This window comes from Dioscorea cayenensis, chromosome 17, assembly GCF_009730915.1.
Source record: "Dioscorea cayenensis subsp. rotundata cultivar TDr96_F1 chromosome 17, TDr96_F1_v2_PseudoChromosome.rev07_lg8_w22 25.fasta, whole genome shotgun sequence".
Taxonomy (NCBI): domain Eukaryota; kingdom Viridiplantae; phylum Streptophyta; class Magnoliopsida; order Dioscoreales; family Dioscoreaceae; genus Dioscorea; species Dioscorea cayenensis.
In genome coordinates, this window is record NC_052487.1 from 5,340,843 (window position 1) to 5,412,931 (window position 72,089).

General features: G+C 34.8%; 4 protein-coding genes across 4 annotated transcripts; 1 reads left to right on the forward strand and 3 right to left on the reverse strand.

The window, feature by feature from the left end:
- Nucleotides 1-18,962: 18,962 nt before the first annotated feature.
- On the forward strand, nucleotides 18,963-29,995 carry LOC120280257 (golgin candidate 3). Its single transcript, XM_039287034.1, has 15 exons — nucleotides 18,963-19,238; nucleotides 20,615-20,713; nucleotides 22,683-22,811; nucleotides 23,004-23,192; nucleotides 23,481-23,616; nucleotides 23,700-23,764; nucleotides 24,696-24,866; nucleotides 24,998-25,105; nucleotides 25,327-25,458; nucleotides 26,292-26,588; nucleotides 26,698-26,763; nucleotides 28,047-28,249; nucleotides 28,687-28,741; nucleotides 28,818-29,003; nucleotides 29,531-29,995. Exons 1-15 carry the CDS (start codon nucleotides 19,023-19,025, stop codon nucleotides 29,864-29,866), a joined length of 2,388 nt encoding a protein of 795 aa, XP_039142968.1. The 5' UTR covers nucleotides 18,963-19,022; the 3' UTR covers nucleotides 29,867-29,995.
- Nucleotides 29,996-33,474: 3,479 nt separating this feature from the next.
- LOC120280258 (reticulon-like protein B2) lies at nucleotides 33,475-35,858 on the reverse strand. Its single transcript, XM_039287035.1, has 5 exons — nucleotides 35,535-35,858; nucleotides 34,380-34,560; nucleotides 34,154-34,295; nucleotides 34,016-34,085; nucleotides 33,475-33,904 (listed from the first exon to the last, which is right to left on the reverse strand). Exons 1-5 carry the CDS (start codon nucleotides 35,722-35,724, stop codon nucleotides 33,735-33,737), a joined length of 753 nt encoding a protein of 250 aa, XP_039142969.1. The 5' UTR covers nucleotides 35,725-35,858; the 3' UTR covers nucleotides 33,475-33,734.
- A 3,895-nt stretch (nucleotides 35,859-39,753) lies between these two features.
- Nucleotides 39,754-40,955, reverse strand: LOC120281342. The gene has a single exon (XM_039288189.1). The coding sequence runs from the start codon at nucleotides 40,939-40,941 to the stop codon at nucleotides 39,754-39,756; it is 1,188 nt and encodes a 395-aa protein (XP_039144123.1). The 5' UTR covers nucleotides 40,942-40,955.
- A 4,904-nt stretch (nucleotides 40,956-45,859) lies between these two features.
- Nucleotides 45,860-47,187, reverse strand: LOC120281055 (the record flags this gene model as incomplete). The annotated part of the gene is made up of 2 exons (XM_039287996.1): nucleotides 45,860-46,151; nucleotides 46,851-47,187. Coding segments are annotated over 2 exons (426 nt in total), but the record flags the coding sequence as incomplete, so codon positions are not given.
- Between the last annotated feature and the right edge of the window lie 24,902 nt (nucleotides 47,188-72,089).

Below are 72,089 nucleotides of genomic sequence, written 5' to 3' on the forward strand. Positions count from 1 at the left end.
TTCTCTCATGTCATAAATTGCATCATAAATAGGAGGATGTTTGAGTCCTTCCATTAAAGCACCACTAATATTTATGGCTTCAATTAAAAATTGATGAGAAGTTGGTTTGTATACACTACTAAATGTATGAGTATCATTATTAAAAACACAAAAAATATCTAAAATAGTAGAACATATTTCCCATTGGGTTGGCAAAAGTGTATGATGTTTAATATAAATAGATGTAAAAGAACACAATAAATTTCTGTACTCATAAGATTGATCAAGTAATTTAAACGTGAAATTCCAATGAATAGAAACATCTTTTGAAAAAAGATTTGGTTTCATTCCATTTTGTTTACAAAACTTTGCCCATTCTTTTATAACTTGTGGATGCACCCAAATATATGAAATTACTTTTCTTGTTGGAGATATATGTTGAGTGAGCTCATTAGCCAAAGCATCTTGTACACATAAATTTAAAATATGGCATGCACAACGTATATGAAAAAAATTTCCACCAAATTTCGGTTAACATGTTTTTTTTAACTCAAAAATGGAGGCGGTATTAGCCAATGCATTATCAAAAGAAATTGAAAAAACTCTATTAACCAATCGATATTCTTGCAAAATATCCAAAATTATTTTACAAATATTTTTGGCGGTATGCCTATCATCAAAACATCTATATGCAAGTAAGCGTTTTTGTAAAACATTATTTTCATCAATCCAACAACAAGTTAAACCCATATAAGAATGTTCACACCAATGATCACTCCAAATATCACTACAAAGAGAAACATGAAAATTATTGTTTTGAAAATATTGTATTAATTCACTTTTTTTTTATATAGTTTCAAAAGATATCTTTTCAAAATATTTCTAGAAATTTTTTAAAACTACGATTTACATAATTTTGACAAAAATTATTAAAACCCAAATTTTCACCTAAGCTAAAAGATAAATGATCAATAGAAACCATCGAAGCTAATCTAGTTCTACATTCTTTTTCATTATAATGAAATAATTAAGTAGAGTTAGAAGGAGAGGTAAACCCGGTCATTTGAGATTGTCCTTTGCTCAATCCGACCTTAAGTGGATGTTTTGTTTGCAAATGTTAGATGAAAGTCCCATAGGCGCCTCCTTGTGAATATTTGTAAACTTTATTGCAATAATTACAAGAAACATCAAACTTACCATCTCCTTTCACCGTTTTTTTGAAATGAATTTTGAAGATGTCAGAATTTGAATCTCTCCCACTCACCTCCCCTTCCAGTTGTAAAGACGGAGGTAAATTACTTTCACTTCCTTGGGTTGGATGTTCTATCTCACGAATCTCACCAAAACCACCTCCGGAGCTTGCCATTTTTTTTGTTTAAATTATGAGTGCTAGAGAGAATTAGAAGTTGAAACTTGAGAGAAATTATCAATTGAGAGAAATTTAGTGTGAGGGATTTTGATAGTGAAGTGGGGTATTTATAACCAAGGAATTGAAGATTTGGAGGAAGATGTGAATTATAAAAATAAATAAATTAATTAATTAAATGTAACAGTCAGTAATATGACCATCGCTTAGACTGGCTGCTTTGGCAGATTGGCATGTTAGCCAAATGGCCAATTGTGCCAACTACTAAGTTGCTAACAATCCAAAATTGGCCCCTTGGCAAATTTCAGATTCTTATTGATTAAACAAATACAGAGTTACGTACTTACATATACAAAGTTATAATTATAAATATTACAAACATCACTAAACAAACAAAGAAATGCAAGATCATCAATGACGCCGACGCTTGCACAGAAAAACAAAATGGGTAAACATCAACACAAGCCTTGGTTTTGGAGCTCCAACACCCATTTTTTTTGCTCGCTCAAACGATTCCTACAACCAAAAACAACGAATTTTCATCAAGAAAGCCAGAAAAGGAAACCGAGGTTCATACATTCAAGCATTTAATCAGTCATTTATAGTGCTGGTGATATCGTAGACAATGATGGCGGTGGCATGCTGGCGGCACCGCGATAATACATGGGAGCTAGACTATGGTATCGTTCCTGCCCACCGGTGTCCCAGATCTCAAGCTTCACAGTGGCATTGCTCACGATGAGCGCTTGTGAGAAGAAAGCTGCCCCAATTATCAACTCCTGCAATCCAAATCAAGCTAAAAACCAATCCAAAACCTTAAATCCACCATGAATCAGAAGAAGACTTGGAAATCAAGAAATTGGCCCTTGACAAAGCGAAGGATGAGACTAGACTTGCTAGTGCCCATGTCACTAGGAAGCACTTGTTAATCGAGAGAGATGGACATCATACAAATTAGAATGGAAAAAATTCAATAAAAAAAATTCAAAGAAATTCAAGCTATTCAGCTTGATGGGAAGCAAGATCATCGCTTTTGCCTCCTCTTCCTCCCCACCTTCTCCACGCCATCCACCACTCCACCATTCCCGTTGTCATTTCGGCTGCCCTCATGGATTTAGGGGTTTTGACTTTCAAGAGGCCAAAGATGAAAGAACAAAATAAAAACCTAATCAAAGACTCAAACGGTCAAACCTAATCAGATATCATGATTCATGACATTATTTATATGATATAATAATATTATATATATATATATATATATATATATATATATATATATATGATATTTTGATTCAATTGGAACCGGCGGTTCAAACCAGTTTTAGGTGGTTGAACCGCCTGTTGAACCCTAGATTGAATGGTTTTCAAATTCTGAAATCGGAATCGAACCTTGTATGAAGGTTCAGGTTCTGATTTTTGGACGGTTACGGTTTTGCCAGTTCTGATTCGTTTTTTTTTTTTTTGGTTTAGTTCCACGGTTTTGGTTCAAAATGGCCGCATCTATTTGGAAGCACGTTTCCACTATCCTTAGAGAGATTTGTGTGCCCTATCATAAAGTTCTCCTAAGAGGGTTTTATGTGGTCTCTCCCAGGATACAACAGAAGATCACGACTTAGGAAAAATGTGATTTTCCAAAACCTCACTACTTTAGAAGGAAAAGTTGGAAGACCAAGTTGTTTTAATGCAAATGACTTTTATATCATCAAATGACTTAAATTGACCAATATTATAGCCTCCAAAATACTCTTTTGAAGAGTTACAACTTTTCCCTTAATGAAGCCATTAACCCTCAAATGATGAATGTGAAGTGTCACATCTTTTAGTTATTATAGTATCATTGAAAAGTCACAATACTCTTTCAAATATATTAATTAGTTTAATCACTCAATAGATGGTTTTGAAAGGTTACAATATTTGGGTTACATTTATTTGATATTAACAATCTATATAACATTTCTTTGCCCTTTTTCGCCTCCACTGCTGCTAAATGCTTGGTTAGAAAGGTTAAGACTGATAACTCATGCAATAGGGAAGTTAGTATTTCATTCATCTTCATCCCAAATGTCGAGTATTGAATTCTTACCCAAGCTTATCCATAATTCTAAAATGAAAACCTAAAAAAAAGTGACACTATAATCAAATTAGAATAAACTACATAGATAAAATGTTGATATTGATAAAATTGAGAAAACCAATGCCTCCTTTCACATGCTTTTCATGTCAGCCCCCATATGAGAAAATAGTAAATTTAAGGGGAACACAGAGGGTTTTTGTTGCAGTTGCAAATCAGCGAAGTGGACTAGTTCCTAAAAAGCCTACTAAACTTGTGGATTATGTGGAGTATTAGTGGTATTTTGTTAATGAGTAAGCTAATGAGTCTATATGTAGTGAAGATATAGGAAATTAAGGAAGAATATTTTCCCTTTTCCTCTTCTCTTTTCTTCTTTTCCCTTGCTCCCATGTTTCTTTCTTCTTCTTAGTTTGTCTTCTTCTTTTCATATGCTTTATTGTAACAATTTGGTGCGTTTATTGAGAGCACAACTGGTTACCGACATGACAGAAGGGATGACGACTCACTCCAAGGCATTAGATGAGCAGCTATCCATGATGAATGACTAATTGGCTCGTCATGAAGCCATCCTCTCCAAGCTAGAATCACTTTGCACCACAGTGCATAAACACATCCATGCATTTGAAATGCTACAAAAATCTCTAACTATTCAACAAATAGTGATGGCCGAAATGTTGGTTAAGCTCGCTAAACTAGACAAGGTCGGGACATTACCACATTTACTATCATTAACCATTTCATAGCACTCTTAGATAAGTCACCAAACACCCTTGTTATCATCTCCTCCACCAATCACCAATCTTCCAAAGCTAGAGATTCATGAAAGAAGCTTTTTTTAGCCACCTTTGCTACTTCAGAGTTTGAAAGGTTATAAAATGAGTGACCAAATGCTTTGATGGTCAATCTAGATAACGAAACAATGCCGAACAGGTATTGTCTTCATTTTCGAATAGCTTGCATGATCGCAAACATCTTTCTAGCATAAGTGAATGCTGATTGCATTCAAGGAGTCAACTACTTATTGAAAAAGGCTAATGGGTGCCCATTTTGGGAGAGGATTCCGCCAACCCTTGTGCCGGAAGAATAAGATTGGATGATAAATTAAAAAGATCAAAATTTGTGAGTATGAGAACATGGATGTTAGTGAGAACTTTCTTCAATTGATGGAATGTCGAAGTTGCTACAAGGGACCAGTCAAAGGAGTTTTTTTGTAGAAGCTTTGTCAATGGTGTTGTAATTGTGGAATACTGGTGAACGAACCATCTATTGTATCCAGACAAACCAAGAAAGCTTTGCAGAATCTTTGGTGAATGTAGCAAGAGCCACTTCCTTTTCACCGTGATCTTGTAGAGATCTACAAAAATCTCTCTGCCTAAAATTCAATGGCTGAGATAGCCAATTTCCGCTCAACCGAATTCACACTTTGTTATTTTTACAAACAAGCAGTGGGATCATAGAAGGGAGAAAACTACCTGGAGGTGCTCAATATGGGAATCCAAGGAGGAGTTGTAAATAAGAATGCCTTCAAAGAAAATGAGAACAAATTTTCACAAAATTTGCCAAAAAATAGAGTTCATGAGAGCCTAGAAAGCGTAGAGCACATTCAATAACTTGAACGACATTACCAGAAACTCATAGTGACCTTCACGGGTGGGAAAATTTGTCTTCTTGACATATTGAGGATAAATATGCACTTGGTGATAGTTTGCTCGAAGAGCTATATCATGCCCCGACCTTAGGGTCCGGCACATGACAACCGCCGCAACAACCTGAGGAATGATACCCACACCACTCAACCCTCGAGTTTTCGCAAAGCTAACAAAATCCCTAAAATTTCACATTTCTAAACACAAATATCAAGAATACACCATATGAAAGGAATGAAATACAACATTAACACAAAGGAAGCAACAAACCCAAAACCTAATGATCGAGTTCAAGAAATAAACTGGTCACAAGTATATAAGGTTTTAAAAAATAACAAACAAAAAAAAAATCATGCATAAGAAGTTACAAACACATTAGTGGATCCATGTTCTAATACAATGTAACATGTTCAAAGAAACATACACAGGAATGAAAATAAACTGGATAAATGGGTAATGCCCAGCACTTCATCTTGCCGCAACACTATTAGCAGCTAGAGCTTGGAAGGAGGGGAGAGGGTGAGTAACCTAAGTCACTCAGTAAATGGGTTAGCACAAGTCTAAAAGAATATCAATACAAGTGGACGAAAGATCAATAATCAAACTGTTATACCAATACACATAATATGAAATGATATAGAAAATAACATATACATATATATATATGTGAAATCCATAAGTATCATAAAGGATTCATTTAATTCACATAAGGGTTTCACATCCAAAAATCATCCTAAAGAATAATATGAGTTTTAAAAACATCAAACCATAAAACTCATCATAAAATTCATTCTTTTTCTTTTCCAAACTATACGAGGGATCAATGCACAAAGAGTTCAGCATAAGAATCATGTATTCTCAAATACCATGTTTGCATCTTGATAAATCGATTAATGGTCTAAAAAGCCCTCTAAGCTATAGTCAGGATCGAGGATAAGTTTAGAGCTGTCAAGGCCTTCATGTCCTTGATGTTGACCCACCGGTTCCGTATGGTGACTCCGGCCTCCCGATGTATCATCTAGATTAGGGTTCTACACGTCACCTGAAGAGGATAAAAAAATGGGTCCTCCACGCCACCTCTAAAGGCTGGTCTATTGGGACCCCCTATTGCAATCGGCAAGTTACAACGCCATCACCATTAAATCATTCAATACAAGTACATCTCATCGTAGGGTTCATATCCCGGATAATATTTAAATACAAGGAATGAAATCCCCAACCACAAGTATCCATGCTAGAAGCAATGTTTAGAAAAATAAGGGTTGATAAATTGTTATAACTCCAATTTACCATTATAATCATAAACACATTCACCCAACCTCAAAGGGTTCATCTATAATTCAATGGTATAAAGATTCATTTCCAAACCGATCAATAAACATGAGTATTTTCACCAAACATCAAGAGTTTTCCTATATGAATCAATAGCAGGGAAATACCTTTTAAATCAATTAAAAAATCAATTTAAATATGATAAACCCATGAGTCAATCTCAAATCAAAATTTGAAAACATTTGAATCATACTCTACTAGAAATGTGCATCAACTTAACCCACTCACAACTTAGGCGATTTAAACCCTTGGTGAGCTACTCCTCTGCCAGCTCCTTACCTCGAGGCGAGCTTTCACCACCTAACCAAAACATCCACACACCTACACCAAAAACAAGAAAGAACCAAGCAAAGGAAAACTGGAAAGAAACCTTAGATCCAACCATGCAATACAACCCTAATGAGACCTAGGGTTGGCTCACAACTGGTTTCCAAGATTACCAATGAATTTCTAAGGGTTTGAGCTTTACTATGAACCACTAAATTCAAAAAAACAACCAAGTTTTACTAGTACTACAGTTAATGCTACAATATCCAAGGACCATAGCAAGAATTGGTTCAAGGATACAACCAAAAAAAGAAGCATAGTAATGCAATTCACTCATTAAAGTTCTCAAAGAAATTAACAAGAAGAAGAACAAGGATCAAGCCTTCAATCCTAATCCTAAATCATCCATTCTCCAACAACATGGAAGACAAAGAAGAAGAAGAAAGCTTACAACTAGATCACAAGGAGAAGGAAGAATCTTGGGCTCCAAACTTGGAAGAACAAAGCCAACAAAGCTTCCCTTCTTGCTTCAAAGGACACCCAAGGAAGAGGATAAGAGGTGGAGAAAGAGAGAACCAGAGAAAGAGAAACCCTGATAAAAAAAAAGGCCAAAAGGCCTTAAAACCCCAGCTGGGAGCACCTTGCCCGCCTTGCGACCCGGTCTTCGGTCCAAGCCATGAAGGTAAGCACGTAGGCACACTCACAACCGCGCGAGTCCAAAAAAACTTCTTGAACCCACTCAAACGGACTCAGTCTCAACTACCAAGTCAAAAACAAAAAGGCTTGAACAAAAATTTTGAGTTGAAGCACATGAAAAAAACCAAAATACCATAATCTATTTTGCTGAATACTTGTGTATTGGAGAGATGATCGAGTAATTCCTTAATGGTGGGAATTAGAAAGTGGTCCTTGATGGTGACTGCGATGAGGAATTGGAAGTCCATATAGGAGCACTATGCGCCATTTTTCTTCTCCACTAACAGAAGTGGAGAAAAGTAAGGGGTTTGGCTTGAGCCTTTCAGTAAGCATCCCTCCCAGTGCTTTGGTTTTGGATCATGGGTCTGGATAGACAAATGGAAATGCTAAAGTACATACTAGGTTTGCATGCTCTTCTTAGTGTAGAGAAGGAAATATGATTAAAGTTAGCTTCTTCCTTCGTTTAAACCTAATTTCGGTACCACCTTGATTAAGCTCCATTTAGAGATTGTGGTAGTTAAATGAAACTATCCCCAGTCTAGATAACCAATGAATACGAAGCACCAAGTTAGATCCATAAATGGGCAGGAGTAAAAGGTCCACCTAAAAGATAATACCATAAATGTTTAATGGGACTTGAAGAACCCATTAAAATCACTATTGCCCCTTGTCATCTTGAGATTAGGTGAAGGATTGATTATGAGATGCTTGCGACCATAGAGGCTGTTCAAAAATGAAGACAATACCTATTGGGTATTGTTTCATTATCTAGACTGACCATCAAAGCCTCTAGTCACTCATTTTGTAACCATTCAAACTCTGAAGTAGCACAGGTGGCTAACAAAGCTCCTTGGGTACAATTTTGACATCACCTATAAACTAGGATCCTCCAATGGCCTTGTTGATGCTTTGTCTTGAACTTCCATAGTTCCTCTTTCATGCTTTCGAGACAGTTTCTCAATCCACCATTGCCTTGTTAGATGCCTTGTGTCATTTTTATAAAGTTAATCTGATGCCAAAAGAACTCTTTGACTCAGTCAAGAACCGCCCAGATGACCATCTTAACTATTTTATCCATGGGGGATTTATGTTTTTCTATGGCCACATCTTCATTCCTCTTTAGTAAGCCCATCAACCTCTCATTCTCTCTAAATTCTATGACTCTCCAATCAAAAGACACACATGAGTACACCTATGTTCTCATTGCTCATATCTTTTATTAGCTATGTCTCAGGACATCGATTCTTGACCATGTCCCTAACTAAAGTAATGTATGGCTAACCATCTTCATTCTTCATTAATTATGTCTTTGGTTCTTCCTTTGTGGTTGTAGTTGATGAACTATTTCACACTCGTGATACAATTCTCAAATCACTACAGGACCATCTTCTTTGAGTACAAAACCACATGTGCCGTCAAGTGAATGCTGGTCACTCCAATGTGTTATTCCACGTGGGAGACAATTGAAACTTCAACCCCATCGTCAATATTTACTGGTTCACCCTCATTCTAACGAATTATCTCATCTTTTATTTTGCCCCTTTCAGATTACAGGGAAGATTGGACTAGTTGCCTACCACCTCAACCTCCCTGCCACTGCTCGGCTTCATGACATTTTCCATGTTTCCAAATTGAAGAAGTGTCTTTTTCAACCTTTCCACCATGTTGGTTCCACTTCCTTTTGACTTTACTAATTAGCACTCAGTTGTGAAAGCCATCTCTTTTATCTTCACACCAAATCATTCAATGGGGCTGCCTTGTTCCACAAGTGCTAGTTTAATGGGAGCACCAACCTTCTTTAGATGCCACCTAAGAATCGTTTTTGAACATGGGGCGTGATTTCTTGGACTTTACTCTTAAGGACAAGGTGACTCTTGAAGATAAGGCACTTGTTGCAATTTAAGATGATTCTAGTTTAAAGGTGCAAATCGGTGAAGTGGACACATCCCTAAGAGGTCTATTAAGCTCATGAATTTTGTGGAGTATTAGTGATAATCTGTTAGATTCTATTAATGAGAGTGGTTGTTATTGTGATACCAATAACCATTCTTTGGTTTTGTTCCCACTTTGGGTGTGCTATGTAGGTTTTGTTGGTCTAGGGAGTTCGTGATTGTAGAAAGTCTTTGTAATCGGGTTCAGGCACAACCTGTACCAATTCCAACCACAAGTCTTATACCTAGACTGAAATCCTCATAGCCTATGTGAATCGACATAACATATGCCAATTCCAACCATAGATTCTTATATTGGGCTAGCTCGACACAGCCTGTGTGAAGCTTTCCTGCATACTTCTTTCTTGTTGTCATAAGGGCATTCTTGTCATTTTCAAACCCTAAAATCTTTTTAATCCTTCTTCTCATGTCCTTGCTCTCATCCTAATGGAACCTCTCTTGGATGAGAAGAAACCTTTGAATGAACTCTTCCTCCATTCTTGATTGAAGCTCCAAATCTTTCTCTTCTTCTCCTTAGGGTTGGACAAGGTAAGTACTCTAATTCTTCTTGTTTTCCTTCTTGTTTTCTTATTGTCATTGGTAGTTAAATGATCCCTCATATCCCCTTCTAGATTAAAGCTCAATTCTTCATCCTTCTTTCTCCTTTGAAGCTAGCAAGGTGAGTGCTTCCATCTCTTTAATTCTCTCCTTGCATTTGTGTTCCATTCCATGGTAGATCTAGGGCTGTGAAAGTTGAGGAATTATGAGGTGGTGGGTTGCCATTCTTGTATGTTGAGTGTTAGGAGTGGATGGAAAGTATGTATTTCCTTGTTTCCTTCAATCTTGTCAAATCCTTGGACATTCATTGTGCTTGAAATCAGGTGACTGTAGCAACTAGAACCTTTCTTTGTTTCTTCCCACATTTTGGGTAGAATCATAGCTTTTAGTGTTAGAAATCCATTGGTTCTTGTTTTGGGTAATTTGGACATTGTTTGAGTCCAAGTTTGGCCAAATTGCGTGAATTAGGGGAGTCGCTTGTGTCCTTTCTATATTTATTTTGTTTACATTGTTTTCATGTATTATGTTCTTGCTTGCTAGGCTGAACAATCTCCGAGTATGGCGAGGAGCTCATGGAGGAGTGGAAATGACTTTCTGGGAGCGTTTGTTTGTGAATGGATAATAGTATTTGCATAGTAGCATTACGGTTTCTAAAGTTTATTTGTGAATTCATTTATGCTCTTTATCTCTATAACATGGTTATGATGCTATCATGGTTTTTCACAAGTGTTTGCATGCTTTACTTGTATTTTTTTGGCATAATGATGTTGAGCTTAAAATTAGAGATTTCCTTGTATACATGATCAATATTATAATTATAATTCCTTACTTTGATTGTGGTATGTTCAAAGGCCGAATATGGGTCATTGTTTTATTTGGAAATGTTTTGAGATTATAAAAGTTTCTATATTGATATTTATCTTGTATTTTACACACTCGTGTATCTGTACTATTGGTTAAATGCTTTTCAAAGTATGTTGGTTTGGATTAAGGCATGGAACCGAAAAATGATTCTTTTAACCTAAAAATAATTTCATGTGGTTATTGAAATTTGATGGTGATAATGGACTACGGGCAGCTGGCATTTGGCCTGAAATTGTGGATAGAGTCCAGTAGTACAGTTGTGATATACCTTGTCCTGATTTTTTACCTCGGCCCTCTTTTTATTAGATTCTTTTGCTTGCATTAGGGGTAAAATGGTCCTTTAGCACAAGTTGCATCCTTGCATGATTGCATAGTAGGTTGTGTGGAAAACCAGCCGAAAACCTGGGGCAAATCAGTCTTTTTGACCCTTTTATTTTTATTTTCTATAAGAAGGGCATTTTGATCAATTTATTTGTTTTTAAAAAATGAATGAGAGGATAAGAAGCAACGTGGCTTTCTCCCTTTCTCTCATTTCTTTCTTTCTTCTTTTGGTTTTCATTTTTTCCTTCATTCGGCCGAACACCAAACTTGGAAAAAAAAACATTCTTTGGCAAGCTTTTCCGACGAATCAAAGTTTCTTCTACTCTCTTCCTCTCATTCTCTTGAGCTCGGTAAGGCTTTGATCCAAGGTTTTTTTTTTTGTAGTTTTCTCGTATTTAATCGTTTCCGAAAATCTTGGTAAACCTAGAATTACCCTATGGATTGGGTTGTTTTTAGGCTCAAATCAAAGCTAGTGTCGTTGTTATTTATTTGTGTGAATGTTTGTATAGAATTTTCGTGATTTGGTGATGTAAATTGTGAAGAAACCATTGTTTAAGGGCCGGTTTATTGTAGTAATTTCTCTGTTTACTGTAGCAATCGAGGTTACTATAGCACCAAAAAACTTTGACCTTTTCTTGTATTTCTTTGGTCCAAATTGAAGCCCTTCTTACTTGGAATTCATTGGAACTAGGTTTTCTCGAGTTTGAAGTCGTTTGGTTCTAAAATGACATCGTTTTTCCTTAAAAAAAAAAAACCCTAGAGTAACATTGCATTCGCATGTATTTTAGTTTCTATTCTTGTATTCATTGGTTCTTGGATTCCCTACTTGATTCTAGGTGACGAAGCATCCTTTAATGGGAAGAAAATTGCCAACCAGTGAGCGCGTCTCGAGGTGAGACAACTGGTTTAGTCAGTGGTTAAATTCACAATTGCATGGATTTAATAAGAGTATAACAGTATTTCTTTATGTATTTTTATAACATATTTCTGATGATAAATCATATTTCATTTGATATATATATATATATATATATATATATATATATGTATATATATTGAGCATGGAGTTATTTGGCAGAGATGATTCTAGTATACTTATGCGTGTTTATCTTGAAAGAAGCATATTTACATGTATATGCATTTACATGCAAATGGAATATGATTTGATGTGTATATATATATATATATATATATATATATATATATATATACATTTGGACATTTGGATGGTGGTTTCTTTGAGTTGGAATTGGAAAGAATTACATTGTAGCATTTGGTTTTGATGGTAACAGCGAACTTTAGTCCGACACTGCAGTGGAGGTTCCACGGTCCGACCTGATGGAAGGTGGCGTGATCAACCTTGAGTTTACCCTAGTCAAGAGGTGCGTGAAGCCATTGACAAGGGGTTCTTATATGTGAGAAGTCCGGGGTCACCACACAGGGATCTTAGTGGCCAACACCAAGGAAGGCAGCATATTGAATTTTAAAAGTTTTAAAACACCTTGTTGGTCCCGGAGCTAGTCGCGACCACAATTAGCTCAGGAATAGTTTGAGGCCAGCTTGTATTTTGAGTTATGCTCTATGTGTTGGAAAATATTACTTACCTGTACTATTTATAAATCATGGTGTTAACTGTTAATCTGTTGAATACTTGGAGCTACCTTTTATATTATTATTATTGTAATTACTATTTGAAATGCTTTACTAGTCTGTTATATCTATGCTGTCACCACTCACTGGTAACATATGTTACTCACCACTCTCCTTTCTTCTTTTTCAGACTGCGACATTGGACTGGATTGTGCTAGGCAGGCAATAGACTGACTTATCTATTACCCTTGTCTAAGTTAGTTGTAGTGCGCATATAAACTCTATGGATCCACCAGACTTGTTCTTTTGTGTATTGTTCCTGTATTTGTACTTTCTGGTTATATTTGAAACCATGGCTAGTTCTGTTGTTGTTATTGTCTTCTTTTTTAGAGAGCTATATTAGCAGGATTGTTTTGAGCCTTACGGTGACTAGGAAGTGGGACGTTGTAGGGTCCACTCCTTTTTGTCATGGCGATTGCCACATGCCCGGCTAGGATCGGGGCATGATAGTAATGTTGGGGTCTCCTCGGTCTAACCTATAGAGAGGTGGAGGGGTTGACCCTGGGTTTTCCCATACAAAAGGCATTGTAGAGCTCTTGATGGGTGTGATGTTGAGATCCTCGAGTTCACCACCCCAGTTGATTGGAAATCAACGCCAAAGTAGGGCTTTTGATGAAGAGTGTATGAAAACCCTTGGCGTGACTTAGCTGTGGCAATAGCTAGGTCAAATATGGTTTGGCTAGCTTCATGTTTTAGCATCCAGAACACCGAAGACCAACACTAAGTGTTGGATTTTCAGTATTTGATAAAACCCTGCAGGACCTTGAGTATAGTTGCTCAGTCAATGTTGGTTTGGTCAATTCATATTACATGTTTTTGTGCTTTAATTGTATATTTTAATAAACCTTGTTAGATTATATTAGAATATTTCTATATTGGCCACATGTCAGGATTTGGCATATACATTTTGATTGTCTTTGAATTACCGGATTTTGGAAGCTTTATTTTGCATAGAAAATGAGAAATCTAGCTTTTTATATTTAAGTTATTATTATCATCATCATTGTTACTGTCTCTATTACCTGGATATTGAGCATCGATTTTGATATTCTCCTATGACTTTATTACTCTAATGAATTGTGCATTGTCCCTCACTGAGTAATGTCGTTAATCATCCACTTTCCTTTTTTTCCAAATCCAGCATAGCACAACGATGGTACGTTAGAGCTGTGTAGGGTAGTGTGCATCCGGTAATGGTCCATTTGGGCCTTATTATTTTCTTGAGCATATTTAGTGGATCCATTAAACTATTATAGAGTTTCAATTATTATTTGTTATCTCTTCTTCTCTATACTTGTATTTGAGGGCTGCGTGAGATATTGTTGTATATGAATATTTATTGAATCATTTATGGGACTTTTTATTTTCTTTTATAATAGTGAACAGGTATGAGCAGGTCCTCTCTTTTATGCCTTGCAGTAGCTTGAGGTTAGGGAATTTCGTACACCTCTTCTCAGGTTGCGCGGCAGTTGTCGGGTGCTTAGCCCACAACTTGGTAGAGTTTGTTATTGGTCATTATTGATTATATTTATACGTGAAGACACGAAAATCAAAAAAAGAATATTTTCCCTCATCTCCTTGGCTTCTTCTCCTCTCCTCTCCTACTCCTTCCCTCTTCCTAATTTCACCTTGTTGTTTTCATTTGCTTCACTATAACGGTAACTAAAAGTAACCATAGTTCACTACCTTGAACTGCGAGCTCAAAATTAATAAGCCCAATTTTTTTCAAAATGTAAAATATAAGACGAGCAAATTAACTTGAGCTGCCTCATTGAGCACCAAATCATTATTTCTTGTCCACATAGAATTTAGATATCATACATGATTTAATTAATAAACAAAAAAATTATCATATTAAAACAACAAACAGTTTTATTAGCTTGTATATGTTTACTTACAAATTTAATAAAAAATTATATTGATGCTTTTTTTAAGAGAAAAAAAAATGATCAACTTAATCTTTTATAGAATTTTTTATTGGTTTTAAATTAAAGAAGCATATAATCAAATAAAGGCAACTTATAGGGATATATAAGCCAATATAGTTTTTAGGTATAATAACCGAATTAGTCCCTCTACTTTTCTCTCCCTTCCCTTTTGGTCCCTCTATTCAAAAATACTCTCAACTAGTTCCTCTACTCTTGAAAATAAGCCCACTTAGTCCATCTACTCTTAGTCTGTTCCCAATTAGTCCATCTACTCTTGAAAGTACAGGGACTAGTTGGGTCATTTTCAAGCACAAAGGGACTAAATATATCCATTTTCAATAGTAGAGAGACTAGTTGGGAATATTTTTGAGTAGAGAGACCAAAAAAAGAAAAGAGAGAAAAGTAGAGGAAACAATTCGGGTATTATACCTAGGTTTTATCCAAGGTATATTAGCAATTAGGGAAAATAAAAAAAAACCCTGTGGTTTCCGACTTTTGCGGTTTACGGACAGAGTTTTTTTTGTTTCTATACCATGTGGTTTCCCCAGCTAGCAAAAAAGAGAAATACCGTCAACACCGTTAATCACTGCTTACATGGCGAGCGCAAAATAGTCAAATCACATAAAATATGGCTGATGTGCAAAGAAGAATATTTTTTCCCATGTTCATCTTCTCCTATTCAAGTCTATCCCAATCGTCAAAATAAACAAGGAAAGAAATGACCCTAGACTTTAAAAAGATCAAACCATTCTTCAATGGAAATCAAGCTCAAATCTTATAAATCAGAACTCGATTGGTCCAGATCTATGGCGTATCCCATGACTTCGGTTCAAGGATGGAGATGGCTATACCTTGAAGGTCGTACGAGAGCACAACTTAGCACCCAAGCTTCACATGCTTATTGAGCACCCAGTTCCTAGAATTCCTTATCAGCACATACTTCTTATCGTAGGATGGTGGAGGAAGCTTGTCAAGCCATTCCTAGGAGATGTAGACCCCGCACTCCACCGAGCAAGCGTTGATCTCTTCCATCCAATGCGACGCCAGCTCGATTAAACCCACATTGACCAAGGCCTTAAGAAGCGTCTAACTGATGAGACTAACGATCTCATGACGGGCACCGGTCGGGTCAATGGTGAGGAGCTTGATGATGCTATTAGAGACCTTAGCTGATGCCTGGGAGAAAAATGTGAGAGTGAAGGAATGGGTATACTATCGGAGAGATGGAGAGGGAGACACTGGACAATCGAGATAGCCATATGATAAACAGAACCCATTCAATTGGAGAAGATGAACATCATATGAAAATAATGTTATTTTTATGTGATTTGATGATTTTGCCCTTGCCAAATAAGCATTGGTTAATGACATTGACAATATTTATCTTTTTTGCTAGCTAGGGAAACCACATGGTATACAAACATGATTCTCCGTCCTTAAAGCGCAAAAAGTGGGAAACCACGCTTTTTTTAAATTTTCCTTAGCATATATTCTTTCTTGCAAGGTCTATGAGCAAAATATATATACACTCCCTCCAATCTGCCCCGCCAACCACAAGTCATGTCCCACGCCCCGCCTCATTTTTTTTTTTACTTCTCAATACCATAACTGCCCCGCAAATATTTGCACTCACCCCGCTTCGCTCCGGTCTGTCCCGCTTTTACAGGAGTTTAGACAAAATCTCCACAAACATAGCCAAATACAGAATCAATCAAGCGTACAAAGTTCATATTGAATGCAAACTCACTGATTCTCCACTATAGTTCATGTAAGCCTAAGGTTTCACCAACAAAATCGGCACTTCATCAATCAAACCTGCATAATCTAACCAGAGATGACATCCAAAATAACTACACAGATACATTCATCAATTACTCAAAAATCAATGGAACTAGACTTCAGCTGTTTACCAATTGCTAACAAGGCCTTGGATTATGGTCACTGGTGTGCCGGTGAACACTTAGTCGTTGCATTCGGTGCAGTTTGTGATTGAGAAAGTGAATTTGTGAGGTTATAAAGATGGGGATTCCGATGTGGGAAGGGTTTAATAGTGTGAAGGATGAGGAGAAGATGATGTTTCTGGCGAGGTGGCGGCGGCGGTGAAGAGGTTGATAGGTTATGGGAGGAGGTGACAGAGATGAGGAAGAGGGTGGCTGAGCTAGCGAGGATGGTGATGGATATTTATTCAAAGGGATCCTTTCAATCGAGGTGAGCATACGAAGAAAGGATACGACGGTGGAGATGTGGCAAGCATCCTTGGACTTCCTACAGTTAGAATTGGGAGAAAGAGAGAAGAAATAGTGATAAGTGACCAAGAGAATCGAGGGTGGAGATGATTTGGAGGAGATGATCCGAGGGTGCTTCATTTTTAACTTTTAAGTAGTCAAGTTGTAGTTTTAATTGAGAGAATTTTTTTATAAAACCCCTTATAATATATACTATTTATTAATAAGTCAAAATATAGCAAAATGTTATTTTTTGAAATATTGTATTTTGTAATCAAACCATTAATACATAAGCTTAATCAAAATACACAAATATCATAATTGAGTAAATATAATCTTATTTATTTTGATTTATAAATTGAGATATTTTAAAATTATATGTATATATTAATATATAGGGGTATATATGCAAATTTTTAACGGGTTGTGCGGGGCTGGGCAAGTTAAGGGTGCGTTTGGTTCGGAAGTAGTCCACCGAAGTGGTGGAAGTCTTGAAGTGCCACTTCGGCTGAAGTGAAAGTTTCAGTTCAAGTGTTGGGTTCCATGTGTTTGGTTGAAAAGGGAAGTGTCAAATCACTAACTACTTTTTTTGTTTAATTAGTGAAAGTTAAAATTTAGAAAATGATGGAAATGAACTTCTACTCATCACTTCATCATGGGTGAGGTTACCATTTTGTGCTTGTTGGATTAAGCTTATAATTATTTAAAATTATAATTTTAAAAAATATTTTTTATAAATAATAAAAAATAATTAAATAATTAAAAAAACAATAACAGATAAAAATAAAAGATAAAAAATTAAAAAAATAAAAATATTTTTTATAAACAATAAAAATAATTAATTAATTAAAAAGAAACAATAGCAGATAAAAATAAAAAATAAAAAAATAATAAAATAAAAGATAAAAAATGATAAAAACGATAAAAGATAAAAAAAGGATAAAAAAATAAAAGATGAAAAAATAAAAAATAAACCATAGGAAAAATAAAATAAGTAAAATGGGTGATTTTAATCATCAATGTGCAACCACACGGCGACAGTGAAACACCGAAGTCCCACTTCGGCCAAAATTTTCCCGAAGTCAAAGAGTGAAGTGGAAGATTTTGGAAGTGGCAACTTCCGTACTTCGGCCTCCACTTCAGTGAACCAAACAAGTGGAAGTGTCACATCAACTCTCACTTCCGCACTTTCGGCTCCACTTCGGCGAACCAAACACGCCCCTTAGGGCGAACCGCCCCCACCCCATCCCCCTCACAAAAAAATCCCCGCCTTGCCCCGTCCCCCAGTCTCCAACAAAAAAAAGGCCCGTTTAGATTGAATCGGGTCAAAAACCACGAGTCGACTCGGTTTTTAACATCCTTATCCGGTCCTATTTATATATCCCATTTTAAAAGCTTTCTTTGGTCTTTTCTACATGCCCATTTAAAAAATCTAGGAAGTATTAAATAGTTTTTTTCCCAACTTTACCTTTTATTTTTAATATATTACTACATTTTTCAATACTTTTTTGGAAAACTGAAACACTTTATAGAGAGAGAATAAAAAATACAATTAAATTAAAATAAGAAATAATAAAATCTTGATGGATTTTAAATGTGGGTAATTTTAGAAAGTTGGCATAATTTTTTATAAACTTTTGATAATAACTAATTTTAGCTGATTTTTTTAATGGGTGCAAGTAAAAAGAACTATGAGAGAATACATAAATGAACATGTTTTCTTGGACTTGCTCACTAATTCATTATAAACATATCTATTTTTTTTAATAAAAATAAATAAACTACTATTTTATCAAAGATCAGAAACAACATTAGCATAATCCTATTTCTTCTATTTAGTTTTAACATTTTTATCCCAAAATATATTTATTCATATGTATAAAAACCAATATAAAACTATTAGTTACCATGGCAAGTTTCAACACAATTTAATCATATAAATTCAAATTCATGCATAAAGTTTCGGCAAACTGAGTTATTAAAAGATAATTATATAATTATGGATCTTTTCCGGGGTCTATGCGCAAAAGTTGACATTTAATTATTTCTAGGGTGTTTAATGCAAAACGCTCCATGTCTAGTACCTCTCCATCCATCCACGTATAAACGCATTCCAGTTTCCTTCCTCTTTTCAGATCTATACCTCTTCTTCTTCGTCTCCGATTCGGTTCCTCGAGATCCAGGGACCATGCGGAGCTCCATCGCCGCCTACAAGGAGAGCCTCTCACGGATCGCCAACGAGGTCCTCGACGCCGCCGACGAGCTCCAGCCCCCACTGTACCGAACCTCTTCCGCCGACGGCGCCGTCAACGCTGATCGCCGTGCTTCTCGGAGGTTGTCCCACTCGAGATCTCCGACCACGTCTCCGATCCCCAATGGTACCGGCTACGCCTCCCTTGATGAGGTTTGCTTCAGATTTCTCTCGATTGGTGTTTTGGAATCTGGTTGTAGTTCTTTGTTTTGTTGGATTTCTTATTGTTGTTTCTTTCTTATATGATTTCAATCTTCTTGTTGATTTCTTATATTTTGAGGAATTTAGTAAGATATGCTTGTTTCTTAGGCATGATTGTCTCCTGGATCTTGATCTTATGTAGCTTTTTAACTTCAGTGAATGAAATTGGTTGTTCCAAGTCTTTATGGATTCTGATTTTGTTGGATGGTGTGAGGGAAGGTGCTGCGGAAGGTACTTGGTTCTTGGCTGGTTTTGCCCTTCCATCTGCGTTGAGGCTTATGTGGGCTGAGAACTATGAATGATTTAGATAATTCTATTGTGCCATCGCCAATGCAATGTTGCTTCTAGTCCTTGAGGACCTTTATGTGTTAAGCTATGATTCATGTTTTGGAGATTATGGAGTGGTCATCTAATTCTTTTTCCCTTTACCAGGTTATAAGGAGTTAGTTTAATCTTTATCATCCCAAGTGATAGATTTAGGGTTTGGATATCTCCAGCTGGGAAGTTATAGTTAAAATAATAAAATGATTACATCTTAATTCCTACTCTGGTTCCCATCTGGCATAGTTAAGGCAGCCTTGACTAATTGAAATTTCCCTTTGATAGGACTACAAAAAAAAGGGGTTTATTTTATGAATATTTTACTGAAGTGCCAAAGTGGAAGACTAAGTAAATGATTTAAGCGTTTGTGTTTTTTTGAAGGGGTGGAAATAGATAAAGTTACATATATAAATCTTGTTGGATCTAAATGGTGGTAAAGATTCTGAAAATTTGCTAAAGCAACTTCTTCTGTTTGAATTCTTGGAGAAGAATACATTATTCTGAATCTCAGTTATTTGTATATATTTTGATAATTATGAGGTAACGCTAGTTGTATTAGGCTAAATTGGATAGAGTTGTAATCTTTTAGGTAGATGTTTATGCATTCATAGTTCTTTTATGTCTTTTTGATCAGTAATCTTCTTTCACATCTTTTTGAAATTTCTGTTATTACTAGATTTTCATATGGATCAACGCTGTTGTAAGTGATAATGAACCAGATGGCAGTAGCTTTGAATAACAGTAATTTTTAATTTTTTTAATTTTTATTTTTTTGTAATGGCTATAAATAATTTGACTAACAATTGATTCCTGTTCACCAGTGTGTGTATACTTATCTCAAATTCCTATAACAAGAACTAGACACTGTTTAAACTTTGAAGAAATTAGCTATATACCCCAACTTTGAACGGATGTTCATATTCTAATTTCTTTTATCCTGATGGTAGGTGTATGTTGACCAGTTTTAACAATAGCTTGGTGATATTCTGCTTTCATTCTTTTTATAGATAGCCCAATACAAGGCAGACATCCAGAAGCTTCAGGCATCTGAGGCAGAGATAAAAGCGCTATCATTTAATTATGCATCTATGTTGAAGGAAAAAGAGGTATTTTTTCATATCAATCATGTATTGCTCATAATATAAATTTTTCAATAAAGTGTTTTTCCTCAGGTCTTGAGATTTAGCTCTTTTTGAATTTGATTTTCTTGATGAAAATTGTGTTCCTGCTGGAAAATCTGGCAGTGTAATTTTTGTTGTGAATATTTTATCTCAAGGATGCTTGGTTCTGGATTTTATCTATTTCTGTTACTTGTATTGAACTCATTCTTGTTTGTCTTTTTCATTGTTATTCATTCTTGCCCCTTAATATGTATGTTCAGTCATGCCTTTTGCTTCTGGGTGAATAAAGAATTCGATATGATGGAATTCTATACATAGGTCTTCAAGGTATTAAATATGAAACCATTAGTTTTTGTATAGTTGAGGCTCTAATAAGTCTTACTTTGAGTACCAGAAAACTTATTCTTCAAAAGTCACCCCATAACCAGAACTGGTCATATCTAATTTTATTCTAACTATGATGTAACTCAATTATTCCATGCTATAGTTAACACAACTATCTCTAAATTTATGGTAACTGCAAAATGTACCAAAAACTACTTTTCTGATTTAAACCACTTAATTCATAATTTTACATGAAATACTCATAAACTTTGATAGTGGTACTTATTTGTATTGTGTATGATTTGCAAAAAATTTGGTGATATTCCTCTAAGTTTGCAGATTTCCTTATCCTTTTTTGTTCCCTTATGCCTCTTATTAGAAAATTCAATAGAAGGGCAAAAAAAATATGAATTTGAGTTTATTTTGTACAAAAGCCAGTAATGGTGTAACCCGGAAGTATTTTTATTCACCCAAAATGGTGTTGGTTATGTAGATGCCTTGGACTGTGCTGTGGGACTGAGTCTCTTTTGTACCTATCACTTACATTTTTTTTCTCTATAGTTACTGCAACAGCAATTGAAGATTGCCTGCGAACCTTATTTACTCAGTATTAGTTAGACCCTCCAAGAATAAATTGTTAGCAATTCTGTTATAGCTCGACCTGACCTAGTACCTTTAGTGTTCTAATAAATAAATCTGAAAACCTTACTGGTCTCAATAGCTAAAGCCATTGTTTTGAAAATGGACCATCAGCAAAACCATAAATGAAGTTAAAAGGTTCAAAACTTGAACCAGCGGTTACACTGGGTTAAACGGGGACGTCAAAATTAAGCAATAGTTGAAATATTTTTAAAATATAAAATAGTCAGAAGAAAAGTCAAATGTTTAGGTACCACCCTTTACCTTCCCAAATTTACCACCTATAAAAGTCCTTATGATCCTGATCTTCCTAACAGCAAAAATGCTTTGCACTCATCAGGTTCCTGTTTCCAGCAGTTTGACTGGCTGGACCAATCAGCTTTTTAAATCAGTAGTTATAACTTCTGATGTAATGTTTGGCCGAGTTTTATTTGTGATTATGGAGATTAAATTCATATTTTGAAAACAAATAGAGTTCACATGGATAATAATCTTGACAAAAATCTGGCCCAGTACTTGGGCCAGCTATGGTAGTTTGTATTCAATTAGTCTTTTGTGTGTGTGTGTGTGTGTGTGTGTGTGTCACATGGTACATATTTAGTTGAGCCTTTAGCTTTTACTTAGAAGTTTTGCATCAATAATCCTTTTCCTTTGTGTTCAGCACAACTGGTTAGCAAGTTTCAACTTCATTTTACTCAGGAAGTTTTTTCTCTGAAGTCACAAACTTATCATTATTACTTTTAATTTAAAGGTCACTTTTCATATCTGCAAAATTTAAAGGTCACTTTTCATATCTGCAAGTGAACATGTGACTGTATTTTTACTCGTAATAGTTCAGTTATTTGATTGTATCCTTGTCTGATTCTTTCCATTTATAATGTGTTTTCCATATCTGCTGTCTGAAGGTAAGCAACATTTATTTCTTAATCTAAGGTTTCAGTAAATCCTGTAAGTTGAATTGCACCTCAGTTCTTGTACTTGCTTTGGACAGGAACAACTTAATAGGTTACGGGAAGAAAACAATTCACTTAGAAAAACGGCGGAGGAAAAGAATGTTGGTGGGTCTATAATAAGAGATGGTGGTCCACGATCAATATCAAATAACTTTAGCATGGTCAAGGTAATCGTCATATTATATCACAACTTGTCCATGACAACTCTTTCATGTAACTGTTACCTATACTACCCCAAATGTATAGAAAGCATCCATGCATGTGAAGAGTAAGTGACTGAATGAATTTGCTACACAATGTAGACTTGAATCAACTGTTTCAACATAGAAGTTTGCTCATCCATTTCAACAATTTAACAGGGGAGGACAGACATGTCACCCGGTGGTCTCCACAGAAATCCAAACCAAGTGAATTTGCGGTCCACTGGAACCCCCAAAGGAAGTTTCTCTAAGCAAGATAGTTTTATTAATGGTAGCATGCAACCAACTCAATTCAATGCATTTCAAAAGATTGACCAAAGAATTGTGAATGCACAGGGAATTGAGGAGGTACTTGGTAGCATTGTTTTTATTCTTACTTATTAGTTAAAAGACTGTTGTGTTGCTTTTACGGTTTCTGAATCATAAATTAAGTTTTGTATGCATTTTTGTTTCTGATCCCCATCCTTATTTCTTCTAACTTAATTATTATTGTGGTTCTCACTAAATTTTTCAGAAGTCTTATTTGATGTTCTAGAAGCCAATACTTGTTGTTTCAACTGTTTTCTAACTAGTCTCCCTTGTGTTCTTTAGTCATGGAAATGTTGTATATTAATAGTACATTGATGCATGCTGTAGGAGCTTTCATTGCATGAAGGAAATAATAGATCTTTGATGACTTCAAGAGATGACATCAAGTATGAGATTGAAGAATTAAAAGCACAACTAGTCAAAGAGCGTGAGGATTTTAAAAATGTGAAGGTTAAATTACAAGGTTCGTTCTTTGTGAGACAAACTTCATATAGTTGTGTTTTGCTTTATTATCAAACACCTTTAATGATTTTTAATTTTTTCCAGAGGAACATCAGTTGAATGAATCCTTCCGGAAGGAACTATATGGTTTGAAGATGGATAAGGAGAAAGTAAGTACTAGATGGAATATTTGCTTAACTTTAGCACTTAGTTTTGAATCTTTCCACCCTTTTCTCTAAGTCTTCTTGTGACTTTTTTCACATCTATATAATATAAATTTTGTTTTTTTTTCTTTCTTTCTCTGAATTACTGCATCTTGATTTTGCATATGCCCTTGTTTTGTTTGCTTTCTTGCTTGTGCCACGGGACATTACCAAGGTTGCTACTTGGCAACCTGGGCAGAAAAGTTGGAAGTGTGGAAACAGCCTTTTTATGGTTTTCATTGTTCTAACAGGAGTTTTGCATGCAAATTTTCTTAGTATTTCCATTTAATGAAGCTATCTTTTGATCTTCTTGCTACCCCTTCTAAAATTAGAAGATATTCAGAGTGGTCATGTGGGTTATGAGCATGCATTTGGTGCATTGACTTGATAATATTAAATTTACGTATAATACGTTGATTTTTATTGTTTGATATATAGATTATATTGGAGCTGTGCGCGATCTATTTTCCTTCTGTTTGGATCTTTCTCATTTTCTGCTTCCTTGATGTGGATCTCTGCCTGTTTCTTTCTATGTTCTGCATATTATGCGTCACTGCTTTTAGGGAAATATCAAAATAAATAATCTCATGGACCCAATAATGTTTCAACTGTCATGTTAGGAGTTCAGGATATCCTATTACCCAGCAATGAGCATCTGACTCGATATTAAAACCGTCTTCTCCTGATTGTTTAGGTTCATTTTGGTATCATTATATTAGTATTCTCATTAAATTACAAAAAATGCATTATACATTTAGATTTATATCAGAGGCTTCACACATAAAGCTTTTGGATGAATTTTTGGCCATTTTCTTATGTTGCAATAATAATATAAAAAAATTTATTAACTGCTGCTCTTGTCCATTTGCTGATTGAGTTCTTATTTTTTGACTTATAGGCCTCTGCTGAAGTGAGTGGATTGCAGAAGGAACTAAATGAGAATATCTCAAAACTTACATACCTGCAGATGGAATTGGATAGAAGAAGTACAGATAAAGTAACACATGAAACTATAGAAAGTTTGAAAACCATGATTGCAAAGTTGGAGAAGGAGAATGCTGCACTGAAGGTTGGTACTCACAATTCCAATTGAATTTAGTTGTCTCATTTGAAATCATGTTTTACAATCTCTATCTTGTTGTAGTGAATCAATTTTCAAATTCAGGACTATGTTATATTAACAAGATGTCTTTCTCATAGGTAGAGAAGGATGAAATGAATGAAAACTTGGAACAGCTGAAGAGGAGCATGCAAGAGAAAGCTGATGCTTGTAATTCAGATCCTCTAAATTCACAAAAATTGAATGAGGTACTTGTCTCCTCTGTCTTTTGCCTTTTCTCTGTGACCTACTAATTAGTTGCTTGGCCTTTCATTTTCTTTATAAGTCCTTGTTTGAAAACTGTCTCTACTTTGGTCTATTTGTTGGCAGTCCTTTCTACCTTCTAAGGTTTCTGAGGCCACCTGCCTTAGGGTCATTGAATCTACCTTATGCTATTATTATATTAGTTTAAATGTTTTTGGCATTATAGGTAACTTTAAATGCAAAAGAGGAGATGGAATTAATGATACAACAGCTGGAGAAATCATTGAACAAAGCATGCAGAGAGAGGGACAAAGCTTCACAAGAATTAGCCCGTCTGAAGCAGCACATGTTGGAACAGGTAAATCACAAATCTTTTCTTCTCCAGTTGCCTTCTCTATTTTGAACATGTTTTCTTCTGCTGTGGTTTGTTAATCATATGATAATCTCTGCACTTCTCATCCAAAACTTTTTCTTCCTATGTTGTGAGTACACTAGTTATTTCAACAATTCCAAGTTATTTTCCTTCCAAGGAAAAAGTAATGATCATTCAGATATTCTTTACATGGGCTTTGCTGCTCGGGCAATTAATTCTTTCCCATCTTCTATGTTTTTGACCTCTTCATCACACAACACATGCAGAAACTAGACTAATATGACTCAATTAGTTGGAATTGTTTCGCTCTCATAGCCTTTAGAATATGCATTTCTTTATGATAAAGCTATCTTATAGTTTCTTATGTTGCTCAACCTTTAGAAAATGGTAGAAGTCTCTTCAAGAAAAGCATTTACAGTAGTAGGTTACAGAAAGGGGCTAAATTTGATATGTTTTATGTAAAATTGAGCTTATATTTTTTACTTCATGGTGTCTGACTGAAGAAATTTGGAGATATTTAGCTCCTGACCACTTAATTATGTCTGTCCTTAGTCACTGTCAAGATAGTTTTCAGGTCATGGCTGCTACTTGTGTGGGAGCTAACCGCCTTTGTTATTCTCTTTCACTGAATACAGTTTAGCGCCTCGAATTTGCTTGAGATTAAGTTACTGCAGCATATTTGACTTTGAAAGTGGTTGGTAGTTGGTAGTGGATTGAGTGTTGCTTCACAAAAATGGGGTGTGCACTTAAGTCTGTTTTTTTCCAAACATTCTGCAGTCAAAATTGAGGATGGTTTCTTCTACTCCGGTCTTGTCTAGGAAATTGAAGAATCAAATAAGATGGATGAGGATAACAAAATCATTGAGGAGCTTAGGTCTAACTCTGAGTATCAAAGAACTCAGATATTGCAACTGGAGAAGGCTCTGAAGCAGGAAATGGCAAAAAGGGGGGAGATCAATAGATCGAAGAGTGAAGAACTTCACAAGCTAAATGAACTGATTCATGCTCTGAAAGAAAAGGTTGCAACATGCATGAGCACAATTGATGCTAAAAATGTTGAGCTGCTGAATCTGCAAACTGCCCTGGGCCAATATTATGCTGAAACTGAAGCCAAGGTAATTGAAAATACTCCGGTCTCTCTCTCTTCTATATTCTTTTTTTTTTTAAATGGTATTGTGGTATTTGGATCATTGTCATGACTTTCATCTGGATATCGAATGATAGGAAAGGCTAGGTAGAGATCTAGCTTCAACGAGAGAAGAATTGGATAAACTTTCACAAACGCTGAAGGTATGCCTTGTTTGCTGCTTTTTGTTCTTTGTATCTCATGCGGAATTCCTTTTTTGGCCACAAGTAAATATAGACTTGTAAACTGGCTCTTTATATTGCTTAGAATTACTTGGAGAATGCAAGCTCATGCTAATCACTGGTAAGATGTAGATGTAATGAATATGGCATGCACTGTCTGCTTACATGCTTTTCCTCTTTCAAAGTATCCTAAATATGTCATAAGGGATCTATGTTTTAATGAATATAGCTTGCACTGTTAGCTTATGTTCAATTCAGACTATCCTAAATGTGCGGTGGAATTGCATGAGTTAGTGTCACTGAAAAAAGTATGGGGGTTATTGAATATGGATCTATAAAATGTGCATATTAGTTGCTTATCTATGATATGACGACCTCACATTATCGTACTCCAGGTAATTGGCATGAGTGAATTGCCATTAAAATATTTATGCGTGTTGTACTGGCCAACTAATGAAATAAAATTTATCTTCACTGTTCATGTGATTACAAGATTTTTTCCTTTATTTTTTTGTATGCCAGCATATCAAAGGCTGGAAACATCATATAAGTTTTTGTGGGATGTACTTTATTTGGTAATATTGCTTCAGTATTTGAAACTAATAACTCATTATTCTGATTTCATTTCCCATATTTATGGATTCCTTATTTTTTCTTGTCCACTGAATATTGAACTTAACCATAAAAAAAAAACCATAGCATCATAGTCATAATGGACTAGCAGATCCTCCTGTTTGATGGATTTAAGCATTGTGATTCTGTTGATTTCTCAACGTCCTAGAACTTACCTAGATGGCATATGTGGGCAAAGCTACTCAAATTGCATAGATATAAATGTGTTCAAAAGGTTTTATTTCTTTTCTGTAACTTGAGAAGGTACATCTCTGTAAGGAGCCTTGGACGAAAAATGGGTCTGCTCATTTCTGTAACATGAGAATGCATAATGCTTTCAGAACAGCACCTGAATGAAAATTTGGGATGTGTATTATCTTCTACTCCTGGTGTTAATTCCAACAGAGATAATTCTTATCTAGTTTAATCACCTTGTAATTTGTAATTTAACGTGTTCAAGTAAAGCCCTTTGAATGGTGAAATGTACTGTAGTTTGTTATATGCTGATTATGTAAGACTGTTACTTAAGCTGGTCTTAATTTAAAAATTCTTACTCTTGAATTGTTATTTATTTGGTGGAATACATTGTTATTTTGTTGATTCTCTATTTGTAACTCCAATATGACAAATTAATTTTGCATTGACATGCTTAGGTTGCAAATGAAAAGATGGAAATATTGGGAAAAGAGAAGGCTGACATCAATTCTAGACTATCACAAACTGAAAGGCTGTTATCTGAGAGCAAATATTCCATAACAAAGCTTGAGGAAGAAAATTCAAGACTACGACGAGCTTTGGAGAAGAGTATGACTACACTGAATAGGATGTCATTGGACTCAGACAACTATGTTGACAGGTAAGTCACTTCAACAATTTGGTTTGCTCTTAACTAGCATTGTGTTGTCATATATGACAAATATTTCTTCATGGCCAAGTTGAAAATTTTGAGAATGACTCGAATGTTGGAAATTAATAACTCAGATACTCTTAATTTAGGGAGGGACTTCTACAACCAAATAGTTCTGGATATTAATATATATCTGATTATAGATATTTTAGTATATGGTATGTTGAACCTGCGCTTTAGCTAAAGTTGTTTGATGACTCGGTACAGACTGAACATCAGATCATGTTGCCAATATCAGATGTGAAACACATTGTTTTTTCTCTTAATCATACACTTGAGTAGTCCAATCGTCATGAGGTTGAGTGATATGTGAGGTCCTTCCAACATTTGTAAAATACTCAATTGTCATCATTGCCCAATTTAATCAACCAATTTTTCCTTGACAGGCGCATAGTTATCAAGTTGCTAGTGACTTATTTCCAGAGAAATCACAGTAAAGAGGTAGTGTATACATTGCTTGTAAAAGCAGTCGTGGTTTGTTTGTTCAAAAACTAACTTCAACATGTGGTGCTGCCAGGTTTTGGATCTTATGGTTCGCATGCTGGGCTTCTCTGAAGAAGAAAAGCAAAGAATAGGTTTGGCTCAGCAAGTTGCTGGCAAGGGTGTTGTTCGAGGTGTTTTGGGACTTCCAGGTCGTCTTGTTGGAGGAATCATAGGCGGAAGCTCTCATGCGACGCCTTCTGGAGCATCTTCTGATAACCAGGTACTATTTCTTCATGTTCCAATACGTTCAGTTTTTTACTTCACTGAGCACTTGATCATTGCCTGCTTCTGTGCTATGCCAATGTGTTTTGACACAATGGGTGATAATATTAGTCCGATGCATCAAGAATGATACAATTAGTAGATCTATGTTTAGTGTATCCCTAACCTTCTTATATCCTCAAGATTGAAATTTGTTTTTCATGGTATTGATGTCAAAAGAAGGGACTTACTAGGCAACAAAAAAAAAATCTAACTAATAGGTTTGAATGATGAAATTTTTCTTATGTTGCCTTTGGATGAGGTTTATATGATAGATAAATTTCATGTGTCTCTGTTAATATCTAATAACATCAATAACCAAAGGATCGCAACAACTGTTCTTCAATGCATACAGCAAGAGCTCATGCTATAATATGATGCTGATTGATCACAATAAGAGTTCATGCTTTTTCACAGACTTGTGAAGTGATTGCGCCATAGTTTTAAAACTTCTTCTTCACCTGACATGACTATCTTGTATTTCAGTCTTTCGCAGACCTGTGGGTGGACTTTCTTCTCAAGGAAAATGAAGAAAGGGAGAGAAGGGAATCTGCCGATGCCGCCAGAGCAGCATCAACCGCACAGAGCCCGACAAAGTCGACACCGGTTCCCAACCATAGAACTCACCCACCACCTTTTCAAACTTCCAGTTACCCATCTGTGCATTCTTCAGGTAGCCGGTTCACAACTCTTCCTGCAAACCCAAACAGGACGTCTGAGCAACCTGAAAGTGAATTTGCAACAGTGCCTTTAAATACATCAGTTTCCCCACTGTCAGATTACAGCTCTAAGTTTTCAAGGCAGCAGCTTCCAAGGTATTGAAATGATGATGTGGTTGAGGTTAATTGAAAGAGAGATTTGTGTGTGCAGAGATATTATTTTTTGTTGTATTACTGCCATATCCATATGTTCATAAATCAAAGTGCATCGATTATTTCTTTTTCTTGCTCACTAATATGTAAGTTTTGCAATGGAATATGTAGAGAGAGAGAGAGAGAGAGAGAGAGAGAGAGAGAGAGAGATGTTTTGCTTGGCAATGCTAATTATTAATCGCGACATGATTATAAGTATTTTCATTTTTGTCCAATAAATTGTCAAGATACGTGAGCACATTACTTTGGTGGCACACGATGAAACCATTGAAAGAAAAATGATCAAGGTCCGTAAAAGAAAATTAATATACAATAATAAGCCAGGAAAAAAAAATTATCTCTGGTTGACAAATTTATAGTTAATTTTTATTAATTATAAAATTTATTTATACCAAAAAAATTATTAAAACACAATAATTTGGTTGAATTAAACCCACCATATGAATGCCCGCATTCAAGCACATGACAAGTGGGTCCATTGAAAGTGGATGCAACAACAAATGGAAACAAAAAACCCTAACAATAACAAAGACAGACCCTTATACGTAGAGAGTATCTCCTCCTAGAGAATGGTCAAAAATGAGAATAGTCGAAAGTGACCAAACTAGCTGACGACTTAGAGAATAGGCAAAAGTGAGAATAGCCGAAAGTGACCAAACTAGTTGGCGATATTAGCAAGGCCATTGTCAAGGCCTAACTCATCATCGCTCAAGAAGTGTCATAAGAACTAAATACTTCTCTGGATTACAAAAGACAAGTCCTCCAGCTTTTGTTTTTTGGTCAAAAGAGCTACGGAAACCAAGAAAAGGCATATATAACTGTTTTCATAAACAAGGAAGATACTGATATCGGAATAAAATTAAAAATGCAATCATTTTTTCCAAGCCAAATTTGCCAAACAATTGTCCTTATAAGCCACGAATAGGAAAACCTATGTCAGGGCGCTAATTCCCTATACCAGCCCTTCCATGGATTAGCTGTTAAGATCGGGATCTTGTTGAACCTTAGAATTTGTGCAAAGTAATTCGACATGAATACCGCAATAGGGCAACGGAAGAACAAGTGGTCTACAATTTCAATGTCACTTTGGCATAAGATGCAAGTAGTTGTGGGTAATCAATCTATTACAATCCATATAAAAGTGCTTGTCTAGGGTAAGGATTTGTTATCCCAAACAAGCTAGTTGAAGGCGTTGATTTTCCAGGGCAAACGTTTAAAGATGACAAGAATGATCCTACATCATTGTCCTCGGTTAATCAGAAATCTATAGAAAGATCAAACAGAGAAACCACTATTTGGTGATGGTTTCCAAACCATGTAATCCATCCTCCCCGGAATGGGCGAACTAATTTGTTCACGGATCTCGGCCAACACAGGATCTAAAACCCTATTAGCTGCCATGGAGCTAGTGGTTAGGTCTTTAATTGTTCCCATGGGCTCTTTTGACTTCAAGAAAGAATCAAGCCAAAGATATTTTAAGACCTGATTGGTATGCCAATTGTCTTGCCTAAAAGAGTGGAATGCCATCCACAATAAGTGGTTGGACAAAAATCCTAAAACAGAGAGCATTGGATACCTTACCATAAGGAAGAGTACATATGTTGTTTTTTAAGAAACAAACTCTAAAAGGGTGTTTGGTTGCAAGGCATGGAATGAGAATTATTACATAGTAATTCCAATGCCTTGTTTGGATGATTATGTATGAGTGAGAAAAGAATGGGTGGGTAATGAGTGAGGAGTGAGAGATGAGTGACAATTATCCAAAAAATGGAAGGATTGTTCATTCCTCTCTCACTCCTTGGGGTGAAATATCATATTTGCCCCAAAATAAATAATAATTTAACCTAACATTTTTTACTTATTAACTTATATTAAAAATATAAAAGTCTCTTTATTATAATTTTTCACTTTTATTTTTCTAATTCCCAATGAATTACCCTCCCGTACCCTCCAACAAAACACAGTTTTCCTTCCATTCCTAATCCATTCCCTTTTATTCTCATTCATATCTCATTTCTCCTTAATTTCACTCCTCGCAAACAAACATCCCCTCCCTTGCTTGGGGAGAAGGGTTGAGAGGGGTTTTGGAGGTAAGGGTTCCTTTAACACTTGCTTGGGGAGAAGGGTGGGGGAGGAGATAAGGGTTTTGGAGGGTTTTGGGGGGTTGAAAACACCCCATTTCTCAACCCCTCCAAATTGGAGAGTTGGGAAGGGTTGATAATTCTATAGACGAAAATGCCCTTTTAATAAATTTGTAATAACTAATAATATCCTTTAATTTTGGGAATGAATGCAAATAAAAAAAAACCTTACCATTGAGCCTTATCTCCTTCTCTTATCACCGGAGATCCACCGGAATCTTTAGTTATAATTTTATTGGACGAAAATATCTTTTTATTTATATTTACAAATATATATGGGATTGTATACAAGATTTGAAAATATTTATAGACTTTTTATGTTAATTAATTATTTTCTAGCCATATTTAATTGAGATTAATGAATAAAATTTATTTATCGATCCATTATTTATCATAATAGAACATTTGAAACTCAAAGGGTATTTTGGTAATAACAATGTGTAACATTACTTTGTTTTACCTTCAAAACCTTCCTTTACTTGACCTTTGCCCCAAACATGGTATGGGTTGATCCCTTCCCTTCCTTTCCTTTCCCTCCCCTTTACTTTATGAACCCTTGCTACACTTCATCCAAGCAAGACTTTAAATTTTAAGTTAAAATATTCTGAAAGTAATTAAATTGGATTAAAAAAAACCGTACAAAAAAATATTATTTAGTGTTATTTATGATTTTCCACCGTCATTTCTCTAGGAGTGCCAAGTTGAGTTCCTTCAAGGAGCACACAGTTAAATTCCTCCTAAGTTAATAATCCCCACCCCCTATTCAGGTGATTAATATGGTCATTTTCAGTTTACCAGATGATATTTAGATTTGTCCAGAATCCAGATCCCCTTTGAAACTTTCAATGGACCCCACCATCCAAGAGACTAATCTAGAAATAGACATCATGTAGGTTGGTATAGCAGAGAATTGATGAGGGTACATCTACCCCTATACATAAAAACTTTGTTTTCCAAGTCGATAATCTGACTTTTTTATAATAGTCAAACTGATAAATGTCCATTTTGCCCTTCAGCAACTAAAATCTCGATTTTGACCTTTAAATTTTATATAATAGTAATGTGAGCGGGATGAAGTGATTAATAGGCCATTTGGTTTATCTCATCAGTTTTCATGATTATCTTAACATCCACAAATCGAAATTTAAAAGGTACTTTCAAATATCAAAATGAACACGAACCAACATTTTCATAAAATATCCCTACTTTAGTAGATAAGATTTACAAAAGGGAAATGATATTGTTTGGTCCGGAAGGTTGGAAATCTCTCAATCCCTAAAATCAATCACAACCACACAAACAATAAACATCATTGAAGTTGTTATATGATTACAATATAATTATATTATATTTTTATTTATTTATTTTAAGTTAGAAACACAATGAGCAAAAAAAATAGAATAGTCATCACAAACGGTAAACAGAAACAACTGCTAAATTTCCAGTTAAAAGGTCAGACTCACAGCATAAACAAAAATACTAGGCATAACAAATAATACTCTCAACAGTATTATAACATCCACATAACAGCATTAGTGCTACTATTGAACATTATGTTATGCTAAATTGCAGCCAACCAGAGAACACACTAAAAGACCACAAAACATGATGAGATCCAAAGCGTACCCAAGCACAAGTAATAGAACCAAACACAATCCCAATATACCATCTCCCTTCCTAGTTCTGCTTTTTGTTTTTCAATGGACCTTTGGGTATCTTACTTAGAACCTTGGCATCGAAAACGGCATACTGCTTCTTTATCTCTATCATGGCTTTCTCCGCAAATGCATCAATCTTGTCATCATACTTCTCATAGACGAAAGGCACTGTATGCAGCAAGACAAACACTGCAATTGCACACCAACAACAAATGCATGGTAAGAATTGATAGAACATTAAGCTTTGTCAAACCAAACCATATTCATTAAGGTAGGTAAGCAGGTCATGAAAGCACAGACCAATATAGAACAAGGTTATGAAATTGCAGCAGCCACCAACAACTGAAAGCAGCCAGAGTCCTGCAATCACCTGATAAAACCACAAAATGCATCACTAGATTGCTATATCAAATCAATGCCAAACCAAGAGCAACTTACACCAAGGAATTGCTTGAGGTCCCTTCCAAGAGCGATCTCCCTTAGAACAGCGATGGCCCTGTTGATCTCATACCTCAAGGAACGAGCAATGTCCACAGTGAGGTCTTCAGGGATGCTCACTTCTGGAATGCGCGGTGGAGATCTATGAATCCAAGAAAACAATTGAATTGAGTGCTCATAGAATAATCCGATCAAGTGCTATTTGATTTAACTTATAAAGGCTCACTTGTGGATGAAGGTAGTGGCATTGGAATAGAGGAAGAGGATGGCAAGGGAGAGTATGAGGCCATGACAGACCAGAGTGAGCAGGTGGTACTCCATGAGCTCGAACAAGACCCAGATTGCGGTGGCCCCACCAAGGACCACAGCCGATGCCTTCTTGTTCCTCCACAAGAATACATCAGCAGCTGCAAACCATGACCAAATTAAATGCCCTCGAATCACAAACAAAAAAATGCACAACTATATCCATATTCCACCAATCTAAGATTTCTAGTCCAAGTATTCTATGCCCTAGAATCAGAAGCTAATATATGCACTAAGGTTTAGCATTTCCAAACCCATGAACTCAGAAAGTGGTGACCAATATCAATCTAAATGTTCCACTAATCCAAAACTCCTAATTCAAACATTCCATTTAAAAAAACCAAGGGATGAATACAAGCGTTGCACAATGATTTCTTATAAACATATATATCTATATATACAATAAGAAATAAACAAGAAAATTATTACAAATACAAGCATTCAAATTCCATTTGGTATTCAGTTCAGTCCCAACTTCAAATTCAAGCAAATTTTTTTTTTTTTTGACAAATACGTGACAAGTGCCCCTGTTTAAGAAAAGTCAGGGACGTGCACAGCCGTATAGTTAATACCTCATCACATTTGTGGTATATCTCTGTGCGTGAGTTTTAGAATGCAAGCAGTGATCTTTAGAATTCAATCTTGCATCATCCGCAAAATGAACGCCCGCGGTAATAGGCCAAGAGGCCGTTGGCAAATTCAAGCATTTTGAACACGGATTGTTATATATAAGGGGTTTTTTTTCTCTCTTTCTGAAAAAGCAATTTATAGAAACACATTTGGTTTTGCAGAGATAGAGGATCAATCTCATCATTCCAGCAATAATTTCCCAGCAAAACAACTAAAATATACGTTGAGAAACATCCTTTATAGAAACACAGAATCAATTCCAAATCATCAACACTAATTTATCATATCCAAATTTAAAATAAACTAAAAAATCAGAATAAATAAAAATTTATATCAGATCTCAATCACAAAAACGAAAAATCATAATCAGATCCGATCTACATCTACAACAACAAAAGAAAACAGATCCAAAGAACAAAATCAAAAGAAGAGATGGGATCCATACGTTTGCCGCCGCCGAGGACCTTGTGGACGGGCTGTTCACGGCCAAAGAGGCGGAAAATCTTGGCTTTGACCGAAGACGATGAGGGTTCCGACTTCTCGTGGTCCGAATCAGAGGACGATGAATCATGGAGCTCCTCCTTGATCTTCTCCACGAGACCCTCCACTTTCGACTCCTCCGCGTGCTCCGCCATGGCCGATGAACTCGAAGAAGAAGAAGAAGAGGAAGAGAAGCACAAGCTTATCGTGCTCCGCAAGGACACCGGACCGGATCGTAGCACCTCGCCGGAGATTCCAGATGCTTCTCTTTGGGATCTTCTTCTCCTGATTTGGGTCGGCGCCTCATAATATAGATCCTGAATCCTGAGAGATGTGATCTCAACCGTTGGATTCATTCTTTACGATTAGTGATTTTCTGATGTGTTGCCACGTGGCGGTCTTATTTTGAACCATCTGGTTAAATTTGAATCAGTTATCTGTACATCTTTTATTAGTTTTTTATTTTTTTTTTAATTTTTTTTTTAAATCTTATGGTGGAGGTTGGTTCTATTAATAATAAATTAAATATATATATATATATATATATTTTTTTTTTTTGGAGAATGATTTGTTGCAAAGTTTTAATTTAAAATTAGGGTTTAAAAGGCAAGTGAATAAGGTGATAAGGGAAATTAATTCAAATTTGAAAGTGTAAATGTGGTAAAGGATTTGTATTTGAATTTTTGTATTACTAAAAAGGTAATTAAAGAATATTAAATGATTACCAAAATATTAATTTGAAATTATAAAATTGCATTAAGTTGTCCTTCCTATGTTCATTCTGAAAATCTTTTTAATTTTTTTTAAAAAAAGAAAAATTTTCCAAACAATTTATCATAATTGGAATTCTTCAAATCCATATAACTCCAATGACATAAATTAAAAAAAAATGATTTATTTTGATGATTTTATACATGAATACTAGTAGTTAATTGTTTTTTTATAAACATAATTTATAGGGTATTATAATTTTTATTCAGAAAACCATTTATATGACATGATGAACATGGGTCCAAGTAACTTAAAGTAGCTAAAGAAGTAATACCTTTTAAGTAGACCGTTTAGCTGTTTATTTATCACTTAAGTTTGCATCATTTAGATAAGAATCATGAAAATAGACTAACATGTGCATTTGTGAGTAAATGGAGAGTTTTGTTTGAGAGTCATTGTCATTGCCTTGAATGTCATTTTGTAGCTACCAATATAAAGACAATCAAACATGGCCATTTGTGCGGTAACCTCAAAGACAACCACAACTTAAGTTTGAAACTTAAATGAATAAATAATTTTTTTTTTTAAATAGCCACATCATTTACTTCACATCATACAACATAGCAATAGGTGTATTTTATTATTTTTAATATAATTGGGGGGTAGGGCGATAAACGAGCTGAGGTTTGCCTTGTTCAAGCTTGGCTCGTTACTATTTAATAGAGCTCGAACTTGAGCCGAGCTTTCTTTGAGCTTCATTTTTCATGTTCAAGCTTGTCTCGTTACTATTTTAACCGAGCTTATTTCGAGCTTCATGCTCGAGCTCAACTTGTTAAGAAAATTCGAAGCTTAGACTTGGCTCGTTAGCTTGATTGAGACTTGATTATTTTTTTATTTTCTATTTTTTTATTTAGTATAGTATCATTTAAAGCTTATTTAATAAATCATTATCAAGTGCGACTCAACTCAATTTAAGTTTGAGGATCATTTTAGTAAAAGAATAATTTAAACTTATTTATGGAATCATTAAGATTTGAGTTCAAGCTTGTTAAAATCTTCATTAAATAAGTTAACGAATAATTACAATAATAACAAAATAAACATTGTGATGTAACTATCTATAAATATTTTTTTTTTGTAATATTATTAACAATCCGGTAAATAAACTTATTCATGACACTATAAATGATTATATTATTGATTGTTACAGATAAAATTGTAAATGATTCTATAAACGAGCTTTAAATTATGCAATAAACGAGTTGTTCACAAGATTTAATGAGATGAGCTTGGTGGTGTTCAAGCTTGGCTCGTTTATCTTACGAACTCATTTAACTTAATGAACTAGCTGACCCGAGCTTTTAACGAGCTGAGCTTTTGAATAGTAGTTTAGAACCCTATATGTGTGATTTAAATTGACAACAACGACATGGTCACATATACACCTTAATACACACACACACACACAAATATATATATATATATATATATATAAACGAGCTTGTTCTCGAGCTGTGTTAGTGAACTATGTTCGCGAGCCAAAACGAGCCGAGTTTTCTGCTGCTCAAGCTTGGCTCGTTTATTAATCGAGCTTGAAAATGATGTTCAGCTTGGGCCATTTGCTGATATGAAATTTGAACACGAAATGAGCTCTTATCGAGCCGAACACAGAGCCGCTCACGAACGGCTCGGCTCGAATACACCCCTAGAGGGGCATGGAAGGATGGACTAATATGTTTTTTAAAAAGTAGCAAAGCAAGGGTACAATGGTTTGCTTGGAGCAATATGTGTTTTTTATCATGTTGCAGTCAATATGATTGATCACTTATTTCTTATAGTTAATTTCTTGTGTTGATCGTATCTAGATTCACTTCGTCAATAATCTATTTCAATGAATATCTAACTTTAGTCATTGAGGTTTGATCATCTTAGAGGCTCCACCTTGATCCTCAAAGTATGGATATCTTTGACTTTCTTATTTAAGTAATTTTCTAAAATATTTGGTAGGAGAAGAACAACCACATATTTTGCCAACATCTTTTTTCACCCATTTTATCCTCACAAAAATTGACCATGGTTTTCTTTTTTTAGTTATTTATAACCTAGAATATCAAGATTTAAAACAGATGATATTGCAAGGACAATCAAACACAGCTTTAGCTTCCTATGCTTTTCTTGAATCTAATTTTAGAGGCTTTTCCAATTGATAATAAGAGTGAACATTCTTGATATACTTATATGACCAATCACCCTTAAATGAACAATCCCGTGGATGTGATTTTTTGAAAGCTTTGTTTTACCACTCTCATCATTTATTGTAGGGACATTTACCCATGTTTAACAACCTTGTGTGTATCTAATTTATTTATCCGACATTATTTGTTTAGTCTTTACTTCCACTCTCTCTTTTTTAATCAAATTAAGATCTTATATTTTTTTGGTGATCTATTCATTTTTGTATAAAAAGGACTTTTTTTCAAAAATGGTAATATTGAGATATATTTAATTTCCATGGTAAAAATAACAGTTAGATTATATGACAGATTATTTAAATATCTTTTTTTTTAGTTTTTAAGACCATCATTCTTTATTAGTTTTAACAAAACTTTTACTTTAGTTTTAGATGAAAAAGATAATCACGAGTTCAAAACCCATGTAGAGACAATAAGGGGGCGTTCATTTCAGGGAAAGTGGGGGAAAGTCAGGAAGTGGGGGAAGTGCCACTTCCCTGAAGTGGGGGGAAGTGATACACTTCCAGGATTTCTGATGTTCATTTGTCAGAAAGTGAGAATAAAATCGAAAGATTTAGGTGTTGGATGAAGGTCTATGAGTTCAAAAAAGATTTTGGAAGTGAAAGGAAGTTAGTTTTTATAGATTGTCTCACTTCCCCCCACTTCAGTAAAAAAAATACCGAAGTGGGCTTAGTTCAAAATTCACTTCAGTCGGAAGTGGGGGAAGTGGCACTTCCCCCAGTTCAGCACAAATGAACACCAGAAGTGGTGGAAGTCAGACCACTTCCCCCCACTTCCCCCCACTTTTTTTGAAATGAACGCCCCCTAACTTCGTAGGAGTTTGGATTCCTCATGATGATTCTAATAATATAAGATGATGATATGTGAGGCAGTAACTTTGCTCATGTCCCTTGACTAACCAAGGACTCATCTCTTTTTTAAAAAATAAATAAATAAAAATATAAATTATTCGTAGCAAATACAACCAGTGGGAATAGCACTACACTTATCAAAATAGCATCCAAACTAACCAATCTAATAAATTTAACAAACAAATGAATCATAATTATAAGAACTTGGGATTCAAGGAGATGAAAAGTGAGGAAAAATAAAAAGTAACAATGTTGCCTTGTGTTTGATTGAATACTAAAGTTAACACTTGATCAATGTCAAACAAGATTTAATACTGAAACCAAGCAAAAGAAATTAAAATTAAATCCATTAAAACAAGAAAAGAGATTCTCAGAAAGGCCTGGGAGGTTTCTCAAGAACAGCAGAAAAAAACACCTCTGATTCATCCTTATCCACCTTTGGTACAACAACCCATTTATGTTTCTTATACCTCAACATCCTAAAAGCCTCCAAATAATCCTCCAAATCATCCTTAGCACAAAAGAAACTATCAATCCACAACAATCCTCCAGGCCTCAAAACTCTGTCCCAGTCATACAACACAAAGTCCAAAAGTATGAAATCAATCCACCCATCAAGAAATCTTGTGCTATGTATGATGTCCAATGTGTTGTCAAAGAAAGGAAGCCTCTGATTTATGGTTAAATACAATGGAAGGAGACCTCTCAGAGCTATCATCTCACTGAATGGAGCTCCAAGATTAATGGTAGCTGTAACAATGGAGACATTAAACTCTCTCATCCTTGCAGCAAAAGTCCCAGTTCCAGCACTGAAATCCAATCCTATCCTTATCTCCCCTGGTTTAATCTTCAATACATCTTCAATGAGGAAATCAGGAGTTGAGTTTGAGGAAGGATCAAAGTAGATGACTTGCATCCATCTTGGTTTTTCATGGTGTGTGAGATTGAAGCAATCTGAGCACTTGAAGAAGCCTTTCCCAGTTGCATTTCTAGCAAGACAAGCAAAATTTTTGCATCTGTAATGGCTCCATCTCACGTTGTGATCTTCAGGGAGCTTCCAAATGGATTCATTGATGGGTGAAGGCTTAGTATAAAGTTTTGGGGCTCTTGCAAAGCATCTTCTTCTTGGAAGTGGATCACAACCATGAACCATGAGTTTCTGAGCTACTTTCCAGTCATCTTTGCAGAAATCCCCAACATCATAGTCCATGTACTCTTCAAGCTCTTCTTTCATGGAGAAACATGCATGGCCAATGCTTGTGAATGTGCTATTTGCTCCCATAAAGTTTTGTTTTCCTAATCTGTTTGGTTTCAGCTTCACATACTTCCTTATCTCTTCAATCAGGAAGAACTCCATTGCTTCATTGTAGCTCTCTCCACTTCTTGACAGTGGATGTGCACTTCCACTTCCACTCACACTTAAACTCTCCTTTTGAGATTTGATGTTTAAGACTGAGATTCTAAGTGAACCAAGTTGGAATAAGATTTCTGTGAGGAAAGCTGTGTGTTTTTCTTCATCTTTGTCCATGTTCTTCAACTCTGTGATGATTTTGTCCATGATGTTGTCTATGATCTTGGTGGCATCTTGTGTTTGATCTTCAGAGATTGTGGTGGTGAAGAGGGAGCTGTGAGGATAGAACCTGGAGAGCGTGAGAATGCTGAGAATGAGAGCAAGTATTGCAAAGAGGAGAGTGAATGCATATACTCCTTTCTTCAATCTGAATCTCATGTTCAGTTTCATTGTTATGGATCAAAAACAATGAAAGATGAAGTGAAATTAGAGGAAAGAGAATGAGAATGATCAAGTAAAAAACTTTAGAAAAATTGAACTGTGTTGACTTGAGAACATATTTTAGTTAGAAGAAGACTTGGAGATTGGAGCCATGAAGTTCAAGTGGGTGTATTTAAATGATTTGGTTTGGTTTTCTAAGATTTTTATATTGTTTGATATATATATTGGAAATGGTGGGAGTTTACAAGTGTTACTCCTGAGTTGAATGATTAATTTTCAACCTGGTCCGTAAGTTAGATGATTAATTTTGAATTTGTATTTTTTTTTTTAAAAGGTGAATAAAACACATGCATTAAATAGAAAAAAGAGCGATACAAGACCCGTCAGATCTAGTGGTCAAAGTAACCAACAACAAAATAAGACTAACCCACTAGACATGGGCACAAAATCACACCCAAAGCCGAAACAACAGGCCCGAACACCTTGACACACAAGAACTACCCCCTGCCCTGAACAGAGTCACCCTCACCGGGAGCATCTCCACCGGTGGGATCATCACGATGCCCCGAAAATGCCAAGCTGTGATGAATAGTAGAAGCGTGCTCCACAAGCTTCGCCTGCTCGGAAGAAGGGGCTTTGAGGAGTTCGTCGCCAGTACATTTCTTCTTGATCGACTGGGGAGGTTATGGTACAAAGTCTGCATCTTCAGTCCACCTAGACGACGGCTTTTTCTGTCATTCGCTCCTTTTAGCTCCTGGAGGTTGAGGTTGCTAGTCTTCAACTGCCTCAGAACGAAGGCCAGGCAAAAGCGATCTGATAGTCTTCTCAAACTCAGATTCGGACTCATCAGTCCCATAATCTACTTCTGGGAGATCTCCTCTAGAAGCAGAGTCACCAAGCGAGTGCTCATTAGGAATGTCGCCATCAGAACCCCCTGTAGTAGCTAAATGAGGAACTGGAAATCTAGAATTTGGAAGTACAGAGTCAGAGGATTCTAGTAAGACCGAACCAACACTTGGAACAAGTGATCACAACCCAGCAATAAACTGCCAATTGAACCCAAATCAGCCCCTGGAACCCCTAAAAATAGATCCTCAGAATTAAACCCAGAACGGCCTTCATTGCAATTCTTATCACCCAACATATCCACCACCACCCCATTCGACCCAACGCCCACACTCAATGGATTCCCAGCCGCTTTAGTTGGGTCAGGACCCAAAGTCTCAAGGTCCACCACTGAAGTATTGGGCCGAACAGAGGGCCTACCACTGTCCAAACCGGGCCTGACCAGATCAGGTTCAAGCCGGTCTAGTCCAGTGACACCATCTACCAAGCTCGGCCCATCATGCGTAGGAAGGCCCACAGAAGCAGCCTCTTTCTCCAACTGCATAATGGGACTGAGCTTCCCTCCATGGGCCGGCTCCAAAGCAGCAATAGCGGAGTCCAATAAAGCCATCCCTTTAGAAGAATCACCCACCTCACATGCCGACAGGTCACCAATAGGCTGATGAGACACCTTAATCCACTGGCCCAATGGCGGATCGACATCGCAATTTCGCAAACCGCTTGGATGGTCGGCATGTTGCTATATATAACACTTGGTATTTTCATAAAAAAAATTGATACTTATGGAAATATAAGTGATAATATTTATACTTATTGGATGGAGAAATTTCTTTTATATATATATATATATATATATAATTTTTTTGTCAAGATGAACGGCTAGGTAGCTAAGAAAGAATTCAAACTCATGATTCGAACTCTCAACACTTATAAATGATTCTAATAGAAACTCAGCTACCAATAGACTATTTAATCGTTGGTTCATATCTATGATGTTTGGTGCTACATCTTAGTCTATTGTTGCCCATTTGTAATACATTTATGAAAGTTTATAATTTTGCAAATTTTTCATCATGTTCCGCCATAAAATTGAAATTAACTGCCGGACACTTGCAAAACATGTGTGCATGATCAATTGACGTATATGTACTTATGTGTAAAATATAAGTGAAGTCCACAATTAATCACTGGTACCTTATACTAATCTCTTTATTTGATTGCATAATATTAAATAAAACATTATATTTACAAAGAATATTGATTAAGCGTGAGTTGAACGTTGTATAAGTTTTCAAATATATAAGAGAAAGTGTTCTCTGGGACATACATCCCCACAAAATATAAAGGAAAAGAGGGTTGAAAGGAGAGAGATAATTTGGTTGGTGAATAGTGCAGTGAACAGCCCAACCTGGGGACATTCACAAAAGTCAGTTTATTATAATATATTTTTTAAAAAAAAATCATCACCATAAAATAAATTAGTGTCAAAGTAGGCTTTTTTTTTTTAAATATTGCTTTTTTTTAATTAAGTACTAGAATAGGTATTTTTAGAATTATTTACCAAACTAGGCATTTTTATTTTTTTTTAATATTAAATTTTAAATTTTTTTAATAGTTGTGGGTTCCACTGGTTTTCTAATATTAAAATATTTTTTTTAAAATTGGCAGGTCCCACTAATTTTTAATATTAAAATTTATATTTTTAAAACTGGGATGGGTCCTACTAGTTTTTTTTTTAATTAAAAACAATTTTACACTAAATCTCTTATCATTTCATAAAATTTTTTACAACTAGTTTTATTCCCACTTCTACTTTCATGATGAAGAAAATTTTTTACACTAAATCCCTTATCGTGAAGAAAATTCTTTCATAGTAGATGAAATGGCACCACCTCAGTATGGTGGTATAGCTGGCAGTTATCGCATTGATTTAAGAAAACAATGGTGTGACTGCGGTGAGTTTCAAACATTTCATTTTCCTTGTCGCCATGTTCTTGCAGCGTGTGCATACATTCATCTACATTGGCAGGTATACGTAGATAATGTTTATAGGCTTGCGACAATTTTTAATGTATATCATAAAGAGTTTCAACCAATGTCAAATGAGAGATACTGGAACCCCTATAATGGTCCACGTCTCTGTACTGATCTTACAATGCGAAGACCACTTTCAGGGCGCCCAAAATCCACCAGAATTCGTAATGAGATGGACATAAGGGAGGGCGGTCAGCCAAAGCGTTGTGGTCTATATCGTAATGCAGGTCATAATCGTCGAAATTGTCCGAATGCAGCTGGTCCAAGTCATATGTCGTAATATAATTTAAATATTGTATTTGTTGAATAAGTTTATAATATATGTAATTGTTTTCGTTCATTAATAATTTCGAGTGAGTTTATTTTAGTGAAAGTAGAAGTGGAAATAAAACTAGTTGTAAAAAATTTTATGAAATAATGAAAGATTTAGTGTAAAATTGTTTTTAATTAAAAAAAAAAACTAGTAGGACCCATCCCAGTTTTAAAAATATAAATTTTAATATTAAAAAACTAGTGGGACCTGCCGATTTAAAAAAAAAAAAATTTAGTATTAAAAAACCAGTGGAACCCACAGTTATTAAAAAAATTTAAAATTTAATATTAAAAAAATAAAAATGCCTAGTTTGGTAAATAATTCTAAAAATGCATATTCTAATAATTAATTAAAAAAAGCAATATTTAAAAAAAAAAGCCGTCAAAGTACCCCTTTATTTGTTTTTTTCTTTTTTTTTGGTTAAATTAAAAATGTTTGACTGAATGCAGAATGCAAAAATAGAAAGTGCTACACTGCATTTCACCTCAAGCGCTTTATCGAAGGGGCCACACTTTATTGTTATTGGATTATTAAAATAATTAAATAAAAAAGAAGAAAACCACAAATGGGATTTTTTATTAAAAAACTAAAAAATAATTCTTAATAAAAACAAAAATTTAAAGAGAAATGTTATATGAGCCGATTTACTTGGCCGAAATCACAGGCCGAATGACATGGTTGCCTATGTGGCAACCATGTCATCAATTTTCTCTCTCCTCGGATTAAAAAAATTCCCAAGCTGAGCCCCTTCTTGGACATAGCGCCTCCATCTCATCTCCGTCCGAAGCTGCTCCTCATCTCCATACTGTGCTTGAATCTCTCGACGAATGTGAGTGTGGAGAGGATCGATACCTCCTCCATCCTCTCCGAGGCTTTGAAGACCGTCGCCAAACTCATCGGCAAGCCGAAAGCTGTATGTTTTCTCTCCATCTCTTGATTTTTCTTCTGTTTTTGTTTTTGGTTGTAGTTTTTTGTCATCTTGAGTTTGAAGGGTGGTACTTAGGTTTGTAGCTTGGACATAACGCCTCCTTCTTGTTCTTCTTCGAAGCTTCTCATCTCCGTCTGAAGCCACTCCTCATATCCATACCGCTCCTCATCTCCTCATCTACATACCGTCCGGAAGCTATATGTTTTCTCTCCCTCTCTTGATTTTTCTTTAAGAGTTGTTAGAATTTTTGGGTTTATTGGCAAACTAAATTTTTTTCACTGATATTTGATTTAATATATTTACTATTTGCATTCAGTTTGTTATAAATTGATGTTTGTTATGGGAAAATTTCAAATAAATAAATTTTATTTGAGAAATGTTGTTATGAATGTCTATCCTTGTTGTGGCAGTTTTTGTCATTTGATCAATCAATAAACAAAGTGTTGTAATCCCTGCTCAACATCAATTTGATGTTATTCATCACAAACTGTAAACTAGAAGATAGTAAAACGATAGAGATTGAAGACAAATGAGGTTCATTTTTAGTTGATCATCTCTATAACATTGCAAGAACTGTAAAATCTCAAAATTATAAGCCTCCAAAGCAACCTCGTTTTCTTCAGTAATTAAACTATGCGAGTGAAACATGAGTACTAAAAATGAAACACAGAAAAGTCCACTTTTAGTTGATCATTTCTACAAAATTGTAGGCAACCCTATGCTTATTTGAGAGACATGGCAGGGCCTCAAACTATCGAGAATTCGTGGCTTCATTACTTTGTCAAAGCATCCCCTGTTATAGCAGTACTCAGTTTTTTTGTTGACATCAAGGTGAGTCCCCAATTGAAACAAGTTCACCATAAGCAGCAGGCTCCCAGGTTCCTCCAAATGACATTGGCATAGACCCCTTCAGCACTACAAGATAAATACATCAAATAAAATGGTTGACTATTACTATATCAATGACTTGTTTAAGGCATCAATAAAATTCTCCATACACATAAAAGAGTAAAACGAGATGAGATGCCCTGCAACTAGATTTACAGGAAATACAAGAAGGATGAAAGAAAAAAAAAATTCATTTAGTTTGCCAATAAACCCAAAAATTCTAACAAATCACTATTCAAATCACACATTCCAAAATTCAAACATTTAGACTCCATAACAACACAAACACACATTCATCATATTCAAATCACTATTTTTTTTTAATGAAACTTCATTCGATCCATGAAGACCCCAAAAGTTATAAAAACAGCAAAATTAATATTTCCAACATTTAGTTTACCAATAAACCCAAAAATTCTAACAAATCTTAATTCTAGCCCTTGAATCAATTGCACAAAATCCAACAGCGAAACGCATTTCATATCTTCTGCACAAATAATTTCATGAATTAAAATGAAATGACAAAGCACATCAAAGGGGGAAGAAACCTTCCTAGAAAATTACTTTATTTCCTCCATTCTTTCTCAAACCAAAAATATCTTCAATAATCGTAATCTACAAACCGAAGTACCATCCTTCAATCTCAAGATGACAAAAACTATAACCAAGAACAAAAACAGAAGAAAAATCAAGAGAGGGAGAGAAAACATACAACTTCCGGCTTACCGATGAGTTTGGCGATGGTCTTCGAAGCCTTAGAGAAGATGGATGACGTATCGATCCCCTCCACGATCACTTTCGTCGAGAGATTCAAGCATGGTATGGAGATGAGGAGCAGTTTAGAGGAGATGAGGAGCTGCGGCTTCGGTATGGAGATGAGAGGCTTCGGAGATGAGATGAGCGGCGGCTTCAGTATGGAGAGGAGAGGCTTCGGAGAGGAGCTGAGGAGCGGCTTCAGACGGAGATGAGAAGCTTCAAAGAAGAAGAAGGAGAAGGCGCTATCTCCAAGAAGGGCCCAACTTGAGAATTTTTTTTTCAAACCGAGGAGATAAAGGAGGAGGCATTATGTCCAAGTTGGGAATTTTTTTTTAATCATTCGGCCTGTTATTTCGGCCAAGTAAATCGGCTTATATAGCATTACTCAAATTTAAAACAACTCAAAATGACTTGAAACAACCAAAGGTGTATACTTAATTCATTTATCTATCAAATCAAATTGTCTTCACTAAACTGGTATTAGTGAAAATGGTGTCATAAGAAAAATTATTATTTTTCATTTATTTTTATTAAATTATAAATTACATGATAAGAAATTATGGGTTGATAATCATATAAAATTAATATAGTTTAATATTATCATAAATCAATTAAACAAGATTAGTCTTATATTTTAGAAAATTAATTAAGGTTTTTATGAATATAATTATGTGGATAAAATAATAATAAATAAAAAGTTAAAATATAATTTAAAAAAAGGGAAAATTACTGTTCACCCCTCGTAATTTTCAAAACTTCCCAAAAACCCCCTCTTACTTATACACACCTCGGACAGCCCTTCCGTTAGTGTTTAACTTCCCTTTTACCCCTACCGTTCACTTCAAATGGGTCCATGTTGTGAAATTCCATTTTTGCCCTTGAAAATGGTGGAAAAAAAGCGCCAAATCACATCATGTCCAACCTTTTCAAGGGCTTTCTGCTTGGTTTCTGATAGACAATGCCTAGAAGTTGCATTACATCTTGTGCTTCTCCTCATTTCTCCTCATTTGGTTTGTTCGACTTCAGTTCTGTCAGTTTCGTAATACGTTGAGAATCTCTTCGTTGCTATCATTTTGACCATTCTGCGGGTGTTTATTATGGAGGGTTTTTGTGGTAATGATAGATGTAAATCTGTTTCAGGAAACGAGTCTGGGTGAAGTTTATCATATCCGAAATATATAAATCGGTTTCTCCAACAGAAAATGAAGTTGATTTCCATCGGATTGGGTAAGTGCACTCCATCTTCAAATGAGCTGTAGTCGATCTTGTTGTCGAGACAGACGATGTGCCATTGTCGAATCCTACTGAAAACGAGTTCATTTCGTTGTAAAGTTCTTCTCGTTTATGGTAGTTCTTCTCGTTTATGGTTATTTAGTTGTATATTTTAAATATTGTTTAACTCTTTGCTATTATCTGTTTAAATATATTACAAATTTGTTTAATAATTGTCGTCTCCGTTTAAATTTATCTTTACCTATTTAACTATTCATATTAATGTGTAAATTCTCAAAGTCTCTGCGTAAAATATTGATCTTTTTCGTTTGAACTGAAGTGTTGGCAGGTGGCAGGTGGCAGGTGGCAAGGTGGCAAGGTTATGGTATCTCGTGCATAAGAATTAATGACGGCATTAATTCTTGTGCACAGTAACATAAATATCAGAACACCCGTTTGTTGTGATCAGTCAATCTCGGTCCACTGTGCGTTTCACTTTTTCTCGAATATGAAGCGTTAACCTGCTTGTGGACTTCACACCATAAATGACAAGGAAGAACCCTTCCCATGGACAACCACTCCTCGTCGTCCTCATCCTCCTCCTCATCTGCTTCTTGTGTATGATATTCGCTGGAGTCAGACAAAAATTCGAAGATCAACTCTATCTTAAAGGATGTCTCATGATCCTCCTCATCTTGGGAATCAATCAGCCGTAATCACGCAACAAGTTAAACTATCTTTTCTTGCCCAAGTCAAGATTCCCGCATAATTGCCTGAATACAGAGGATTCCCCAGCGGTGGATGATGGGCAAGAAATTAAGCGGGCATTTCGACTTGGGTAAGAAAAGAAAGTTTTCACTTATTGCGTGATTGCGGAGGATTCTCTAGAGGAGGAAGATCATGAAACATTCTTTAAGACGGAGTTGATATTTATCACTTAAGAATTGTTCTTACCGTTTAAGAACCTTTCGTCAGTGTACAAATATTACTTTCTGTGTTTAACTATCATGATCTTCGCTTAAGTCAGACCATGACACATTAATTAATAGACGTTTTTATAAATGTGTTTGGTTAACCTTTTTTAATGTGTTGTGTTCTACATTGTGCAGGTTCAAGTTAATGCGCATGTTATGTAACCGCCGTGAGCATTCGAATGTATAGATACTTGGTGAGTCAAACCGAAATCTTAATAGACGAACGAGGGTCGACTCGCGAGTGTCCAAGGTCCGAGAAGACGTTGTAAATGTTGTAAATGTTTTATTTTAAATGAAACAAGCTTATTTGAGTGTGAACTTCTGATATTTAATCAGATTCTTCATTGTAAACGTTTAAATTTTTTAAACAAACAAACTTATTTGAGTGTCAACTTGTGATAACTTGTGAAATTTAAATAGAGACACAGTAAAAACAATTTGAGAAACAAAAAACGGCATTGTAAACAAAACAAAAAGTTAAACAATAATCGATTTACTCTTTAAACAATGACAACCGTGTTTAAGCAAATACATAAAGATGTTTAAACAGTGACCCAGGAGGTATCCATCTTCAACGCAATGTCAGTGAAAGCATTTAATTTAAACAATAACATATATTTTAAAACAGTTAAATCACTATATTTAAACGGTTTACATATTATTTAAATGATATAGAATTTATTTAAACAGTTAACCGTTATTTTAAACACTATATGTATCGGTTTAAACATAAAAAGCTTGACGTTTAAACAGAGACTCATGATAAGGTGAGAACTTTCATTCGAGCGATGACAATATGGCTTCCTCGCGACAGTGACATATATTTTCTTTTTTGCCCGTGGGATGGAGGGAAAAATACTGCCCAATCACATCACGTGTAGTCTAACCTCTATGCATACAACTGTACACTTTTTTGTTTGCCTTTCTGATTGTTGTTTGTTCTTTACATCTTCTTCTTCTTCTTCTTCTTCTTCTTCTTCTTTTTGTTCTTCTTTTCATTTGGTTTGTACGATTTGGTTTTCGGCCGATATATTATGGAGAGTTTTTGTGGTATTGCTAGATACAACGGGGAGGGAAGAGTGCTAATATTCACGGCTCAGACTTCTTGGGAGTTGGTGTTAGCTGAGATATGTGAGCGATGGGGCCTCGAAGTTTCCCTTGTTAGGGTAAAGTTTATCACACCCGATGGATATAAAACGGTTTGTCCAATAGAAAACGATGTTGACTTCCAGCGGATGTGTCACGTGCACTCCATCTTCAAATGCGCTGCAGTTGATCTTGTTGTCGAGACAGATAATATGCCATTGTCGAATCCTAATGAAAACGAGTTTTACTCATTGTAAGTTCCTTCTCTTTTATTTGATCCAGTTGTATAGGTTCATTATTGTTTAAGTATGTTAGACACTGGTTAAAATCTTGTACTATTCATTTAAGTTAATTGTTCATTGTCTAACTATTTAATTTAACGTTTACATATTTACTTTATCACTTAAACAGTCTATTCTCTGCTTAACATATTGATCTTTTCATTTAACTAAAGTGTTGGCAGGAATTCAGATTCTGCGAGCGCTCCCGTTCAACCCCATGGTGACCCTGACGGTGTGGGATGTCTTCCTTCCTCGTCAGATCATTCTGAAGTACTGTCGTTGGATATCGGACAACGTTTTGACGGTGTTGAACATTTCAGGGACGTACTTCAAAATTTTGCAATCAAACGGAATTTTGACTTCAAATTCATAAAGAACGAAAAACATCGGGTGACTGTGGAATGCGCTACCGATGGTTGTCATTGGCGCCTTCATGCATCAAAAGAGTATAATAAAAATACTTTCAAAATCAAGACAATCAACTCATCACACGCATGCGGGGGTGGAATAGGTTCGGCGTCACATCCGAAAGTGTCCAAAAAATGGGTAAGCGCACGAGTGATTCAGAAGCTCAAGGACCGGCCCTTGTACAAGGCCATCAACATTCAGAAGGACATGTTGCGGGAACATGGTGTCCACATACCATACAAGCAGGCTTGGTTGGGAAAAGAGCATGCCCGGGTGGTCCTCGACAGCAGTGACATCTCCAGCTATGACTTGTTGCTTTGGTATGTGGATAAGGTGGCTGAGACAAACCCCGGCAGCGTTGCGATCGTGGAAAGAGACGGTGATTATTTTAAACGTGCATTCTTTTTTTTCAACGCGTGTATTATGGGATTCAAGAGGGTTTACAGGCCGCTGCTATTTCTCGATGGTACCCACCTCCTTGGAAAGTATCGGGGTACACTACTGGGTGCCACAGGGAAAGATAGAAACAATGGTTTTTTCCACGTCGCTTTCGGTACAGTCGACAACGAGACCGACGCCAATTGGACTTGGTTCATATCCAAGTTAGGCGATGCTTTATACGAGGAAGGAGATTATAATGAGATAATTACCTTCGTGTCGAACAGGTCCAAGGGCCTTGTGAATGCAATTGTGAGAGTCTTCCTTTCTTCGCCACATGCATACTGTCTTCGACATTTGGAGGCCAATTTTATGAAAGCCAATATCAGACTTGGGAAGGCATTGAGGGAGGAGTGCTGGTCTATATGCTTTCGCATTGCGTGGGCATCCACGGCTAAAGAATTCGATGATACCGTGAATGAACTGCAGGCCACATCACTCGAAGCCCATCACTGGTTGATTAATAAATCGGATATGGCACATTGGTCGAATTATCTGTTCTGAGGTGATCGTTGGGGTGAGATGTATTCAAATGTCGCGGAGTCGTTCAATGCTTGGATCAAAGAAGCTCGTCATTTACCGGTGACGAAAATGTTCGACTCCATAAGGTCTGTGAATGTTGATTTACACTTAACATTTAGTGTTTCCCTTTAAACATTTCCATATTTGTTTAATTAAAATTGTTTGACTTTAAATATTAATTTAATCGTTTAAATATTTACCCTAATATTTAAACAAGTTTACTAATTATTTAACCATCACTGTCTTTGTTTAACCTTATTTGCCAGGTTCAAGTTGATGCGCATGTTATGTAACCGGCGTGAGCAAGCGAACAAATGGGAGACCTACTTATGCCCAGACATACATTCGAAGGTCGATGATCGTTGTGTCGATGATCGTTATGAAGTGATCGACCAGTGCAGGAACTATGTAGATCTTGTCAGCAGAACTTGTTTATGTCGAATGTGGCAAGTTTATGCTATCCCTTGCAAACACGCTTGCGCTGCAATAATGCAGACAGACACCAACGTTCATCGATTTATTAGCGGTTACTTCACCGTCGACAATTACAAACTGGCGTATAAGTAAGCTATATTCCCCATACCCGACGATGACAAGCCTTCAGACGGAAATCGTGAGCTTCGTTTGCGACCGCCTGTGACGAGAATACAGCCTGGGCGTCCCAGACGAAAGAGGATCGAGTCGCAAACGTTTGATGTCCGCGAGTTACATTGCAGCCGCTGCCATGGATCCGGTCACAATCGTAGATCTTGCAATGAAACTGTCGCCGACTAGGCATTGTAAATAAGCTGACTTCTAAAGAGAAACAATCTGAATTGAGTGGCAACTTTTCATATTTAAACTCTTATTCTTTACAGTGTTATCATTTATTTAAACAGAGACAGTGTTATTTTAAACAGAGAAACTGTAATTTTAAATATTTCGAACTGATATTTAAACGATAGATGGTAAATTTAAACAATTAAACTGAAATGTAAACAATGACACTGTAAATTAAACAATGAAATGAAACTGAACGGAATTTAACCTGCTTTACAATTGAAAACAAACAAAATTTACATTGACATATACAAGTCATGTTCTTCGAAAACAAAAACAATGAATTGAATTTGTCCTGGTTTACATTCGAAAACAAAATTGACATTGACATATACAATTCCTGTTCTTCAAAAACAAAATTTAACCTGCTTTTGATTACCCCCCTTTCTCATGGAAGCTGGCTGCCCTCCCCTCCTTAAGTATGCGGGAAACATACATTAATCTCAGGTAAGGAACGTCTGTCTGCGGTAGCCGTAGCTTCTCACCCCAAAGTAATTGCTCGATAAACCGCATGACATAGACGGCGCAATCGACGTTTCCTTGTTTTTGGCGTGAGGTTTTCATGTCGTGAACGAGTGGGTACTTTGCGGTCGCCGACTCGCCGAACTCCATATCGACACAATTGTCGAATAGATTCCGCTGTCGAGATATGCAAGTTGAGATTAAAATACTGATTAAATAACAAACACTATTAATCAGACATAATTAAAGAACTTACCATGTCCAACGCGTCTTTTTCGTACCCCGCGCATGAAGAATAATGCATGTATTCTTGTTTATCATTGTCAAGGACGACGACATGGAAGTGACCATTCATGGTTATCGGGAGGATGACAATTTGAACTTCATGCAAGTTGCGCACAGCATCTCCAATCATAGCCATAGTTGTTTCATGTGCATCGTTCTGCTTTGACATAAACAACGGCAGCGGTCTTTGTAATGGAGGCGTGCTTCTTGTAAGGATATGGCACTTTGCTCAGCGACTTTTGTATTATGTATATGAAAGCGTTCATCACATCATCTGTGACCATCTCCTTCCCCTCAAGCAGAGTGTATAATTTGTCCCGTGTGGTGCTGACAGCGTCATTCTTTCACACGACAGTGCTGAGGTTAAACGATAACAGATATAATTAGACCATATTTTAAATATTTAAATGATATTATCAATTTTCAAATGATATTATAAATAATTAAACGTTAACTAGATAAATTAAATGATAATATATAAACATTTAAACACTATCATAAAAACGTTAAACACTATCATAAAAACTTTAAACTTACCTGTCCATACGGCAGTTGAGGAAGATACTCATCAACTCCTGCTCGTATTTGTTAAGACGCGATTGGCCAACCCATTTTTTCTTCTTCGGAACAAAGACTTTCCGAGTCGTCTCGTCCCATTATTGATTGGCCTTGATCATCTCTCTCGTTGCTCAGTCGGGGTCTTCATGGGGCACTGTCGTTGAGCCTTGACGGTGTTCAGCACCAGCAGCATCTTCCTTCGATGCGAGGACGGTGACAGCATCAACCGCAGACACATCCTTATATGGTTGTTGTTGTTGTGGGATTGTGTCTGGCTTCAATGCGGGGATGACGATGACAGCATCAACCGCAGGCACATCCTTACATGGTTGTTGTTGTCGTGGGATTGTATCTGGCTTCGATGCGGGGACGACGACAGCATCAACCGCAGACATACCCTTACATGCTTCTTCTTGTTGTGGGATTGTGTCCTGCTTTGATGCGGTACTGTCGGCCACGGCAAAAGATTCAATGATCTTCTCAACCGTGGCCACGGCAACAGCATCAACGGGAGACACACCCTTAGCTTGTTCTTGTTCTTCAGGGATTGTGTCCATCTTTGATGTCGCACTCTCGGCAGCCGGTTCAACAGGATCGGGGATTTCGTTAACAAGAGAGTAAACGATCTTCTCAACCGCGGCAACGGCCACATCATCTACGATGTCCTCCACCGTCATGACCATGTCATTAATGGCGACAGACTCAGTAACAGCATCAGCCGCCGATGGTGTTGCTATTGTTTCATCGTCAGCCGGCGATGGAGACAGAGGCAGTATTGTTCTCCTCTTTTTCGCAAGTCTCTTCGAATGTGGCTGTCTTGGACCCTGATGATGTCATCGTCGTCAAATTTCGACTCCTCGTTCATCCCGGGTGCTTCATTTCTTTGGAAGGATGACGCAGTCGATTGTGAACGTCCTTCCAGTGCCTCAACATGAGCGACAAGCCGAGGAAACTTGGTCATCAATATCTGGCACGCCTGCATAAGAGTTGCAGTGACATCTTCGCTTAATGTCGTCGGTGGGGCTGCCACGGTCGGAGGGGCTGCTATGGTCGGGGGGCTGCCACAATTGGGGGCCTGTCGTTGTCGTGGTAGGGGGGGTTGTTGCAATCTGGCAGGGTAGGGGAGGGTTTATCCGGCTTCAAGGAATGCGTGTGCGTGGTGGGCTGGAAGTAGGAGAACGACGTTGAGCGCGCACGATAGAGGCTGCCCTCTCATCCTGCCTTCGAGCAAGTGGTTCCGGAGCAATAGCATCCATCCGTCGGTTGGCCCCAACAAATATTTCTTCTTCTGCATTCGCCAAAACCAGCTCAGGAAACTAACATATGTAAACCAAACAATTTCAGCGAAATCATTCAGTTTAAACTATAAAAACTATATTTAAACAGAGTTTTTATATATTTAAACATTATAGAATATATTTAAATGGAGAACAAAATATTTAAACCTTTATGAATAAATTTTAAACTGTAAATAATAAAATTAAACGCTAAATAATATGTTTAAACATTAAAGACTTCTGTTAAACATTGTCCATGATTTATTACCTTTTTTCCTTCGGGAGATGACAAGCTGGTTTCTACCGTCGCTTGCTTCCAGTAACTACTTTCACCATAGCACATCATCCTTGGGATCTTGCCGAAACGGACTTTCTTTCCCGTTCCGGTCAGCTCGTAAAACCAGACGTTAAGCGTGACCGAGCAACCCTTAATATACCCTGTGTTGGTCTTCTTCCCGGCGCATCTATCTTGCACTCGAGCGGCTGCTTGTGGAATGTCCTCCATATGCCACTTGTGTGTCGCCTGCGCCCATGCGTATCGCCCCATGGCAGGTAGATCATCGACATAATCAACGATCCAGTTCGGAACCGAGCATGATGTATTTGGGAAGAGGACTGTAACCATGAGGTACACCATCAGGAGTTTGACAAAATTTTCTTCTTCCCCCCTCTGTCAAACAAGTTGTACAAGAGTGCTCTTGATGGAGTCTCTGTGTCTCTCGTAGGTTTTTGATAAATACCTCCCTTCGAACGCTGAGCGGGTTTTATTCTTCTTAAACACGACTGCGTCGCCATCACAACGCAGACCAAGAATGAGGGCCACATCTTTAGGCCTGAAACTCAGCAGGCTTTCCCCGATCCTGAATTTATTGGTGCGGCCATCGTACCTTTGCAATAGAGAATCAAGAAGGGCCCTCTCTTGGTATATAGCTTCCAGCTAAGTGAATGCTGCAAACGGTGTCCTTTGGATGATCTCCCAGTGTCGAGGGGTCATGTTATCTTTCAATTCAGCTAAGGTCTCCACTACCGGTGTCAAATAGCATCCCCATTAACTAGGTTGACCGCCATAGCCACAAGCCTGTGACAATAACATCACATTAAACATGCAGTATTCACAAATGTTTAAGCGGAAATATAAGGTTTTAAACGGTAACCGTCAGTTCTTAAACAGAGATATTAATTGTTAAACAGAGACCTAGTTTATTAAACAGAGACAACAATACTTAAACAGAGACAACAAAATTTAAACTGTAACATCTCATTTTTTAAACGTAAACCTCATTTGTAAAACTGCAACCATATCAAATGAAAGGAGAAATATACATTATAAATATTACACAAATCATAACAATCGAAAAAACTATTTTGATAGTGTATACAGACAAAAATGCAAAACAAAACAAAACCCTAGCCGAGAAATTGCTCTGCAGACTAACAAAACCCCAGCCAAGAAATCCCCTGCAGACTTCAATATCTTCCAACAAAAACAGGAGCACAAAACAAAACTGAAAAATCTTTCTTTGTAACAGAATAGTTAACACAAAACCATACTCAATACCTTAGATTGCAAACTAATGAAATGCCAACTACTTGCGCAGGACTTCTCCTTCGAGATACCGGTGGAAAGGAAAAAGCTGCAATTACAGAGGCTGCGCCGGTAGAGACAACTTCGAAGACAGCTTCGGAAATGAAAAAGCTGAAGACGCGAGTTGAGAAAAAACAAGTAAACGGCTCCAGTAAATTCGAAAATCACTCCGTTGACATCCGTTACATGCTTTGGGGGTTTGAAAAACATAGAGTTTAAAAGGAATAGGTGTTTGGGGATTGCAAAACTAACGGGTTGTTTTTGACAATATTGCAAACTTAGAGGGGTTTTTTGGTAATTTCCACTTAAAAAAATCATGAATTGTGGCACTCCTTATTTTCAATGAAAAGATAAAATTTATGTAATTTAATATTATTATAAATCAATTAAATATGATAGATTTTATATTTTTTTTATTAAATAATAATAAATGAAAACTTTAATTATAATTTTAAATTTTGTAAAAAATGAGGATACAATAAATCATGGGGCTTTGGGTACAAGCCTTGGTCACCTATGCCCAAGGCCAGTTGTGGTCTACAAGACTACATGTCCTCCTGAACGGAAAAAGAATCAAATCAAGATATTTCTTTTACTTTGGATTGGAATTATCACTGATTTACCTATTTGTTTGTGCTGATTTTGCTTTTGTTTTACTTATCATGTTATCAAGGAAGAAGTCATTATGTTTCGAGTTTCCAACTTTTGCTTCTTATTGTGAAACTCTAGCATGTCTCCCATTATTTGTTCAAATTAAGAATGAAAATTAAAATAAATAACAATACTTAATGGGGCCTGCTCTGTTACAGTTGGAACCCAGCCCGCCGGGTCCTGTTCTGGACCGGGCGGGATTTTTGTTTGCCCATGCAGAAAATTTCTACTATACTTACAGTAAACAGAGAGAGAGAGAGAGAGAGAGAGAGATAGCACAGAATATCCTAAGAGCTAGATTTTAATTTTTCATGCGTGTTCACTGTATAATTTCTACTTTTATTTATTTATTTATAACAATTCTTATATATATATATATATGTATCTCTTTTAATATTATTAGGGATTTTTATCAAATAAACATTAAACACAATAACAGCAACATATATGCTGATAATAATAAGCATAACAATCATATAATATCCTAAAAATCACAAAGGTCCTTGCTTTTAAAGACCGCAGCTTCCAGTATCCAAACCCCTTCCTCTTTCTTTCTCCCCTCAATCTTTCCATCATCATGATGCTCCCAATTCCATCATCATCATGCTCTCAATTCCTCCCACAGCATCCAATATTTTATTAAAAAAATATTTTAAAAAATAATTAAAATAATTTCTAATAAATGAAAATAATTTAAAAAAATTCAAATTAATTTAAAACCAATAAAAAGTTTATACTTAATTCATTTATCTATCAAATCAAATTATCTTCACCATGCTGGTTTTGTGAAAAATGGTATCTTATGCAAAATTATATTTATTTTCATTTATTTTTATTAAATAAAATAATAAGAAAATTATTGGGCGGATGATAAGATAAAATTAATGTAACTTCATATTATCATAAATAAATTAAACAAGACAAATTTTATATTTTAGAAAAAAATAATTAAAATTTTTATGACTATAATTACGTGGATAAAATAATAATAAATGAAAATTTAAAATATTTTTATTTTAAACATATCATGAATTGTGGAGCTCTTGTTTATAAATGAAAGATAAAATTTATGTAATTTAATATTATTGTAATTAATCAAATAAGATAAATTTTATGTTTTTTTATAAAACAATAATAAATGAAAGCTTTAAATATAAATTTTTAATTTTTTAAAAAATAAGGGCCTAAAAAATTTTGAAGCTCTATGCACAAGACTAGTTTTGGTCTGCATATCCTCTTGAATGTAAGATGAATTATAGTCTAGATAGTTATTTACTTTGAATTGGAGTCGTCACTAACTTACCTACTTGTCTGCATTAGGTTCTGTATGTGTTTGGACTCCGGTATAGTTGTTATATTTATCATGTTATCAATGAATAAGAGGTCAATATGTTCTGAATTTCCCATGTTTGCATTTATATCAAACTCTTTCATGCCCCCTATCATTCATGCAAATTATAAGAATAAAAATTAAAATAAATAAACCTCCAATCATTCGTGCAAATTAAAAATAAAAATTTAATTAAATAAGCCTCCAATCATCCATGCAAATTAAGAATGAAAATTAAAGTAAATAAAAGTACGCTAAACGGCCGCTCTGTTGAGGTTGGCGGGGCCCGGGATGCCCAGGTAAGAATCTGGGCCGGGCCTGGTTTTTTCTTGGTCCATGCACCCATAATTCTCTCTTTATTTATTTATTTGTTCATTTATTTTTGAAATTTCAATTAGAGACCTCCTAGAAAAATCCCTTTACCTTATAATCCTGGAAGAGTGAAACTATTATTTTTCTCATAGAAAACTCACATCCATACCAGTAAATAATATTGATAAATAGTATTAAACCCAAGTGTACAATGCATGAGCATTACAAAAACAGTACAGAAGGGGGAAGGATTCAAACCATTCGTTCTCTCTTGTACTCTTGTAACATACTATTGTACATAGACAGTCCTTCAATCACCATATTTTTTTTTCTTTCTTTATTTTATTTTTTTGATTTCTTCAATTACTTCATCTTATTTTAAAGGGAAAATTATTTTTTAGTCTCTGAAAGTTTCAAAACATCCTAGACAGACCCTCTGACATTTGAATTTACTAGACAGTCCCTCCTTTTTTTGACAGTTTACTTTTCAATTAATGCAGCTTACTCCGTTAATTTATTCTATTTTACAACATGTACTTCCCGCTTAAAATATATAGTTTCCATTTAACATAGCGTATTTTTGTTTAACCACATAAGTTTTCACTTGATATAGCACATTTGCGTTTAAAATTTGACTTTTCTGCTTAAAAGTATGGGTTTCTGCTTAAAATTTGGTGTTTTCGCTTAACCACATAAATTTTCACTTAACATATAGCACATTTGCGTTTAAAATTTGATTTTTCCGCTTAAAATTATGGGGTTCCGCTTAAAATTTGTTGTTTTCGCTTAAAAACTGATAACCATCCCAGTTAACATCTGTTACCTTTATGTCAACATCAATCACCTTTATGTCAGACAAGTTTGAAAAATAACCTGTCAGAAAAAAGAAGGACATTTTGGCAATACTCAAAGTCATGGGGTTATTTTGTGAATACCTGAACTTTGGAGGGTTTTTTTGTTCATTTCCACTATTTTAAATGCTATATTTTCCTGGATTTTTTTTGCTTATTTTTTTTATATTTATTGGCAATCTTCTGCCATTGGGGAAAATTTTGTGGCCTTGTTTTATAATCCTAGCTTCCTTTTGATCCATACTGTCTCTCTTTTTCCCTTGATCAAAGCGTTTAATTTTTTTTTTCTCTTTGGTGCTTTTTTTCTTCCCTTTGAAAAAAATTGTAATAATTTTTTATCTTTCTTGTACTCTTTGTTTCTTAAAAAAAAAAATAGTAAATTTATAGTGTGTTCACTAATTTTTTTTTAAGGATAATATAAACATTTTATAGCTTTAAGTTGTCGAATTTATTTATTTAATATAATTAAATTGTGTTAAAGAAAATATTATGACATTTTGATTTTTTTTGTACCATCAGATTTTTCCGTGGTTATATGTCTACCAACTTCTATTAAATTATTAAGTGAAATAATAATTTTAATTATGTAATGTTCATAATAGTATCTCTTTTTTAATAAATAAATAAATACTAAAACAAACGGTCACATAATATGTATTTTAGATCATTGTAAAAATAACTATGAAAATTGTTTTAACAAATAATTTGATGGGATATAATTTAGTTTTTACCGCCTATGTAAAAAATCAAATTTAGAAGGGTATATAAGAAATTTTATTTTTCACTAAATAGTTTTTTTTTTTGGTTGATGGCTGACAGGAAACTTGAGTCGCTGGCTAAGGGGTGGAGAGAAAGCAGAGGAACTTGCCTTGGGATCAACAACATGTTAATCTCTTGTTTTATCATTCATGGAAACAACTTTTAAGAAAATTATGTAACTTTATTATATTAATAACATTAATTATGTTTTAATAATTTTTCTTACTAGCATTGGTTAGGCTGTACTTTGAAATAGACAATCATGAATTTAATGTATTTTGTCTCACCGAGGATGGCAATAGGACGGGACATGCTTTTACCATCTCCCGCCCTGGATGGCAATGGGGTGGGACGGGGGGCGGGACACGCTTTTACCATCTCCCACCCTGCAGGGCACGCTTTTACCATCCTCACCCAACCCAGTCCTTTTTTTTAATTCATAAATCACTCATCCCACCCCGTCCTACCCCGCTCATAGTTACAAATAAGTAACTAAAATTCCTAAAAACATTTTTAAAATAATTTTTTTTTATAAAACATATACTTATAAAAACAAGCTCATAAAAATTTTATTGAAATTTAAAAAAAAAAATTTTCATTTACCCCTACACTATATAATATTTATAATAAGTTAAATTAATAGCGGGGCGGGACGAGGCGGGGCATGGAAAAACCAAACCCGCCCTATCCGCCAAAAGTTGGGGTGGATCGGGTCGGTACGATTTTTGCCATCTCTAGGACTCTCACCACTGGATAGCCCAATAGTATGACACAAGAGTATAAGGAGGAAAGCAAGGGGTTTGAATCTTTCACCAGGCAAACTATTTATGTACTATTCATGCAATGTACACTTGGGTCCAATACTATTTATGTACTGTTTATAAATTTGGGTGTGGGTTCCTATAGAAGAAACAATGATTTCACCCTTTAGAGTTGGAGAGCAAAGGAATTTTTCTAGAATTCATGCAATGTACACTTGGGTCCAATACTATTTATGTACTATTTATAAGTTTGGGTGTGGGTTCCTATAGAAGAAACAATGATTTCACCCTCTAGGGTTGGAGAGCAAAGGGATTTTTCTAGAATGTCTGTATGCGATCATACTTATCTATTCTTTTAATAAACTTTTAAATGGGGGGGTGGGGGTTAAAGGGGATATACGTGAAGTATGGACTATATATATAGGAATCAATGTACTGACTTCGATGGAGACTTTTCAAAAACCTCACACTCACACCCTCTCACATTCTCTTGTTAGCAGTGATCAACCTGATTGATTTGATTGGGTGGGGGGGCCCTCTCACATTCTCTTGTTAGCAGTGATCAAGCTGATTGGGGGCCCTCTCACATTCTCTTGTTGGGGATATACGTGAAGTATGGGCTACATATATAGGAATCTCTCACATTATCTTGTAAGCACATTATCTTGACTATATATATAGGAATCTCTCACATTATCTTGTTAGCACATTCTCTTGTTAGTAGCACATTCTCTTGTTAGCAGTGATCAAGCTGATTGATTTGATTGGGTGGGGCTGGGGGACCCTCTCACATTCTCTTGTTAGCAATGATCAAGCAGCTGATTTTTGGGGGGCAGGGGGGCGGGAGATTTGATGGAGACTTTTCAAAAACTCACACTCACACCCTCTCACATTCTCTTGTTAGCAATGATCAAGCTGATTGATTTGATTGTGATCGTCATGTCAGGCTCCATGCTCATTGTGCAATATCAATTCACATATCATGGCATGCCATAAGAACGTGAAAAGTCCAGCCATTCTTAGCAAAGAGCTCAACTGATTTGTATGGTGACCTTGCTTTGTCTCAGAATTTAAAGAAGCTCACGGGTTCTCTCTAATATTAATTAGTCATGGCACCTATAATGATGTTTAAAGATTCTTTTTTATAAAGTAAAATGTGGTTATATTACAATTAATCATGTTATAATAATTACTCCTTCTAAAAAATTAAATGAACGATATGTAAAGGATTACAATTAAAGTTTAATGATGCAGGACTTGCTTTTTTTAATATTTCAATAATCAGCATCTTCTAAACTCAATAATAATCTATTTTTAATGGGTTGAAAAAAAAAATATAACCACTATAAAAATCCAAAATTAAGTGTGTGCGTGTGTATCTACGAATGTTATATATATATATATATATATTCATCTTAATTTTTTTAATAAGTAGATAAATCACAATTAAATAAATTTCATCTTTAAAATTTTAGATTTGGTTTAATAAATGATAAAAAAAATGTAGTTATACTTAATTTTTTTTAATTATTTAATATTTTAAACATAAACTTGCATGGTTTGATTAAACATTCCCTTTATACATGTGTGCATGTGCGTGCAATTTCCTAACCTTTAAATGATCTAAATGTAAAAAATCCTACTAGTTACTGTATACTCAATTAAAATTTATAACCTTCCAGTTTATGCATAACTAGTTATAATTACCTAACCGGAAAATCATTGTTGTCCATGGAGAAGCAAAAACAGCTAAATTTTCATGCATGTATTAATTTCTTTTTGCTTTGAAAGTTAGGTTAATTTTGTGAATTTAATATCCCAAATGTTACATTAACATCTTTAATGATAAACTGCGGCATAATAAGCGCTATTATGGATTAATTTTGTGAAAGCAAATGCTAGACTTCTCATTCCTTTGAATGTATATAAAATATATACATAAGCACACACTAATTATGATTGTTTATCACCTTTCATTTTCTATTTTCTTATCTTTAGAATATCAGAGTGTGGTAGAAATAAGTTTATCAAGCCATTTATAATTTTTTTTTTTAATAAAAACTTGTTTTTTTCCTCATTTTTATAAAATTCCCAAAAACCATTTTAGGAAAAAAAATATTTTTTATTTTTCCAGACTAGAGTGTCAAACCAACAAATTTGTTTACAGTCAAAGTTTGTCTACAACTCTTATGGATGTTTTAAATTTATAATAATGCTTACAGTATATTAGTTTTCAATTTCAAATATATATATAGACTATTGAAAACTTGAGAAATTGATCAATGTAAATTATTATATTATTTAAAAGAATAATTAATAATAATGATTTTTTGAAAGGAAAATTAAATGTTTTATTTTTTGAAAAATAATTAAATGTTTTCAAAACAACAAATTAATTATCACTTGATTTGATATTTAAACCTTTTTATTTGAGGACTGCAGATATCATATGCAACAATATTTTAATTCTTCTGGTGGGAACCATATATGCTTAATTTGTTCATATCAATGTTAGAAATTTAATCAGAGTATGACATACAACATCTAAGCACGTAAATATGTTGTATTATAAAATCAAAGTATGGCATCTAATATATCACATTAATTAAGTAATTAATATGTAGCGGAAGCAGCTCTTTCAATCTATCTCATTCTCTCCCATCAATGGGGCTGGGTATTCTTAAGAACGTTCGATTGGGGACACCTAGTGCTGTACTATATATAATCCTTACCATCCACTACAAGAAAATTACTGTTTAGAAACAGTATTTTTCGTTTCTAATCCGTTGCTAATTCACTTTAGCAACGGATTAGAAATGGAATTTATTTGTTTCGAATAACTTTGTTTCTAATTTAAATAGAAATGGAAAAATGTTCCGTTTCTAAATTTAGAAACGGATTAGAAACAGAAAGCATTATGTTTCTAACTTTTGAAAAATTAAAACGGAATAAGATATGTTGCTAATCCGTTTCTAAGTTACAAAGTAGAAACAAATTCCAAACGGAATATTTTCTGTTTTATTTTTGTTCCCCCATTAGGTTTATCCTAATGGGGGAACAAAAATACAATAAAATCCCTGTGGAGTAAAATTATCATATTAATCATGACTAATCACAACTTATGTCATCTAATCTTAATGTGATCATATATGCACTTTTAATGTGTGATTTTACATAATCATGAAAACTCCATAATTAGTCTAATACACATGATCAAATGACATCCAACTTTATGCATAAACAAGGTTCAATAATGTGTATAAAATATAAATCAATTTAACACAAAAAGAAAGCATCTTCAAATGTCATTAATCTAAATGTGATCATGTAAAAACTCTTAATGTATAGTTTTTCATAATCATAGTTATTGTGACTAGTCCATAATCAATTAAAACTATACGATCACATGACATAAAACCTTATGGGTAAATAAAGATTTATCAATACAAAATATAAACCATGTTTGATACAAACAAAAATACTAAATATAAATTATAATTAATATGAATTCATGTCATTCAATCTAGATGTGATCATGCAAGAGGGCTTAATGTACAATTATTCATAGTCATAGGTGTGAGGCAACTCTATAATAAATGAAAATTGTGCGACCACATGACAGATAACCTTATGCACAAGTAAAATTTAACAACATAAACAAAACTTAATCCAAAAAAGGTATCTTTATTAATTATAATTAATCATAATATATGTCAATAATCCTAAATGTGATATTGCAAAGTCTTAATGTATAATTTACATGATTATGGATGCTATGACACTTCCAAATCAACAAGTTTATTCAATCACGTGACATATGCCAATATGCATAAACAAATTCAATGCAAATAAAACAAGTTGGTATGCTTACTAATGCAAGCCATACCGAAAGAGAACATGAATCAATTTGTTATCACAATCTCCATGTGGGCAAAGATATAGATACAAAAACAGATTCACAAGCACCAATAAAACTAATGGATAATTAAAATTTCTTAATACCTGTGGGCGACTTAAGAAATAAAAATTAACCATTATTTTATCCTGATTAATTATGTAAATATAACAAAATCCCTGTGGGCAAAATCATTATATCAAACATAATTAATCACAACTTGCCACCTGATAAAACTAATAAATAATTAAAACTACTTAATACCTATGGGCGACTTAAGTAATAAAAATTATTTGTTATTTTGTCTTAATTAATTATGAGAAATATAACAAAATCCCTGTGGGGCAAAATCATTATACTAATCATAATTAATTAAAATTCATGTCATTTAAACTAAATGTGATCAATCACACTCTTAATGTGTAATTAATAAAATAAAGTAAAATAAAATAAAATCATGGATGTTGCGCCACTCCATAATTAACAATAATTCATTCAATCACATGACATACCAACCATATACATGAACAAATTCAATGTAAATAATTAATTATACAAATTATAATTAATCCACTTAATGTATGAATAATTCATACAGACAAATCCTTTGAAAATAAATAAATAAATATTAAGGGTTCAACATGCAAAAGCACACTTAATTTGTTTAAAGCAAAATAATTTTGCAAAAACATCCATTAATTTATTTTATTCAAACATCATTCAAAATAATGATTAATGTAGGACATAATAAAATCAAATAAATTATAAATAAAATAAAATAATAAACTTAATATTAGGGTTTTACCCTAACTTCTTATATGATCAATCATGGTAGTGTCACATCGGGCACTATCTTCGCACGGCCTAGAGTTTGGAGCCTACACTCTATGTAACTCCATTATGCAAATTTATTTGCAAAATTAAAATAATCGCATGTTTATATCCAATATATAAACTAAAATAAATAACCAAATATGATCATAAAGAAGAAAAACATCATGTATCTATTAAACAAAGATATAGATGGTCAAATTTGATTACAACTAATAATCATGGCAATATAACATCTATTAATTAAAATAGATCGTCAAATATGATCATTAAATAATAATAATAATAATAATAATAATAATAATAATAATAATAATAATAATAATAATAATAATAATAATAATAATCAATGCTAGGCAGAGGTTAAATAGTGCTACGGTACCAACTGTTAGAAATTTAATCAGAGTACGGCATACGACATCTAAGCACGTAAATATGTCATATTATAAAACAAGAGTATGACATTTAATATGTCACATCAATTAAGTTATTAATATGTAGCGGAAGCAGGATCACTTACCCTCCAGCCATAGCAAATCAAACAGGACAAACGAAGGGACTAAATCTGCACTTGAAGAAACCAAGGGCTCTTCCAATCTATCCCGTTCTCTCCCATCAATGGGGCTGGGTATTCTTGAGAACGTTCGGGGGACCCCTGGTGCTGTACTATATATAATCCTTACCATCAAAGGATTAACTCAACTTAAAATTTAAGTAGATCATTATCCAAAGTGCCAATTAGAGTTAACTTAGAATTCCATTAGATAAAGTCATGGACCACTTTATTCAGTTTGAATCCAGATTGGATTAATATCAACACGAAATTAATTCAGACCAAAATTCAAACTAACAATCAATACTTTTATATATGTCATCGGTGGGCCTCCTGGGCCATGGGGCTAGTCCCCGCCTAACAAGGCTTTTTCCGTACTATATATGTAAACCATAAACAACAGGAAATCTAAGCCTCAGATTAGAGTCCTACAGGGAGTTAACAATGTATACACTAATACCATGGGTTGTGGAGAGGATAATGGACTACGTTGGCGGGTACCAACCCAAATTGTTTGCCGAAAAGATCCTCACTACTTCAGACGTGAGCCGGCACCAGAATAGGCTCCTAATTTGCCAAAGAGATGTCATCAACTTAATCCTGCCGCAGCTGACCCAAGTGGAGAATGACAACTTGCTCACTGGCCAGGAGCTGAAAGCTGAAGCTCTACACATCCTTGCTGGGAATTTACCATTATCCGTTAATTTGAAGAAATCTACTGTCCAATCATAACTGGGAAATAGTTTTTCTTTTTCTTTTTCCATTATTTTTTAATCTAAATTGATATTTCTGTTAATTATATAAGTTACGTTATAAAATATTATTGTCAACAAATAAGCTATTCTATATGCTAGCAATATCATGTAAATAATTAAAAACAACAAAATTATATACATCAATCTTACATCCATATTGTATAATAATATTCTACATATATATAAAACCTTTGCAAAATCAAATCTAACATATCTAAAGTAAATAATATGAATATAAAAATATATCTTTCAACATAGGATTTGCGAAATTGTTCAAAATTAAATATCATTTTAAGTCAAAATTTCCAATTTTAATGTTCTAATTCATTTTCTTCTTGAACGAGACTAGTTGATGGCTTATTTTTATAATTTATCATTCTAAAACTTACTCTTCCTTCTTGATGCCCATAATATTCTACTTGATTTGGAACTAAAATTCCTTTTTCTTGTGTATTTATTATGTCTAAATCCCATCTTGTTCTTGCTCTTAAATCAGAAGAATTATATTTGGCTTCAATTGTTGCAATTCCTTTGCTTCCTAAAATTTCACTGAATTTTAAAACTGGTTTTAGTGTGCATTTAATTCCACTACTGTTTGCTACTTGCCCAATAAATCCTTTAGTAATTAACAAATTTGGTTCCATGCTTGTTATATTGTATCCTTTAGATTTTACAACTAATCTAATATATTTATACAAGGTACTTAAAGAAACTAAAAAAAATTGGTGTTATATAGACTAATTCCATACTTTTATTCATATATATTTCCACTATAGCTATCACCCCATCAGTTGAATTTTTATTATGTTTAGTATCTACTAAGCTTAGTAATACTTTTGTTCCTAGTCCTTTCCTATGCATACCAATAATTCCTACTAAGATTAACCCTAAGTGAACTATTGTATATCCTGCTTTTGTAAGTTCATTATATGCTTCTTCAGAAATTAGATCTAATAGGATTTGAGTATCATCATCTGGGCTACGTATATGAATTTCACTATAATGTTCATATAATCTATTTTTAAAATCTAGTATTCCATGCTTATATAATTGGTCTCCTGAAATAAGTTGAATATTCTTTTCTCTAATCATATCTATTTGTTTTTGTGGAGGTAATAAATTTTCTAAAGTTCTGATTGGTTTATTATTTTCAGATAAATTCCAAATTGAAAATCTTCTAATATTATTTATATTTTTTATTACTTGTATTGGTGGTGCGGGTTCTACTTTTTTATCCATTATTCTTAGATCCATTTTAACAATATTTTGCTTGTATTTTATCCTACTTTATCTCTAAATCCTTTTTCCATACTTCAAGATTATTTTTAGCAAATTCGATTTCTTTAGCTCTTTCTAAATTTCTAAATAAACTTTCTTTTAAAATAAGGAATTCATGAACTTCTTATAACCAAATTAACTGTTTCTCTTTTATTTTGTTTGGTAATTTATATGGATTTATTTTATCATATCTCATTATATAATCTAGGTTTAATATCATTTTGTGTATTGACCTAGAATTTATAAAATTGAGTAAATATTTCATTTTTCTTTTAGGAATTCTTTAGGGAATTTCATTCTATATTCTGGTGATTTATTTAATTCCTCTTAAGTCCATACCGCAAATGGAGATACTGGTTTTTTTATTTTATTTTCTTTTCCTAATGATAACTTTTTCATGAAATTATATAATTCATTTATTTCATTATTTTCTTTATTTTTATATAAACTACTTTTTATATAATCTAAGTTTATTACTATAGTTTCTATTTTAGTTAGATGATTTTCTATTACCAATAAATTTTTAAAAACAAAATCTATGTCTATTAGACTATTTAGTTTATCAACTAATTTTTCTTGATTCATCAAGATTTCAAATAGTTTTCATGTATTTGTTCTCCTAGAAAAGTGCTATGTCCTCCCTTTCCTGATTAGAGAAGTAACTGGACCAAGCCAGGCCTCCCTTTTCAAAATGTAAGGACTGGTTTCTCTGTAATGAACTATATACATGAATATTTTCTGAAAACTTTTTGAACCTTTTTAACACTTTTTAATATTAATTTAAGATAAATTTTTTTGGATAATTATTTTTTACTATAATTTTTTGATAATTTGTAAATACTTCTTCGAAATAAGTAATAGAAGTATTAAGTAATACTATTTGTATATTTATTCATCAAAAGAGTAAAATATTATTCTAATAAGTTCATGGTAAAAAGACATGGAATTGAAAAGACGTTGTTTTCTTACTAAATCTTCCTCTATAATATATTCGTTATTTAAATGTGTATATCTAGTTGTAATAACTTCATATAATTCGATAACAACTATCACTACAGCAAATTAGGCATTTCGCAGCACGTTTATGGCGGCGTTTCACTAAAACACCGGCGATATATTTCATTTTGCGGCGTGTTTACGTAAAAACGCCATGAAAGTTGCTTGGCGGGCTAAAAAATAAATTTGGCGCGAAAATATTTTCCGTTAGCGGCGTTTGTTTTAAAACGCCGGGAAAGTTTTATACTTTTGGCGGCGTTTATTGGATGAAACGCCAGAGAACTTCATTTTCGTTACTTACTTATAGTTAATTCATTTTTGTGGCATCGTTTGATTTTGAAAACGCCGGTAATTAGTATGCAAAGACTGATCTCTGCCGGCGTTGTATATACGACGTTTATTTAAACGCCGGTAAAGCATCAATGCCCTATTCTAAATCCCTTTCTCTTTGCCCAATATCCGGCATTTCCTCTTGTTGAGACCTTCACTGTGACTTCTATCTTTGTCTGGGAAAGCATCACCGTCACCGATTGTTGTCGCTGACTGCTTGCTGTCGCCGACTGCCTCATCGGACCTTCGCAGCCTCCTCGCAGAACCAGATCTCGCAATCCTCCATCGATACACGCAAGGTGTGCATTCGTCTTCCCCACTTCTTCATCTAATTCAAATCGCCGATTGAAACTAAGCTCTATTTTTAGGGTTCTTGTGGTATCTCTTGTTTCATCTCCATTATATGCTTCCTGATGGGATTGGTCGCCTTGTGATCATTGTATGCTCGGAGTTGTCCTTTTAGGTTCCCGGGTTTTCGAGATATTCTTAAGAATTTGCTATTGATCTGAATTTTTGAGTTCTTTATCTATGCCTCTATTTGTATTTCAAAGGTAGGGTTTCTCTGGTAAGTGTCTTTGTCTTGATGGAATGACTTGATGATTAGCTGATTTTAGTGGGTTAAAGTGATGTATGATCTCATAGAATGCATGTTATTTCCCTGGGTTTGAAGTTCACCATCAATTGATTGCAGAACTCGGTTAACTTTTGTGTTGCAACCTTCACAGTGGATGGAGACTTTTAGAGCCAATGTCTTATATAAAAAAAAAATCCTTTTTCTTGGTGAGATTTTAGTTAACAAGAACCAAATTCATTGATTGAGATTGAGGTATAGATACACAGAGTGACAAGAAGCATATCCTTTGTGAGTTTGTTTCTTTTTTCTTTTCTGTTTTTTGGATTTTGTTATCTTCTTGGATTGGAGGCCAAAGAAGGAACTATGAATTTAAAGGAATCTGGTTCTTTCAGCTGTTTTTTGATAACCTATGAATGTGTCAATGATTCTTTCCCTTTTTGTTAATTAGAAAGAATTTAATCTTACTGTATTTGATCGAAATATATATAGACATATATAAAGTTGTTTTGGAATTGTGCAGTTGATGACAGCTTGGTATTCAAACTCAAGTCAAAGATGGAACTATTGCATTAGCAAGAGCAACTCTGAAACAGGTTGGATTTAATTCTCTGGTTTAGTTTTTGAAACTTGATTAAATAGAGCATCTAAACTTTTATTTAGTACCTGAGTTTTAAACCGTGTGTTAAATTAATAGATTCAAAAGATGCAATTTTTTCTGCTAGATCTTAACGTTAACATGCAGGGATAACCCTTCTTCTTTTTCTTTTTCTTTTCTCAAACAGAAATCACATGGTTTTGTATGTTGATGATATATAATAGTTTCCATGCATTGTATTTGTGTTCTCGCTGCTTTTTACTCATTAATTCTTTTATCTGCATCCTTCCAACTTTACTGGATTATTGTTTTCATGTTTCTGTTTATCTCTTCCACCATTTCTCCACACACACACACACACACACATATAACAATATGATTAATTAATATGGATACTAGTCTAATATAATATTTACTTTTGAGTCTAAAGGAGGGACTAGTGTTCCATATATATGAATAAATGATGGAGCTTTAATTTCACAGTTCAATCATGCTATTATATATATATATATATATATATATATATATATAATTTTCAACAGTTTTAATTATATATGCATGCATGCAAATCTCTGATTTTTATGAAAATGAATATAATTAAAAATATAAACTAAGTCTATCATTGGAGACAAGCAATCTCATGAATATCTTTGATCATTCTCATCTCCAGAAAACTTTGATGTGTTGTTATGAAGTCAACATTGTTCATTATAACTGGTACTTTATATGTATATATATATATATATATATGTATGTATATATGATAATTAAATTAAAAATAAAGCTGGAGATGCTCAAAATGCCAACCAACATAAAATTGAAAGTCTGGCA

What these genes read in the sequence shown, in the direction of transcription:
- LOC120280257 (XM_039287034.1), top strand. Translation starts at nt 19,023, where the DNA reads ATGCGGAGCTCCATCGCCGCCTACAAGGAGAGCCTCTCACGGATCGCC. An exon ending in CTATGTTGAAGGAAAAAGAG is followed by an intron (nt 20,714 to 22,682) that starts GTATTTTTTCAT and finishes TGCTTTGGACAG; the next exon opens with GAACAACTTAATAGGTTACG. An exon ending in GAGCATCTTCTGATAACCAG is followed by an intron (nt 29,004 to 29,530) that starts GTACTATTTCTT and finishes CTTGTATTTCAG; the next exon opens with TCTTTCGCAGACCTGTGGGT.
- LOC120280258 (XM_039287035.1), bottom strand. Translation starts at nt 35,724, where the DNA reads ATGGCGGAGCACGCGGAGGAGTCGAAAGTGGAGGGTCTCGTGGAGAAG. An exon ending in GCCACTACCTTCATCCACAA is followed by an intron (nt 34,296 to 34,379) that starts GTGAGCCTTTAT and finishes TTGGATTCATAG; the next exon opens with ATCTCCACCGCGCATTCCAG. An exon ending in ACCTCAAGCAATTCCTTGGT is followed by an intron (nt 34,086 to 34,153) that starts GTAAGTTGCTCT and finishes TGGTTTTATCAG; the next exon opens with GTGATTGCAGGACTCTGGCT.
- LOC120281342 (XM_039288189.1), bottom strand. Translation starts at nt 40,941, where the DNA reads ATGGACAAAATCATCACAGAGTTGAAGAACATGGACAAAGATGAAGAA.